Raw genomic sequence first — 67,869 nt, 5'->3', positions numbered from 1 at the left:
TGGTCATGAGTAACAGGAAAATTAGTGGCTGCAGCTGTGTTCTAATAAAACTTTGTTTTAAAAAAGCAGACAATTGTGATAGGTAGAGTTTGACTTTGTTATAATAGATGAATTGGAGAAGTTAAGACAAGCCAAAGTAGGATATTCCAGCAGGTAGGTTGCACAATGAACCACACAAAAAATGATGAGGCTGGAAGAAAGCCATTAGCAGAAGAGAGAGGACAAAGGAACTAGATTTTAAATACGCATAGGAGGCAGAAGATATAGGCTTGAAACAAAGAAATATTGGAAGAAGTGATAACGAAGTTCAAGGCTTGGATCTGACTTGGATGACACTGTGTGTGTGACTGTCCTCACGAAATGATGAGACACCTTGCAGGCACCATTGTATCACTAAAGAGAACACATTAATATATATGCATGATATACATATATGTCCAAAATGCACATGTCCCCATATATTATGTGTAATATTTACAATTGATATTGTATATTGCTTGGTATAGGTTTGCATAATAAAATGTATATTTATAAAGTATGCATATCCTATATGCTTTACATTTTATTGACTTCAAGTATATTTCTTTCATGCTCAGGTGTCAAGTAAAAATGAAAAAAAAAGAATATAATACATGGCTTTGCTCTCTGACCACAAATCACAGCCCTGACTGAAGTCTTCCAATCAACCCAGGGACAGCTACGTAGTTCCCAGGATCTACTGCAAAATGAACATACAGGATCCCTTGCTCAAAATTACTACGAATTTCAAGTCAATGGCGGCAGAGTATCAAACCAAGCACAGGGCATTTCCAAGTGTTGGGTGTTATGTGACTGCACAGGTCATGTGTCTGTGAATCTGCTCCTGACCTTGTCCCCAGAGTGTCTTGCAAGGATAGGTTAATTACTGTAATTCCAGAAGCATGCTACATCTGCAAAAGCTAACCTGTAGTCACATTTCTTTCAAATAGTGCATTTCAAGAACATTTTCACACACTTGCAAATTTCATTATGATTTTAACTAAGGAACTTTTTGGAGGGCTCAGGTTTTTTTTTTTTTTTTAAAGATTTATTTATTTATTTGAAAGGCAGAGTTACAAAGAGGCAGAGGCAGAGAGAGGTCCTCCGTCCGCTGGTCCACTCCCCAGATGCCTGCAACAAATAAGTAAACCTTTAAAAAAATTAAATAAAGTCTTTTGTACCACATACACTTACATTTGATCACATTTTATCAATGAAGCTAGAGTAACACTTTGGACCTCACTGTAGCCTTGACAGGGTTTACATACTATCCTAACATGCCTCCACAGCTCACTTCTATTAGTCTGCAAATCTGTCACATACACCATCAGCAGCTGCATGTCAGTGATGATTTCATTGGAAAGGAGTTTTTGGTTTCTCTTCCCCCAGTTCACATATACGATTATGGCAAGCACTGTCTGTGACTGGGAATGCCAGCTGAGAGTGGGCTTTTCTCTGTGCATCATTTACTAAGTGCCTTTGGGGAGCTTCTTTGAAAATGAATAAAGCTTCCAAGCTCTAGACAACAGGCTGTGTTCCAAAGCTTTTGTTTCCTTAGGGGCCTCTGGACATCCTGGAAGGATAATTTACCAGGATTCATGGGGAATATTCTGTAATCAGAGGAAGAGCTTCTCTGGCCAGAAGTGTGTAAGTATTTTGTACTCTTAATCAACTCACCTTGTATAGTACAATTTATTCATTGGTGGTGCATGAGGTCTGGATCTAAAATTCACTTTTCATTCTACCTTCTCTGGTATTACAAAAAGCTTCTGAGGATGCCTCCTGTTTGGACATTTGCTAATGTATACCTGTGACAAATAGCAAGTAGAGAGAAAAATGTTGGAGAGAGTGTTTAGTCTAGCAGGTAAGGCATGGGTTAGGATGTCCATCTGAATGGTGGCATTCAGGTTCAAATCCCAGCTCAGGTACTTGACTCTAGTTTCATGTTAATAAAGACCCTGGGAGGCAGCAGTGATGGCTCGAAGTATGTGAGTCCTTGGAACCTTGCATTGAATTCTAAGATTTCCTCTTTGGCCTGGCACAGCCTCAGCCATTGCAGGTACTTTGGGTTTGAACAAGAGGAAGAAAATTTGCTCTATCATCTAGCTAGCTAGCCAGCTATATCTGTCTTTCAAAAAATAAAGAAAAATTTTAAAATTAACTTTAAAAATATCAACTTAGTCAATTTCAGTATTCGCGTATACATACACTCCGCTTATAACCAATTACTTTCAAGGCAAGGCAAGTGCCTCATTTATCCCCATATGCCCAGTGCTTAGATCAGACCAACACAACAAAGAGAAAGAATATATAATAAGAGGAGGAAAAAATCAAAATGGAATATCAAATGAACACAAGTGTGGTTAAGAGGATTTGGATGTGTTGTGAGATTTTGCTAGAGTTCCAGGAAGAATACATATACATATTTCTCCTTTAATCCCCTAATAGGCAAGCCACAAAGTCAGCGTTGAGCCTTGTATGGAGTCAAAGCCCAAAAAACAGTCAGGTATTAGAACCAAACACAGTAGGTAGTATTGAAAGGTACTGAAAAGGTAGTACTAAGCCAAAGTTGGGTATATATAATTATTATTACAGAAATTATTGTATGTTATTATAATAAAACTATTGATCCAAGGATCCTAAGCAAAAAGTCAGCATCTAAGTCAAAAGCGAAGGAATGAAAATGAAGGAAACTGGATGAAAGAAAAAGAGAAGCAGAACCAAGAGCAATCGTTAAGGCAGAGAAGGTGGCTACTAGTTATGTGTGTGTCACCAATGACCTCAGCCTTCTACAGGGACCAAGAACCAGGTCCTGGAATAAGGCTGCTAATCCAAATATTGGTTCTATTGCTTATCAAATCCCTTAATTTTAGCTTGACATTCCTCACCTGTAAACCTACCTCACAGGGCTGTTGTGTGAGTTCAATAAAATGTGGCTAGAAAGCATTTAGCATAGTTTCTAACACACAGTCATGTTACTTATTGCTTCTAGGAGGTCCTCCATCAATCTGGACAAAAGAGGTAAGGTAAAAGGCTAAAAACAAAAATGGCTATCAGTAGGGTATCAGTATATATCAATTTTATTACAACAGTCTTGGTATATATAAGTGTATATATCTTGTCCTGGTATGTTATGTGGTTGGTACACTTATTCACTATCTAAAAACATTAAAAATACAATGTCTAAGAATATCTTTAACATGTCAAGAGAGGATTTAATTTTTCTAAACATAAAATAAATTATAAAGAAAAATGTTAAATTCAACTGTCAAAATTTTAAATTTTTGAACAAAATATTAACATCTGGAAGACAAAGAACTGCACCAGTAAACAAGAAAATGCAGATAAAAGTGCAATGATGATTCATTTTTATAGTTGTAGATAGGTCACTGCAGAACAAACCTCTCATAGGCACAAAGTAGAAAAACCTAGACAAACTGTAAAGGATTTAAGTTAGGCAGAGCATGTTATTTGATATGGTACAAATGCTAAATCAGTAAAAAAGAAAAACTAGCAAATACCTAAATGTTCATTTATTATACAATATATTTCTAAATAATCCATATCACAGTTGTGATAATGTCAATGGGAATTAAAAGATGGCTTTCAAAATATTGAAAAATAGGTAAAGCCAGGCTTAAAGGAAAATTTATAGCATTAATGAGTATATCAGAAATGTTGAAAAATTAACAAATAATTTTCATCAACAAATTATCCATTTTAAGACATTTGAAAAAGAAGAGCAAATTAAACCAAAGAAAAAAGAAGAAAGGAAACAATAAATGCAAAAGCAGAAAAAAAGTGAACAAAGAGAAGAAATTTACAAAATCAAATAATGATCTTTTAAAAAAATCTAAAAATGATAAATTCATGTTAACTCACAAATTTTAAAAGAAGTAAAAATAACTAATATCAGGAATCTAAAAAAAGGAAAAAGTCATCACTACAGACACTTTTCCAGAAGGGAATTTACACACAAAGACCTATCAAAGTACTTCATTCCACTGCCATAATAAGGGGAAAGGCTATGTGATCATTTCAAGAGATACAGAAAACACACTTGGTAAAATTTAACATCTATGCAGTATTAGTCTCACCAAAATGAACTAAAGGGAAATTTCATTCATCTGATTTTTTAAAAACTTACAACAAGCATTATGCCTTATGGTGAGATATTAAAAGCTTTCTTCCTTGGGTCCCCAATGAGTCAAGAACATTATATTACTTTTCCGAATCAGAGAAAAAATATCAGAATCACATTTAGGCTAAAAATGCATGTGGATCTTCTGCATCTGTATGTGGTTTCTCCTGGAAATGGAAGCAACAGAAAAAAAGAGAGAGAAAAGCAGAAGATAATTATACCTCTAGCAACCTTTTTTCTTTCTCCCTTTCCATTTGAAAGACAGAAAATTAGAAGTGGTAGCAGCGGCTGGTGTAAAACTATAGATGCTGCTAGTGTGAAAGAACGAACGAGAGCGTGGCAGAAAGCCAAGCTGCGGAAGGTGATTTAAAGAGGCGCAGGGCACAGGAAGAAAGGCAGACCGGAGCCTGGGAAATGAAACACTCGGTGACCGAGGGAGCAGGCTTTTGAATGTCCCTATGTTTTATGTCTTACTTATATTTCATTTTTTATTGTGATGTAATAAATGTTCCCAAATCCGGGTACACATCATCTGCGTACAGAGTCCTAGTTTTTCACTGACTCAAAAATAGCCATGATCTCTTTGGACTAGGATTAAAAAACTTAGCAAAAAAAAAAAGAAATGAAATGGCTTAAAAGAATCCAAATTTCCAAAACTGAATAGAAACTAGCCTCTTCCTTTTATTACCCTAATAGAGTCACATCTTCAATTTAATAGAAACATGTAAATGAAAACAATAATAAGTAAAAGCTGTAGAAAAAGCCTAGTATCCAATGGCAATTCATAAAATGATATTTTCTAAGATCACAACCCATATTAGATTAATCTATACTAAGACTACCTCTTCCAACTAAATTCAATACTTAGGTATTGTAAGATGCTACAAACTAACACAAGCAAGTTAATGTTTTCCCATGGAACTTGTACGAAAAGAATCACACAAGTACACTGTGCACCTGGAGGGTTTTTCTATGTTCACTTCCTAGTCACGTAAAATTGATAGGTTGGTTTTTAAAAATTAACAGACAAAAAAGCCAGTCATGTAACATTTTATCTGGACATGCTGATGTCTTATAAACATAGCCAGACATTCTCAGCCAAATCGAGCGCGCCTAGCTACACCAGGGGTCAGTAGTATCGACCATGAAATTCTGGATTCAATCACAAATGGGCTATTAAAAGCTGACTTTATAAAAAATAAATAAAACCACCAAAACTGTTGGCTGAGTTTTGCCAGTGCATGGAGAGCTGAATTTCAGCAGCCCACTATAATCAGGACTGTAAACTGCTTGTTATTAAATTGTTTTTCCTGTGGTAAGCAAACAAGGACACATTGAAGTCCGGTAGGTCACAATGTTAGCTCCTGATTCACTCTGCAGACTTTATGGAGCCAAATTGCCTGTTGCCAATCAATATGGAGCCACACAGTTGTTTTAATGTCTTGCCATAGGAATTGGCTTGCGGCCACCAAAGCAGGATAGCATAAGGAAGCTGATGTCGGGGAAGGGAGCAAATGTGTTTTCCTCTCTGGAATCTGTGCATTTTAATGTTTTGATGTATAATCAATCATCTAAAAGAAGGCTATCAGTTTAGGGCCACTGAGATCAGAACCCTTAGAGTACAGCTTATTCTAGATGACAATTCTGATAAGAAATATTTACTTAAAGTCTTGAATCTCCTTGTTGTGTGCATCGTTAAGTTTAAAGGAGAGAGAAGCTTGTGGTTTATTAGATTTTGAAAATTTCAATTACAGAATCAAATATTTGCTGTGTTCTACAATTTTGGAATTCTCTATACCTTGGTAACTTCACGGAGTGTGCAATATCTCCAGCTGACAGGGATCTGGCTTCGATTATATTTATTTATTTTTATTAGAGAGAGATACAGAAACAGAGGGGAGGTGGAGAGGGAAAAAGAGCATTCCTATCCACTGGTTCACCCCTCCCCCAAATGCCTGCAATGGCCCCTGGCTGGGGCCGGAGCTGGGAGCCAGGAATGCAATTCAGATCTCCCATGCGGTGCCAGGGATCCAATCACTTAAGCCACTGCTACTTGGTCTCAGGATGTGCATCGGCGGGAGGCTGGAGTCAGGAGTGGAGCCAGGTACTCTGCGATAGGATGCAGGCATCCCACTGGTGTTTTAACTGCTACGCCAAATGCGCATTCTGAGACCCAGATTTTAGATATCAAATACACGAAAACAAAAGATAATTAAAAAAGTGTCCTATTAAAAGAAATTTCTGAACTGTACTTTTAGAACTCATTTTTGGCCAACTATTTTTATTTTATGCCCTCACAAAAATACAGTGTTTTCCTATCTTACTATAATTTCTTTCAACAAATAAATACAAATAGGTAATTTAGATATTTTTAGTGATAGAAGAAAACATTTATCAAAAAGCCATTAGGAGTAACAATAGGAAATAGAGCATTTATGTATGATTATTGCATTTGGAGATAATTTGATAAAGCAGAAAGCCAGATTTTTGAGAATTCTGTTCACCATAAACAAGCTATCATAAATAATAAGAGATTTCCAGGCTCATTCTGCTATGTAAAATGGAAACCCCTCAGTAGTGCAATCAAGCTATGCATTGATATTTCTCATATTGCATTTTTTATCCTTTTATTATAACTCAGGTCTCTGCAAGCTTGAGCAGGTGTATTGAGGAGTCGCGTAACATGAAACTTGGACTTCTCTAGTTACGTTTTCCATTCTAGACTTATAAAGTATTTATTATTTATTTTCCTCTCTGGGGAACATTATATCTTACAATATTTGCAACAAAATTTCAGTCATCCACCAGAGGTCCATTAGTTGCTCAGATGAAAGGAGGATGGCATGCAGTTATATATCTCCAGGAATTGGAAAGATTTCCTTTCCATCTAAGTTGTAAAATGTCTCAGAAGCATGTGCAAATATGATACATTTCTGTTAACCCCTGGAGCTCAGCACATTTGCATTGGAACTAAATGTTGCTTCATTGAATTGGGATTTCTCATTTCACTCACTGATATGCAAATAGCAACACTATCAAGTCCTGCCTTGTATTCAGCATTGGGTGTCTCAGATTGGGTTATGCAGACCACTGGGGTCACTCACAGTCAATGAGAAGGTCTGGGCGGCTGTAGGGTGGACATGGGCACCTTCCAGAGTACCAGTTTCATTTGAGGGAAGGGGATAGTCAAGCAGTTTAAAGCACATTAACTGGAAAGTTTTATATATAATATATATATAAAGCTGATACTGCAATAAACATGTAGTGGAATAAAACACTTAATTTGTACTAATTCAAAGATAATGTAAAGATAAAATAATTTTGGATGCTTAATAGAAATGTCAAGCTTTGGGGCTGAGCCAGCACTGTGGTGTAGGAGGTAAAGCCGCTGCTTGTGACACCAGTATCCCATATGGGTGCCAGTGTGAGTCCTGGCTGCTTCACTTCTGATCCAGCTTCCTGCTAACATACCTGGGAAACAGCAGAAGATGGTCCAAGTGCTTGGGCCCCTGCACCCACATAGGGGACCCGAAAGAAACTCCTGGCTCCTGCATTCAGTCTGGCCCTAAGCCTGGCCATTGTGACCATTTAGGGAGTGAACCAGCAAAGGGAAGAAAAAAAAAGAAAAGAAATGTCAAGCTTCATCAGGATATATTCAACTGCCACTGCCACATCATTCAAGGTAGACAGTCTCTTCTGCTTTTCTGGCTACTTTGGTGGAGACGTGTGGTAGAGCAAAAGTAACAACAAGCTTTTGGCTTTCCTTGCTAGCAGTGTGAACATGCTCAATGCTGCTCAAAATCTCTAGATATCAAATGGCAAAAAAAAAAGTACACCCTGATTTTAAAAAATAATCAAACAAAAATGTAGCTTACATATTTATTTAGTTATTATTTTATTTAGTTGATATTTATTGAGCACTTACTATGTTGACAAGATTCCACCAGGTATGATTTTTTTTTTTTTTTTTGAGATGCAGACACACACACAGAGAGAGAGAGAAGTCCCATTCACTTGTTCACTTCCCAAATGCAGACAACAGCTGGGGCTAGGCCGGGGTCAAAGCTGGGAGCTGGTAACACAATGCAAGAATCTCAAGTGCGTGGCAGGAGCCCATTCACCTGAGCCGACCACGGTTTTCACTGGCAGGAAGCTGGCATTTGGAGCCGGGGTGAGTATTAAACCGAGTAGTCCCAGGTGGGATGCAGGCATCTCAACCAGCATTCTAACTGCTGGGCTCACCTCCTGTGATTCTTCTCTTCCAGGAGTCCGCAGGCTAAAAGAAACAGCAACGACTCAGTCAGTCCAAGGAGGCACACGGAGGCTGATGACAGATGATTGCAATGAGTTTAGTGATGAACTTGGAATAAAGAATAAGCTACAGAAAATGGCTCCAGAAAAAGATTTCTGGGATGAAGGAACACGAAGAGGTCCAGAGGTAGGGGCGCCCTTTTCTTTGTTAGGGGAATATCACGTGTGAGGAATTGCACTTTGAAGCGTTAGCACAGTGGTACGTTTTTCTCCATCAATGTTTAACATGGACTAGAAAGACAGTGAAATTCTGTGAGGGTAGAAGTTTGTCCTGGGTGACTGCAAACACGAATATGTATGTATAAGCAAAGAAGTAATTTTACAGAAGTATCACAGATTCTACAAAGAAGACTTGGGGAAGCCATTCAAAGGAAACACGTGAAAGCCGGCACAAGGGGGCCAGCATGAGGATCAAGAATTGCCCAAGTGGGACACGAAAGCATGAGTATCCCCTGAGAGTTTGGCACACACACAGCCGAGAAAGCAACGTACAGAGCAACATCTGAGTCTTGTAATACTAAGTATGTGGGAGGATATACAACGATACACCAATAGTGGTTACTGCAGGGTGACAGGAATTATGCACCAGTTTTACTTTCCCTGTCTTCTATTCCAAATTTTCTTCATTGAACATATATTGCTTTTGTAACTGGGAGAAAATTAAAAACAGATGTGGTAGTACAGAAACACAGGAGTAAAACCATTCAGGTGCTAAAGACAATCATTCCCAGACCTGAAGAAATGAAGAATGATGTTCTGACCATGGAAGCATCACACACTGAGTCCAAGGCAGATGGACTGGACACACTGGCTGTGCTTCCCTCTTGTGCTCAACCTCCTCCCATCCGCCTCTCCCTCATCCGGAAACACACATCGAAACTCACACAAACTGAAACTCACACACCAGCGCAGGCAACACACACACACATGCATGCACACACACACATACTCACCCACTCAGTTCTGTACTTCCTTTTTCTTAAGATGACAGGAAGCCCTAAATACCATTAACCTAGGTGACCACACCCAGCGCATCTCCAAGCATCTCTGCCTGGCTGTGGATAATTTTCACCGTGTCCTTTGTTGTCACATGGTACACTCTGGCACAGGTTCATGTATTGGGAAGGCCTACTTAAGCCAGGAAAATTCCCTGTTTAATAATTCTGGTTTCCTGCTCTTGCCTCCATGTTATACTCCCACCTTCATTTCCAATAAAAACACATTAATAGGGACAAGTTTATGACCAGTCCTAGAGATGTGGTTTGGCAGAAGGACAACAGATGGTCTCCCAAGCAAATTTCAGTAATATTTCTCTGAGTAATTTATTGACAGCCTTCCCTAGACAATTGGAGGTTTCTCTCCCAAAGACCATCCTCCTGAAACTCATAGCTGTTCCCTTTCTACTCCCCTACTCATTCTTGTTTTCTGTAGATCTAATGCCATGTGTACTATGGTATAGCCCATGAGCTTGACTGACATGAAAACATTTATTTTAAACTTAGTTCTAAGAAGTGGGAACAGGTACAATGTATGTAGGTCTTTTGATCCTTTTTTTTAATTTTATTTAATGAACATAAATTTCCAAAGTACAGCTTATGGATTACAATAGCTTCCCCCCCCCATAACTTCCCTCCCACCCACAACACTCCCTTCTCCCACTCCCTCTCCCCTGCCATTCACATCAAGATTAATTTTCAATTCTCTTTATATACAGAAGATAAATTTAGCATATATTAAGTAAAGATTTCAACAGTTTGCACCCACACAGAAACACAAAGTGTAAACTACTATTTGAGTACTAGTTATAGCGTTAATTAAACACCTAAGAGTAATTGTGTATTAATTACAGAGTTCAACCAATAGTTTTAAGTAGAACATAAAAAATACTAAAAGGGTAAAGTATTAAGTTCTTTTCTTTTCCTTTTTCTTTTTTTTTGTTTGTTATATAGTTATTTTTTATTTAATAAAAGTGAATTTACAAAGTGCAACTTGTGTATTCTTGTGGCTTCCCCCTCCAACCTCCCTCCCTCCCGTGGCCCTCCCCTCTCCCACTCCCTCTTCCATCCCACCCTTCATCAAGTTTCATTTTCAATTACCTTCATATACTGAAGATCAACTTAGTATATACTAAGCAAGGATTTCAACATATATTTTAAACTTAGTTCTAAGAAGTGGGAACAGGTACAATGTATGTAGGTCTTTTGATCCTTTTAATGAACTTGTTAACTTTTACTTCCTCCTCCACTCTTAGAACTTTGAGCTCTGCTCCTTTCTGGACGGCTTATTCTTCCTCATTCAAAGTCAGGTTTCTTTTTTAAGTCCAATGTTGGTCCTTGGAAAGGCAAAGTTGTTTTGTTTAAGTTACAGATCCTCAATATCAGTTTTAGCTTGTGAAGAGAGGTACATGACACTCAACTGGATGGGATCCTCGAGATTTGGTGCACCATGTTCTCTGACCCAACTTTGAACTTGTTTTCTTAAACTATTCAGCTTCAACTCTTTGGTTCCTTTCATCAGTCGAATCAGCAAATGCAGTCCACGTTAGTTAAGGTCTTAGGAAACGAAGACCCATAAGGAGTCCTGTGAGCTGTGGAAGTGGTGTGGCAAACAAAGGAATGTGCCTGACTCTGGGTCAGAGACCTGCAATCAAATTCCTCCAGGGCCATTTTTAAAAGGCTGAATAATCTGGCCCGCACCGTGACTCACTAGGCTAATCCTCCGCCTGCGGCGCCGGCACCCTGCGTTCTAGTCCCGGTTGGAGTGCTGGATTCTGTCCCGGTTGCCTCTCTTCCAGTCCAGCTCTCTGCTGTGGCCTGGGAGTGCAGTGGAGGATGGCCCAAGTGCTTGGGCCCTGCACCTGCGTGGGAGACCAGGAGGAGGCACCTGGCTCCTGGCTTCAGATCAGCGCACCTCAGGCTGTAGCGGTCATTTCGGGGGTGAACCAACTGAAGGAAGACCTTTCTCTCTGTCTCTCTCACTGTCTAACTCTGCCTGTCAAAAAAAAAAAAAAAAGGCTGAATGATCTTTAGAAAATCACCTTATTTGAATGCAAGTATTGTTAAATAAAGATGGAATTGCCATCACTTAACGAAGTTGTTTCGAAGGGCTAAGATGATAGGCACGTAGTTCCCAGGCAATGGTGCATGGATGCGCTTCCTTCTTTCTGTGACTCATGGTTGGGAATGACTATCATCTCATCTGTCAGATGTCGGTCAACATTAAGCACTTCTGCAACCTAAGTTCAAAGGAACCAACCCCAAACATTTTTGAGAGAGAAATGCCTTTTGTTCTGACAAAAAACTCAGGCAAGCATTGTCTAAAGTGGTTCAGCATTTCAGCCACACTTGAATTCCTGGGAATGATCCAAGACCAACAGGAAGGAAAATCCAAACACCCCCCTGATCCTATCACCAATGTGATTTTCTCAAAAAAGAAAGCACCTCTTCAGGTCTCATTTACTCCTGGTCTGGCCCAGAGTCCTAGGATCCCTCTCAGCCCAGACCTCAGAATAACGGAAAAACAGGACTAGTTGAATTCCCTGGAGATGGAAAAATCATTCTACTAATATTTACCACTGGCATCCTCTAGCCCTTCATTATACATCCAATGAAATCATTAACCCATAGACACAAATAGCTCCAACAAAATCATATTATTTCTACCATTTAATTTGACCTCAATAGTCCTTCCGAGTCACCAAAAATTAAAGTTTTCTAACTGGGTTAAAACATCAGAATCTGCTTTTTTATGTCATTTTTTTAATTATTTATTTATTTATTTATTTTTTGACAGGCAGAGTGGACAGTGAGAGAGAGAGACAGAGAGAAAGGTCTTCTTTTTGCCGTTGGTTCACCCTCCAATGGCCGCTGCGGCCAGCGCCCTGTGGCCGGCACACCGCACTGATCCGATGGCAGGAGCCAGGTGCTTCTCCTGGTCTCCCATGGGGTGCAGGGCCCAAGCACTTGGGCCATCCTCCACTGCACTCCCTGGCCACAGCAGAGAGCTGGCCTGGAAGAGGGGCAACCAGGACAGAATCCAGCGCCCCGACCGGGACTAGAACCCGGTGTGCCGGCGCCACAAGGCGGAGGATTAGCCTAGTGAGCCGCGGCACCGGCCCAGAATCTGCTTTTGATCATATTTTTAAAGTAACATCTCTCCTCTTTCTTTCTACAGCTCTTCTTTTATCCTAAATTAAGAAAGCAAAATCTCTGCTGTAAGAAAAAAACTTTCAGAAATAGCCTGCCAGATAGACTCCTATGAATAAGAAATCAAGGAAGGATATGAAAAGAAATAAAGAATATGATCACCCTGCCTTTGGGCCTGCTGCATTTTCTGACTTGCTAGTTTAAGAGGCCTCCTTGGTTTCTTTCCGTTTTTGAACTTGGGCATACTGAATTTCCCCAGCTGAGTGATAAGAGCATCATGTGCTTTAGTTCATGTTCTTGTCCCTGCTGGGATCACAGTGAAAACAGCTAAAAAGAAATTAAGTTCATTGTGGCAACAGGTTCAGAGAAAACAGCTAAAAAGAAATTAAAGTTCATTGGGGCAACAGATTCAGAATTGCAAAGGAACTAGGGTTGCGAAAGTGAAACCACAGATGTGTATACCACAGCTAAGTTGTCTATTTTCCTTTATTAAACATGTAGCTTCCCTTAATAAATCTGAATTCAAAAAAAATGGCAGATTGCAGAAATGGATAACTTAGACTTTTCAGATTTGCCTGCCGGATCTTATGCCAGGAATTTCAGTCAGAACATGGGGGAAGCTCTTTGGAGTCAGGTGGGCTTTCCAGCAGGGCAAGTTCAAGGCTGGAGGGAGTGACCTAAAGCATGGGCTCACATCCTGAAATCAGCCTTGAGATTACCCTGCTCTCACAAATCCTTCAGCTTGCCGATGCACTGGACAAAGCCACCCGTGTTCCCAACATGCTCTGTTAGACAGGTGTCTACCTGTCCACACCAGCCTCAGAAATGGCCTCCTGGTATTTGGGGGCGGAGCACCGTGGGCTGGTAGTTAGACCTGCAGACTTTCTATGTGGTGACAATAACTGTTCATTCTTAGCACTGAACAGAGCCTGTTGTCTTGTAACAAAGCCTTGTTGAATGAAGGACTGAATGTACTGTTACATTGTGATAGAAACTTAGCTAACTACTTTTTGTATGTTATATATAATTTAAATATATATTATTTATAATGGCCCTATAATTTAGGCATCACACTCCCTATTTTATAGGTGCAATGATGAGTCTTGTTGGGGAGGTATATCTGCCCAAGCAAGCAACAGAGCTGTCAAATTCCTGCAGCTGTGCCATCATCCCGTCTCATCCACAGTCAAGAAATCAAGGATTGTTAAGCAACTACTGGAGAATGGCCTAGACGCCAACAAAATTAAGCTATTTTTGTGTCTATTCATTCATTCAGGCACTAAATATTTATTAAGTGCCTCCCACAATGTGACAAGAACATTACTGGATTCTAGAATGATACAGGCACAAAAGACATGGGTTCCCTTCCTTAAAGAGCTGACAAGATCCTCAAATACATTGATTAGGATAACACAGAGGGCTGAGCGCCGTTCTAGAGAGACCTGGCAGGGGAGGAGATGTAGATTCCCCTCCTCCAAGAATGTCAAGATGAATGCTATGAATGAAGACAGCGCGGGGCTGTTCTCTGGTGGATTCCCAGGCAGAGACTCAACTGGGATAGCTCATGGAAATGTCTTTATTCATGTGCTATGCTCATTGCCCCAGTCTCATTTGTCATTTCTCATTTTGGTAAACTGTCACTCATCTGTTTTCCAGATACAAGACCCTGTTGTTTCGTTTCAGGTTTAAAAATTCTGTGTTAAAATCCCTTTTTCTCTAAAATGTCATTTTCCAATCTTTTGATCATTTTTGTTATTCTCTATATCCAGGCATCCACTTTAAAATGTGGAGACAAAAATTAAAACCAGTTCTCTAAAAATCACAGGGATAATGATACATGTCTCATAAATGAGAAACTCTTCTGTTCTCCCCCTGTGTATATCTCTCAGGGCTGTGTGGAAGGATTTCTATTTGTATAAGCAATTCTTGAATCACATGTAATATTCTTGATGTCCTAGAAAATCCCTTAAGTAATTCCAAGAGCAATTTAAAAATTTTCCTTTATCTTTCTAATCACAGTTCTCCAAATCCTCCACAGCTTTTGGATTATCCCGTCCTTTAGAAGTGTTCACATGTTATGGGTTTTAGGTTCACTTCCAAGAAAATTACAAGTAGTTTTGCACAAGAAATTAGCAAAAGCAGCCATATACAAATCAGCTGCAGATTCTAATTAAACAAATCTCTAATTCTGTTGTATTTTCTTTTTATTTACAGTACAGAGCTAACAACATGTGTCTGTCTGTACCAAAATACCTGCCCTACCTGGAGGATCCTGCATTGTGCTCTGCCTTCCATGGCCAGCATAAAATGAAGATGCTTTATGACAGCTCACATTTCTAAAAGATTATAAAACTATTGTGAAAAATAGTTGAAATTTTATTATTCCAAGTGTCAGGAAAATATTTCAGCAGCTTTCTGTAGGTGCGAGTGTTGGCTAACATACAGAAAGACTTCGCTAGGTCTCGTCTCTATAACTGTGAGTCATTGAAATGATTTTTAGGAAGGAAGGAAGGGAGAGAGGGAGGGAGGAAGGAAGGAGTAGTGTGGAAGGAGGGAGAAGGGAAGGGAAGAGAAGGGAGCAGAGGGAAGGGGAGGGGAGAAGAGGGGAAGAAAGAACCATCAAATTATCCTAAAAATTTTTTATATCATGTGTGACTGGCATTGTGGTGTAGCAGGTTAAGCCTCCGTTTGCAATGCCAGCATCATGTATGGGTTCCGATTTCAGTCCCAGCTGCTCCACTTCTGATCTAGCTCCCTGCTAATGCACCTGGGAAAACAGTGGAAGATGGGCTTCTGAACCCACAGTAGAGACCCAGAAGCTCCTTGCTCCTGGCTTTGGCTTGGCGCAGTGCCGGCCATGGCGGCCATTTGGGGAGTGAATCAGCAGATGGAAGCTCGCTCGTTCCCTCTTCCACTCTCTCTCTCTCTCTGTAACTCTGCTTTCAAATAAATAAAATAAATTTTTCAAAATATTTTGTAATAGTAAATGCTTTTGTGTGTCACTTTGGTTCTACCATAATGCACATATATTTGTTATAGCCATTAGATATAGATAGATAGATAATAGCTAAATTTACTATATCTCATATATCTTTCTAAATGCCTTTCATGTATCAAAACATTTCATCTTTGCAACTCAGTTAGATCCCAGTTGAGGAATTATGAAGAGAATATAGGTAACATGTCCAGGGATGCATAGCAAATAAGTGGGATAAAGCTCAAGAGTAGCACTGTCCAATAGAAATATAATATGAGCTAGGGCCGGCGCCGCGGCTCACTAGGCTAATCCTCCGCCTAGCGGCGCCGGCACACCGGGTTCTAGTCCCGGTCAGGGCGCCAGATTCTGTCCCGGTTTCCCCTCTTCCAGGCCAGCCCTCTGCTGTGGCCCGGGAGTGCAGTGGAGGATGGCCCAGGTGCTTGGGCCCTGCACCCCATGGGAGACCAGGAAAAGCACCTGGCTCCTGGCTCCTGCCATCGGATCGGTGCGGTGCGCCGGCCGCAGCGCGCCGGCCGCGGCGGCCATTGGAGGGTGAACCAACGGCAAAGGAAGACCTTTCTCTCTGTCTCTCTCTCTCACTGTCCACTCTGCCTGTCAAAAAAAAATATATATATATAATATGAGCTATACATGTGCATTAAATTTTCTAAGAGTCATATTTTAAAAAAATAAGAGAAAGGTTAAATTAATTCAAACTAACATAACCCAATATGTCCAAAATATTACCTCACCATTTCCAACATTATAACATAAATTATTACATAATTATATTAAATGATAAATCAGTTATAAATGATATCACTTACTATCTCACATAATACAAAGATAAGATATTTTACATTTTTTCATGCATTTTGCATTTCAAAAATGTCATGTACGCTTGTACTTACAAGACAATCTCATTTTCTTTTGGACAGGAGCATTTCAAGAAGTTGATATGCGAGGTGGCTAACAGGTACCATTTTGTAGGATGCAGATATAGAACCTGGGCACTGTTTTTTAATACCTGCCCTTGGTCAATCTTAGGCTTTATAATGCTGAACCTTGCTGATCAGGTTAGCAGACTTAGATCACATGACTGTCACCTTGCGAGTACTTTCCGTCTATTTTGGCTTCAGAAGGCGTGCTGCAGGTACAAGGTGAGAGCATGTCATCACCCTGATGAGCCCACCATGCCCTTCACTGGCTGCTCACCATAAGCACCAACAGGTCCCTTGGTCCTCAGCCCTCTACCCATTTCTGACAAGGTGTGCACCTGTCCCCACTGCACACTGCTTTCCCATTGGCCCTGCTTTCTTGTGTGAGCTCCTAGTGCAGATTCTATACCACCTCGGAATGAGTCCCTGCTGTGCTGTCTCCCATCCACTGGGCCATGGACTTTTTGCCCAAGGGGAGGTGACATCTGCTGCTCTAAACTCCCACAACAGGGAGTGGCCCACAACAGAGTGCAAGGACTTGTCACAGACAAAAGGCTGCACTAGGCAGTTGTTCCTCTAGGCCTGACTCTGCCCTTCCTTTTCGTACGCTATCTCCATTTTACTGAGGTTCCCCAAGCATTCTTCGGGGCTACCAGGTAGCTCCCCTGAGTGCTCCCTCTTTCTCTCTTCCATGTGCCCATAAAAGGGGAACTAGGTTAAAGGGAGATGTCCTAAAAGATAAGAGGGCTCCTAAAAGGGTAGTACAGTCGGGGGGCGGGTTGTGAAAGGAAAGAGGAACACCGCCCCCTCCTTGCCTCCCTGACTAGTTTCTAGCAGGGGGGTTCTGGGCAGATGGCATGTAAATCAGTCTCAGTTCTCTATACAGGCAAGCTGGGAAACACCCTCTCTTACCCAATCTTGTGATGTCCCAAGTCACCCAACAGCAGCTTTTACCCCAACTAAGAGCATGGTGCCCTCAGGGACCGTCTCATCCATGCTTCATTCCCCAGGGGTGGCAATCTTATTTTTACTTCAAGGAACCATCTCTGAGGCTGTGTAGGGCCTGATTCCGTATCAAGCTTACCTGATGCTTGCTTGACTCCGATGGAAGTCAAAAAAGGCAAGGAGAAAATCCAGGGGCTGATGAAAATGGAAGTCTACCAAAATGTCTGCACATCACTGCCCACCTCCAACTGCCCCTACCATATTTAGGACAAATCCACTGGAACTGAATAATATCAGTCTTTTCCATGCAAATCTATGAATGTGTTATTCCTAAACCACCTAAGCACACAGCAGCATAGCACAAAGAATAGAACCAGAGTAACTGTCAAATCCTGAGACTTGATCTGTTAATGGACAAACGGCTCTGGCAAATTACCTGGGTTTTCTGAGTTTCAGTTCCTTCATCTATAAAATGGGTGAAGTCATGGTCGTCCTGCATACCTCAGAGTATTTTGCGAGATTCAAATAAGATAATACATATGAAAGTGCTTTGCAAAATGACAATAATATAGCAATAGATTGTCATTGTGGTAAGCACTCTATTTGAGTAGTATTATTAACGTCACGTGAGTTTCTGCCATCCATTGCTACATTCATCATTGCAGTAGCCAGTAGCAATGTAAAACTTGTGAGTGTTCACTTCAGCTCCCTCGCATCATAAAAAGTACTATAGGGAATATATTATTAATATCCCAGAACCTATAACCTCTGGGCTGATCTAAAATATATTGAATATTTGCTTTTCTAAAATTTATTTGTCCCTGTTAATACAGAGTTACAACTAAAAGATTGAAAGAAAATTCTTGCTGCTAGCATTGCAGATTGGTGGGTTAAGCCGCATATGGAAGTGCTGGTTTGAGTTCCCACCACTCCACTTCCAATCCAGGTTCATACTAATATGCCTGGAAAGGAAGCAGAAGACAGCTCAAATACTTTGGCCCTTGCTACCCAGATGGGAGACTTGGATAGAGCTTATGACTCCTGGTTTCAGTCTGGCCCAGCCCTGTTGTGGCCATTTAGGGTACAAACAAGTGAATGGAAGATTCTCTCTGTCTCTCTCTCTCTCTCTCTCTCTCTTCCTCTCTCACTCTTTCCCTCCCTCCCTTTCTCTCTCCCAGTGTGTGTGTGTGTGTGTGTGTGTGTGTGTGACATTTTCAAATAAATAAGTAAATAAATCTTTTTTAGAAATGAAGCTTCAATATAATTCTCCATCACAGACATTAAAATCTATCTGTGGGTGAGTTACTAGTCCATTATCTTATTTAATGTTTCCACAACAATCAAATCTAATGATGAAAAGTTAAAGTTGACTTGTGAAACAGAATGAGGTAATCTTTCCAGGTCAGCTGCAGTATGTCCCAATTGTCCAACCCCTCCCCCCATCCTTGCCACACACACATCATTCACCACTAGACACTGACAGGTATCTAAAAACCAGAGAACCTGGAATATCCAGAATATTTTGCCTTTTGTTCTTTTCTTCAGTCTCTAGAAGCAGATCTCAGACTTTAGGATTCTCAGAATTACCATTTATAATTTTTGTAAACAAATCCAAGAAGATAAAACCTTGCAGGACTTCAAAAGATGTTTGTTCATATCTTGATCTAGGAATGCTATGGACTGCAGAACCGGCGATGCCTGTGGGTCATTCTCAGGACCAGCAGTAAGACTACTGATTGCTGCCATAACCACTGCCTTCACTCGTGCCACTCCACCTACTGGCACTACGAACTGCCCTTTATGGAGACCTTCCCTGTGTCTGTCACCACAGCAGGCATCTTTCATTCACTTGCTCTGATGCTTTCAAATTTGCAAAACATTGCGATGATGCGTGGGAGACTTGGAAGAAGCTCCTGGCTCCTGGCTTCGGATTGGCGCAGTTCTGGCCGTTTTGGCCAATTGGGGGGTGAACCAGAGGATGGAAGACCTCTCTCCCTCTCTCTGTGTAACTCTGACTTTCAAGTAAAATAAATAAATCTTTGAAAAAAAAAAAAAGATAAAGGAACAGGCAAGGGTGATGGCTCAAGTGATTAGGTTCCTGCCACCTTGATTGAGTTCTCAACCCCACCTTGGTTTGGTTGCAGTCCAGTCTCAGCCATTATGGGCGTTTGGAGAATGAACCAGAAAAAAAGTTGAGAGGTCTGTTTGTCTATTCTTGGCTGCCTGTTTCTTTATCTCTGTACCTCTGTGGCTTTCAGATACATTATTTAATTTTAAAAATTATTTGATGCTTGCTCTGAGCAAGGCACCATTCCAGAGACAAGCACACGTAAAGCATGATCTCAACCCTCAAAGAACTGACAGACTGTAAGTGAAAAAGTGCAAGTGAAGCTTGAAAAAGGCCCATTGACAAGCGTGGGTAAGGTGCTGTAAGAAGAAAAAGGAATTAAGGAGATTAGAGGGGCTGGCACAATGGCGTAGTGGGTAAAGCTGCCGCCTGCAATGCGGGCATTCCATATGGGCGCAAGTTCAAGTCTCAGCTGCTCCACTTCTGATCCAGCTCTCTGCTATGCCCTGGGAAAGCAGTAGGAGATGGCCCAAGTCCCTGGGCCCCTGCACCCATGTGGGAGACCTGGAAGAAGCTCCTGGCTCCTGGCTTTGGATTGGCGCAGCTCCAACTGTTTTGGCCATTTGGGAAGTAAACCAGCAGATGGAGCACTTCTCTGTCTCTGCCTCTGCCTCTCTATAGCTCTGCCTTCCAAATAATTAAGTCTTTAAAAAATTAAAAAAGAAGATTAGAGAGGACCTAGAAAGTTCTATGATTTAAAGTAGGCACTGGAAATGGACTCTGGATGATTTACTTTCTAGGCAAATAAGAGTCTGAAAGGTATTCTAAAGAGGAGGAAGATAGTGTGTGGATATAGAAGGAAATGTTTCTGGTGTTAAAAAGACAGTGAGTAGGATGGTGAATGAACTGGAGAGAGAGAAGGAAAAGAAAATCAGAGGACGAGAGACAGGAATAGGAGCATCACTTTTCTACCTAGTGACACAGATCAGAGAACAGAAATGATGACTGTGTAACTTTCCTGTGTGTTGTATACTGCTGTTCAGCTGTAGTGAACAAGCCAAGTGAAGAAGGATAAGTGTGCTACAGAATCACCCTGTCCAAGTCTTAGTGTTTTGCTGGAAATCTGAAGTTGCTCTTTTGAGATACCTAGAAGCTCCAAGCCTTCAAGGAATCAGGAATTAGTTGACTTTTCACTATTATTCAGATTGGAGGGTTAAACTAATGTGAACAAAAACAGGAAGGATCATATGGTGAGCTGAAACATATAGGAGTGATGGAATAGAAAATAAGAGGAAGTCTGAGTAGAAATGAAACTACAAAAAAAGAGAAACCCAAAAAATATATACTGATGCTTACTGAATTTATACTTACAGCTCTTCAAAACATCCAAAGTTAAGGATTAGGGAAAAATAAGAGGCATTTCACTGAAACTTGCAAAAGACCTAAATGGCTTTCAAGATTTCATCATTTCTAGTAACTTTTTTGAAATTTGCAATAATGAAATATGAAAGAATTTACAAAAAGAAATTAAATGACAAGGATCCTAAATATACATTACACTGTTTCTGAAACTTGCTTCTTGTTAGACTTTTTTTTTTTTTTTTGTTCATTTGAGAGGCAGAGTGACAGGGGAAAGTGGGTATGGAGATGGTCCATCTGCTTGTTTACTCCCCAGTGGCCACAATAGGCAGGGCTGGCCCAGGGCTAGGCCAGGATGAATGCCATGTGGGTTTCTCACACAGGTAGTAAGGTCCCAAGTACCCTGGGCCATCATCTGCTTCCTTCCTAGGATGGGGGATGGTTCAGAAATGGAGCAGCCAGGACTCAGACCAGCACTCTGATAAGGGATGTGGTGCCACAGTGGCTTTGCCTGCTGTGCCACAAGACTGGCCCCCTTAGACTTCCTTTTAACAAGGTTACTGTGACCAACACATCCATTTTTCTATCTCATTTGAAAAACAAATCCTTATACTTCATGAGATTTTTCTTTAAGATTTATTCATTTATTTATTTGAAAATCAGAATTACAGAGAGGAGAGACAGAGAGATAGTCCATCTGCTGGTTCACTCCTCAAATGGCCACAATGGCTGGGACTGGGTCAGGCTGAAGCTAGGAGTCAGGGGCTTCTTGCAAGTCTCGCATATGGGAGCAGGAGCCCAAGGATTTCGGCCATCTTGTGCTGCTTTCTCAGGCGCATTAGCAGGGAGCTGAATCAGAAGCAGAGCAGCCATGACTCAAACCAATGCCCACATGAGATGCTAGAACTGCAGACAGAGACTTAATCCACTATACCACAGTACCAGCCCTAAGTCTTTTTTTTAATATGTATGACTTAGATATTCAATTTATCATTGGAGATAATTATAAAATGCATCATATAATAAGCAGAATACATAACATCAATAAAATTATAAAAGATAATATCAATAAACTGTGTTTCTTTTATATTAGCACATAGAAATCAACATTAACAGTCAACATGAAAACCAAAATTACACACCTCAAATTAAAAAAATCTCTTATTCAGTTTGATTTCTAGATGTAACAAAAAACTGAAAGTTGGATAAAGAGTAAAGTCAAAACAAGTACTATAAAATAAATGATGTAGCAATAATTCAAGGTATTTAAAATAATAATTTTTGAGGGAAAATCTCCAATAACCAGGGAGATTAAGATTAAAAGCCAAAACTAATTTGTTTTAACAGTTTTATCCTGATTCAAGCATATAAAATTTTATTTACCCATATTTTTAATGGTTTATACACAGTAAAATGCCAATTGACCTTTTTTGATTTTCTTTTCATATTTTTCATCAGCAATAATGAAAAATGTAAGAAAATTGTTCCTAGGACAAAAGAGAGCATACAATAGTGGCAAGACCATTGGCTGTGAGGTCAGTGCAACTCCTATACTTGGGAGCCAATGGTCCTTCAGCTGTTTCTCAGATTTTCTGAGTCCTGGTGTTGCCTATTTCAGTGTTGTTACTGACAAATTTCATGTGATATGTAATCATTATGCTCAGGTCTAGAGCTACTGTGGGAATCAAATGTGTTAAAACATGGAAACATAAATGATTATAAAGGATAATACCATGTTTTTGGCACATAGTTGGTATTTTATCAGTGAACAGAAAAAGAAATGCTTACCATTGATGTCTCAGTGATACAAGATATATAATGAACAAGATAAAAATATAGGCTATAAGTAAACATTTTATAAAGCTATTATTATGCTCACAGTCTCTTGTTTTGTAAATGAAAAGTCACATCAATGCCTCAATAAGGAGGGGAACCAGTCAGTTATAGAATGAAAGCTATTGTTGTGAAAATAAGCTCATCTATTGCATAAATAGTGAGTTCACATTCCCCAGCCTGGCTTTTGCTTCTCTCTGCTACTGCACTGCTCACCTCTCCTCATTTATTTTCTCATCTGTCATGCAATTTATATAATGAGCTCATGTTCAGTGTGGTTCTTTTTATCTGTATAGAGACCCTGCTAGTATAATTTCAAATCCACAAAAGGGGAGGCCCGTGTTCGCTCTTGTTTTTCCATCCAGAGTCCAGATGAAGACGAGAAGCTCCTGTGCCATCTTTCTCTGCTCCTGTGTGGATTTTCTATCCTTCTTTCTCACTGAAAGAACAATCCTTTGAAGATTCAGAGGCTGAAACCCATCTGCCCAATGCTGCTTCCTCCATAATCACTTCTAGATAGTCCACCTTGCATTTTTTTGCCCAGAGATACGATGCAATGCACTGTTTAAACTTGTGTGTAGCCAGCGCCGCGGCTCACTAGGCTAATCCTCCGCCTTGCAGCGCCGGCACACGGAGTTCTAGTCCCGGTCGGGGCGCTGGATTCTGTCCCGGTCGGGGCGCTGGATTCTGTCCCGGTTGCTCCTCCTCCAGGCCAGCTCTCTGCTGTGGCCAGGGAGTGCAGTGGAAGATGGCCCAAGTGCTTGTGTCCTGCACCCCATTGGAGACCAGGAGAAGCACCTGACTCCCGTCTTCGGATCAGCGCGGTGCGCTGGCCGCAGCGCGCCAACCGCGGCGGCCATTGGAGGGTGAACCAACGGCAAAGGAAGACCTTTCTCTCTGTCTGTCTCTCTCACTGTCCACTATGCCTGTCAAAAAAAAAAACTTGTGTGTAGACAGAAAACTTGTGATTATATAATTAAAAATTATGTGTGTGAGACCTTAGGAGACATTATTAAAATTTTCTGCCATGGACATGGTTACTGCAAATCCTAGATATTTTTGGAAGAGCCTGAAACAATTACTTTTTAGTTAGCTAATAAAATGAGTAATTTTCTCTTTTTCAATCGAACATGTAAGGTCTTCAAAAGTGGCCATTCCTACCATCAGAGTTTAGGCACAGGAAATTTATACAAAGTTCAACAGCTTTGTCAAGCCCAGATTCAATTGGGGCATTGCTGAGTTCTCAGTGTTTGACACTGTTTTTGGCACAAGTGGTCCCAAAGCCAATCAGTGGTGCACATTTACATTATCTTTTGATGACATCAGGAAGTGGTGTCAAGCACTTCTTATTCACAGAATACATATTTTCCATTCTAAGTACATATCTGAAAGTATAAACCCCCTGAGAGGATTAAAAGATACACACATTTATATAATTTATAAAAATTGTCAGTGAATAAAATGAAGTCCACAGGGAAGCGTTAGGGTTGGGCCAATATTGCTGTGGACCTAGGAATCCTCTGCTGGCTGACAATTTAGGTAAATCATGGCACAATCATATCCACCTCCTTAAGCTTTAGGGACACATTGCATTTTCTACAGCAATAGAAAACTGATTCTTATGATGTCCTTTTCCCAAGCTCCATATGAACCATCCCTCATCTGTGATTCAACACTGGGTCTTATTCAAGGAGAATATATAATAACTACTGTTAGTATAAGACTAAAGTGAATTTTTTATAATGACCCCCAATTAACAAACCACAGAAATAAGTGATGGTCTCCACTCAGTTAGTAAAAGGGAGTCAGTCCCCAAGCCATGTTGAACTTGAGTTGAAATATCTGTTAACCAAGATCCATGTCTATTGATAAGTCTGTTATCCCAGTCGCACTAGCTGTTGTAATTATGCAATAAAAATGAAATGCTTCATAACATGATTGAATATGAGTGCAAAAAGACAAAAAAGTGATCTGGCATGAGAAGGGGAGTGTTTCATTTGCAACATTATGTGATGTACACATAATATAGAGATACATGTACAGATGATACAACTCCAATAAATTAGGAGAAAAATAGCAAACCCTTAATAGATTCAGCTCTAAGACTGCTTTACAATTGTCTTGAAGTCTATACACTTATTTAGAGAAACTGAACCCAGCATTTATAGATAAGGCAATACAGGTGCAGTTTATGAAAGCAGTAATACAACATCTCCTGTCTGCAGATCATTTCAGCAGGATAAAAGCTTTTCACTCCAATCAAAATATTAGTTTCTCATTCCAAGTAAAAATTGTATTTACATATAAACATTACTTTAGGATTCTTCACTGCGACCACTTTCAATTGGATAGAATCAAATCCAGTGTGATGGATTTTACTGTCCTCTCTTAGGACAATACCCAATACACACACTAGATAATATAAAAATCATGTTTAAATTATTTTAATTTAACCTCAAGAACCACAGTTGCAATTTCCTCTATTATCCATGTAGTCATCATAGTAAGATCCCTCTAGAAATTAAAAATTACTAGAGGAACAATGGCCAAAAGAAACCTTTTCATTCCTGTCACCTGAGGCCTAGGAAAAGCAAATAATAGAGCCCAGGTCCAACGTCTATGCAGAAAGCCAGTAAATCTCCTTCACAGCAAAAGGTTAATAAATTTGCCCCAAGCAGATCACTGAATCGCTGGAGACACAGAAAGAAAAAGACCTGAGACTAGTACTGCATGGACAGAGAACAAAGCCTGCAACTTGGATGAAAACTACAGTAAAAAAGTCAGGATTTCTTACAAGATGCAGGAAGCTGATATTCCCCAAAGCCATCTCACTTGCTTTTTATAATCAGACTCAATACCCTGTGAAATTCTCCTTATTTCAAGTAGAAACGCTGATGCTGGCAAAAATGGAAAGTTTGCAACTTCCTCACACTGACTTGACTGGTTTTTCTGGATTCCACCTTGGCTATCTGGTCAGATCAGGCCAGTTTGGAACTCACAGCTGTGCTTAGGACTCATTATTGACACAACAGTCTGAGCAGTGCGGTGATTCCTGACAGGATAAATGGGCCCACCACTTCCCAGACGTCACAGGAGCCACTTGTCTTCCTGCAGGCTGCCATGACCAGCCAGTCCCAGGGGATCCAGCAACTCCTGCAGGCAGAAAAAAGGGCCAAGGACAAGCTGGAAGAAGCCAAGAAGAGTAAGTCTCACCAGTGAGGGGCTTGTCACAAAGCGGATGGGGCGGTGGGATTCGAGGAACTGAGCAGGGCTTTCCTGGTCTGGAGGGCCTGAGGTCCAACTCTGATTCCACTGCACAGTCCCTGTGAGACCTTGGCCAGTTTGTTAAAACTGCCCAGCTCGTGTTCCGCATCACCGTAGTGGGGTTGAAACATCCTGATTCGATTCTTCTTGGGAGGCCATGTGCTAATGAGAAGGTTGCGGCCTTATTTAACATTGTGGGGACTTGAGCCTTGACTCAGAAATTCCCTTAGAGCTGCCATGTCTCAGGTTCCTCACTACTGTGCAGTGCTTCAGTCATGGACAACTCCAGAGTGAGTCTGCTTACCAGTGAGTCAACTTGAGCAAACCACCTCCCCTACCTCTCCTGCCTAAACATCAATTGCCAGGTCCCTGAAACTGGGAGAACCTTTTGCTGATGGCTTTTGAATTCTAATATTTTAATATTTCTATTTATTCTCATTTTCTGTCTTGCTACTTAGTCATTCAGCTCTTCATTGACATATTGAATGGCCTCAATAAATCTCCTTCCCATCCTCTTTGATATTCACTACAGCTACATCAACTCAGTATTAAAGTTATTTCTATTTATGCTTGCAGATAATCAAAGTTTGTGATTGCCCAAGGCTACATTTAAAAAATAGAAAATGTTGCGCCGGGCACTACGCTCAACGCTTATCCTAAAACAACCTTTATGGAAAAAGGGAGAGTGATACTTGGAGAAATTTTACAACTTGCCCAAGGTCACACAGAGGGCAAATGGTAGAGATAGGATTTGCATGAGGTCTGATTCCCTAGCCAAAATCTTAACCAATGCACTATACAAAACTCACACAATTTTTATAATGAAAAAAAAAAATGATGTTGCAGATCTACAACCTGAATCCAACTTCGGTCTTCCATTTTGTATCACCTCATTATTTAATTTTTAATAATTTGCTGTCATTCACCTTCCTCATGATTGTGTGTCCTGCCTTTGCAGTTAAATTCAAAGTCTGGTGAGACATGGTCCCTGTCTCACAAATGTTGCCTATGTAGCATTTTGGATGAATGTTGTGACAAGGTTAGAGTAGGTACAGACTAAAGCTTATTGGAATACACTGGGTAAAATGACAGACTGGCATATTACAGTGCAAGAGAGGAAGTCAGGCACACAGGCCACTGGAGTTTTCGACCATAGGTAAAATAACTTCCCTTTCTTAAGGTAACTTGATTTCTGGAACATCCAGCAGTGTGGACACCAAAAACAAAATGGAAAACAAGAAAGCCAGTGAGGACTAACTTGATCTATTGCTCACTGTTTTCTAAAACAAACCATGCAAATGATTGCAAGATGGTATGAAAGCCAAGAAATGGTAGAGCAAACAAAGCAGTCCAGGGCCTTCTGATTGAAACAGTACAGAAAACTCCCTTACTTGTTACTCAAATTTCTTTAACCACAGTTCAAACTTCTAGATCAAGGGACAAAACAATTTTAAGATGTGATAATTAAGTTGCCCTTGGTTCCTCTTTAAGGAAGAAACCAAATGACCATCTTGGCTGCATACATAATCAATAATATTGTATGATTCAAATGCCTTGTGTGAATCATTTCTCCTTTTTCAAAGTCATGAGGGAGGAAAAGGGTTGCTAATCATGCACGTTGTTTGCAAGCAGAGCCACTAAGGACACCAAGGCTTCACATTCCACAATCGAGATGAAAGCCAAGCTTCTTTCTCATTTCTCTTGTGAATATGAAGAATACATATTGCGCTATTTGTGTTTGAAATGTTCATTTTATTTGCAAATAATTTAAAGGAACTGTAGTTTGTCTGTCTTAGTCTACCATGTCCTTGCTCATGAGTATTCAAACAGAACAGTCAACTAGTAATAATAAATGCCCAGGCTCTAGAAACACTTTGGAAAATATTTTGACTTTCAACAGGCAACCCCCAGATTCAGTCTCAGAGAGAATGTCACACTTCTGCCCTCTTTGCTTTGGGCGTCCTGAGTGTGAGGAGAGTTTTTATCTGGGCAGAAACTACTTTTTTACATAACTGTCAGCATGTGGCACTACAGTTACAGCAGCACCCATCCTACTCACTTCTTAAGCACGCTATTGAAAAACAGAAATATGACCTTCTATGAGTACTTTTTAAAAGCTTAGGGAAAAACGAAAAGGTAAATTTATTTGGATCAAACATATTTTGAAATCCATACATCATTTTTTCATAAACTCCTTTTCCATGAACTTTGTGAAGACTCCTCCCATATTTGGCAGGTCTTAATTTCCCTCATGTTTCACTCAAGTTAATTTTACCCACTTATTTAGTTCAATAAATATTTTGGGTATTCCCAGATCCAAGCCATGTTGATGCATTCACTAATGCATTGACCTGAGCCCTTCCCTAAAGAACTCCCCAGTGACATAAAGACATAAATGACCATTAAAAAAAGAGAAAGGATTAATGACAAATGAGTTGTTGACAGTTGTCTGTTTACTAAACCCATATGTTCTCACTTTTTTCTATAAAACAAATCAGTTAAAGATCTGGCATAGTGAAGAAAAATGGATTCAAAATGAGGATAAGTCACACAAGTGAAAAAGGAGATTTATAATCACTTTCTCTTTCTTTACAAAGATTTTTAATGTGTTTATTTTGAGAGGCAGAAAGACACAGAGAGAGAGCTCCCATCTGCTGAGTCACTCCCCAAATACCTGCAACAGCTGAGAACGGCCAATCAGAAGCTGGGAGCCTAGAACCTCAATCTGGGACTCCCAAGTGGGTGGCAAGAATACAACTACTTGAATTATCACTACTGCCTGGCAAGGTTTTTACAGCAGGAAGCTGGAATCGGGAGCCCAAGCCAGGTACTCTAATGTAGGGCTTCCTAACCAGTAGCTTAACCACAAGGCCAAATGCCTGCCCCCCTTTCCTTCTCTTAAATTCACCTATGTGAAAGTCTCTAGATGGACTCCCAAGTGTGTATTTAAAAAGAAAAAGTAAAGGAAGGGAGAGGGGAAAAAAAAAAAAAGTAAGACAGTATTAACAGTAGCAATGAGGCAGGATTTATATATTATGTGCAAAAATATAAACATAGTCTATTACAGAGGATGTCTCAGATCCCAGTAAAGTCACTGCATAACAGAGTGCATGGTATAACCATTTTGCCTGAAGGGGTACATCTAGGGATTGTGGATGTAGTGTACCAGGAACTCTCCTCAAACTGAGGTGCGGAGAAATGGAATATCGAGGTCCCTTCCAGAGACACTGTTCCACAGGAGCCCGTGTAGGCCTGTGACAGCCTTGAAAGCCACGACATGAGGCAGCAGGGCAGAAAACGCATCAGCTTGAAGAGAAAGGTCTTCCAGCCCTGGCTCACTCCCCAAATGGCCGCAATGGCCAGAGCTGGGGTGATTCAAAGCCAGGAGCCAGAAGCTTCCTCCCGGCTGCACTTGGGCCATCTTTGACAGCTTTCCCAGGCTACAGAAGATAGCTTGATTGGAAGAGGTGCAGCCAGAACTTGAACTGGTGCCCCTATGAGATGATGGTGCCGCAGGCGGCAGCTTTACCTGCTATACCACAGCGCCGGCCCCGAGAACTTTACTTCCTTAATACAAGCTAGTGAGCATCTCTGAGCTTCAGTCTTGTTTACAAAAAAACAGAAGTTATTATATACCTCTATCTCTAATAACCAAAGTTGCTTCAAAGATCAGAAAAAAATATTAACTTAGTAGAGTAAAAATTAAACACTGCAGAGTTTTTATGTTTAATATGTATTTTATATATACATATTACTAAAAGTAATAACAATAGAATAAAACAAAATTGAATAGGATTCCATTAGGATAGAATGGAACCTAATGGAATAGAATCAAATAGAATAGAATAGAACAGGATAATCTAAATGTATTCTTTTTACCTCCACTGTAATTTCTGGACCTACCTGTCCTATCAAGAAAGACCTGGACTACTTCCAGTAAGATGACAAGAAAGGTTCAGATAGTTGTCTTAATTCATTCAGTAAAGAATAAATTATCTTTATTATTTAAAACTCTCACACAGCACACACATTTTATGTGCAAAACAGCCCTACTGAATTTAGATGGGTTCACAGTAAGTTTGTACTATTTTAAATTCCTCTACTTACCATTAACATTTTGTATCTAATAGGTTATTCATTAATCAAAACACAAAAGTAGGCATGGAACATCAGAGGCCAGCCCTGGAGTTCCAGATTTGGGGCACTGAACTGAACCTCCAATCAGAGTTAGTTTAGAACTTCAAGGTACCATCGGAGATTTAGGTTGAAATATGTGACACTTTTACTTGTAGTTGTAATTTTTTGTAATGATAATATTTATTTCATGTATACCCAAGCAAACTTGGAAAACCCTACAGCATTGCATTAACACCATTCTTCTGAAATTTTCAAATGCACGCCACTCAACATCACAGAGAGGGGCCAGCGCTGCGGCGCAGTGGATTAAAGCCCTGGCCTGAAGTGCCAGCACTGGTTCTAGTCCTGGTTGCTCCTCTTCCAGTCTAGCTCTCTGCTATGGTCTGGGATAGCAGTGGAAGATGGCCCAAGTCCTTAGGCCCCTGTACCCACGCGGAAGACCTGGAGGGGCTCCTGGCTTCGGATCAGCACAGCTCTGGCCATTGCGGCCATCTGGGGAGTGAACCAGCAGATGGAAGACCTCTCTCTCTGTCTCTATCTCTCTCTGAAACTCTGTCTTTCAAATAAATAAAATAAATCCTTAAAAAAAATCACATAGAAAACTCATGTTTCCAAGTCATTCCAAAACCATACACCAGCGCCTCTCCCACAGACACTGCAGAAAATAGCATTTGTGCCTAACTAAAAATTACAAACTGTATTACAAGACAAAGACCTAAAGACGTGGTAAATAAACATAAAACTTCAATGCTAGAGATGAGACAAACTGAACAGGTATATTAAAGATATTCTAGGGGACTGCATTGTGGGGCAGGCAGTTAAACTATCACTTGGGACACCTGCATCCTACACAGGTGTGCTGGAAATTGAATCCCACCTCGGCTCCACTTCTGATCCAGCTTCTGTCTAATGGGCCTGGGAGGCAGCAGATGACAGCTCAAGTCCTGAGTTCCTGCCACCCATTTGGGAGATCCAGATAGAGTTCATGTCTCCTGGCTTCAGCCTTGTCCAGCCTCAGCTGTTGCAGGTGTCTGGGGAGTGAACCGACAGGTGGAAGAGTCTCTCTGCCTCTCCGCCTTTCAAATAATAAATAAAAATGAATATTCTTTTAAAATATTCTGAAAGTTGTCATCATGAAAGTGAAGGACATGCCCTCTTTTTTTTTTTTTTTTTTCCCTAGAACTGTATGATCAGAGCTCCCTCCCTGGAAGGGCTCTACCCAGGTGTAAATCCAGTGTTTGCTTCTTCCTACCTGTGTGGCATTGGGCAGGGTACCTCTCAACCTCCCTGTGCCTGTTCCTTTCCATTTAAAATGGAGATATTAATAGCAACTACCTCATGGAGGTGTTGTCATGATGAACTCAGTTGACACTTATAGAAGATTTAAAGCACCACAGGTGGTCAACAAATGTTAGCTATTAATATTCTTCTGATACTTCATAAAAATAATTTTGTCAGAGCAAAATAGCAGTTTCTCAAATGATTTCTTAAGCATGTTCCACCACAAGGCTTTCCACTGAATTCTACTCTAGTACAAAATGAATACTGAAGAACATAATTCTACTTTCTACTTAGATTAATAACATTAACTATTATAGTAATATAAATTAGTTTTTGTGGGTCTAGAACATGCTCACCGTCAATAATTGTTTTCTTGAATCAACAAATGGTTTGTTTCCAAAAGTGCAGATATTCTGGGTTATTTAAATAGGCACCTTGGTTTAATAAATTTTTCACATTGCAAGTGGATGTTTTGGTTCATGAAAACATGACTTTTCATAAACTAGTAAAATAAAAGTTGTTATATTAGAGTTTCATGGCCCTGTCTAGTACGTTTTATAGCCTATAAATACTTTGTCTTTATAGTCCACAGACTACCAGGCTATTTGTAAATACACTGGCCTTTCTTTTCTTTGAGTTGGTAATACTAAAATAGCAACCACAAAATAATTTTCATCTGTTAATGGCATTTCCTTATATTCAATGCAGGATCCATACAAAAGTGTCTAGATTTTTTCATACGGAAAATATAAGCAAAGAAAAACAGGAAGGAAGTGGAGCTCTGAAAGGGAACAGAGGCAGAAGAGCAGTTCTGTAGCAATCCCTGTCATCCGAGGCGGGAATGCCTCCTTGTTTTCCTGGTGACTTACTTCTTTTCCCAACATTTGTAGTAGCCGATAAAAATAATAGGATTTCCTGAATCAGGTTGGTTTCCTCATGGCATCAGTAAGCAAGTGCGGTTGCTTTCTTTTCCTGAGTAATAGAATAGGAACAAAATGATTGATAGGAACAGAGAGAAATTTCCAAACAGTCCTAAAATATGCTTTGTTTTCCATAGCAAACCAAGGTGGCCTCTGTTCTGTCCTGGAGTACTTTTGTCACATGGCCAACTCATTCGGATGACAACTCTTTCCACCACACTAGGGCATCTGGTACTGACTCCAAAGCTCAAGTCCCTCACTGCCTCCAAGCTCCTCACCACCCCCTCTGCCTTCCCTAGGGTTGCTGTAGCAGTTTACTGGCCACAAACTGGGTTGCTTTAAACCATGGAAAGTTATTATCCCTCATTTCTAGGGGCCAGAAGCCCAAACACAGAGTGCCAGTTGGGCTGAGACCTTGGCTCTCCTTTTTCCTCATTCCATGCACTCGCCTTTGATTTCTGTCCAAATCCCATTGCTGTGACAAGCAATACCCCAAACCCAGATGACTGGCGTGCATCTCTGTCTGCATTCCGGACCTTTCTCCTAGATTCCAAACTTGCCTGTCCAGCTGCCCTCTTAGCAGCTGCCCTGGGAAGCCTCCAGGGTGATGGCCTGGGGACTTTCCCTCAAACTTATGCTTTACTCATCACTTTCCTCCTTAGCAAAAGTCCCAGGAATCAGGTCTGCTTTCCTAATAAAGACTAAAAATTATTCAACAACCACTCTTTGTCAAGCACTTCATATACTTTTTTTCCTAAGCCTTCCAATGACTCTTTGACGTAGATTTTTCACTGTGTTTTATACATGAGAAAATACAGGCTCAAAAATTCGAAGTGACTTGCTCAAAATTGCAGAGCTTCTAATATCTCATTGTAGAGATGCCCTGTGTATAATTCTCATTCCTTATATCAAGATAGAAATTCCATTTTCCCCATCAGAAAAAATATGTAGAAGAAATTTAGCAATTCAGGTAAGAGAATATGCTTTATAGTATCTGAAAAGCATTTTCGCAACTTGAGACATCAGTTCACTTGACCTGTCTTAGCCAGGAAGCCAGAAAAATCCTATCTTTTAAGTACTACTCTCTATCTACTCAAAATCAGATTTTTAATCCTGTCCCCAAATTTCTGTTTCAACTTCTTCCTCCTTCTCTTTTCCTGCCCACAAAATATCCTATTGAACATACTTCATATCTCAGTGACCTGTGGAATCTAGGACATTTCTGCAAAGTAAGTCACATATGTAAAAAATGAACAGGTTTTTTTTTTGTTTGTTTGTTTGTTTGTTTTTTAAAGATGAAACTGAACAGTCTTCAAAACTTACAAAGGATCTACTTCACAGCAGGCATTTACCAGTCAAGAATACGTCCACAATGGAGTACCTGGGTTGTATTCTAAGCTTGAGTTTCCTGCATGCAGACCTGGGAGTCAATGATGATAGCTCATTTGGGTCCCTGCCACCCATGTGGGAGACCTGAATTGCATTTCTGGCTCTCAGCTGTTGCGGGCATTTGGGGCATGTGTGCGTGAATCAATAAATGAGAGTGCTCTCTTGCTCTGTCTCTCTACCTCTCAAAGAGAGAGAGAGAGAGAGAGAGAGAGAGAGAAAGGGAGAGAGAGAGAGAGAAAGGGAGAGAAAGAGAGAGAGAGAAAGGGGAGGGAGGGAGGGAGGGAGGAAAGGAGGGAGGGGGAGAAAGAGAGAGAGAGAGAGAGAGAGAGAGAGAGAGAGAGAGAGAAAGGTAGATAAACATCTTCTTAAATTTTTCTAATCTCCCTAATGGCATGTGCATTTTCATTGCTGCCCTGGGTGAAAAATCTATTCAGCCAAGAAGTCTTTTCTGATTTCACCCAACAGCCCTGCTTTGAGTCCTCATGATACATGCCCAATTTATTGATGTTTTGGGCTTATTTTGTTAACATTTGACAGAACATATGTGCTGGATGAAGGAGAAGCACAGATTCTTTCAATTTCAGTAGTAGATGTCTCCATAAAGTTGTGATTTTTTACTGTCACAAAGCAAACAGAACTAAGATTTGGGTCTCATTATTTTCATGGTTGATTTTGTGTACTCCACAATTTTATATATTTCACAATTTTGATTTTGGAAACTGGGGCAGCATGTATACATCTCCATAATGCACTGAATTTATGCCAACTGTAGGCAAGGTCCATATCATATGTATTTCTCTATCCTGTTTGCACTATGCTTATATAGTAGATGTTTGATGAACATTGAAAGAATGTAAAAATATAGCAAAACCATCTTGACACCATTCTGGAAAATCTGCTTTAGCATTATTTAAAATTGTGATGTGTAGTATGTTAACCAAAAACCAGATTATTTGCCCTGATAAACTTGTGTGCACTTACAAGGATTTGGAAACCATGTGTTTGATTTTCATATCTAAAATCTGAACTGTCCCATATGCTCACTCCCCATGTTTGAGTGTGTATTAAAAATCAGAGCACGAACCTCTCTGGGTTCACAGAAACCATGTTTTCAATGCTTAAGAAGCCAAATACAAACTTTTAAATTTGGCCATCTTCCTACATACAGAGAATCAAGCTAGAGGTTAACACAAGTGGATATGATGCACACATTCTTCTTCACCCCTAACAGAACAGTAGGCTTGAGGCTCCAGTTTCTGCAACCAGATTAAATCAGGTGTAGCATGTGCAGGCTCTCACACAGCGGCAGCTGCTGAGTCTATCCAGAAAATCGCTGCGCCAGCAGCGATTTCCCCGTGGCTCTCCTGTTTAATTGAATGAGAACCAGCAGGTGACTGGTGCCATGACGGGGAATCACAGACGCACTCAGAGCCTGTCACTGTGTGACGGAGCTAATATGCAGCCTCTTGGTGGAGCGCTGGATTCTGCTTACAGAGCTTTTCCTATTTTTTTTATGTGCTAGAAAGCTGTGATTTTCAAACCAATATTTTTATATATTATGCAATGAAGGTGGACAGTAATGATGTTCCATGTGATTTATTTAATAAAATAATTATATGTCCTACCAAACATTATTATTAAGGAAATATTACTATATGGACATTTTATATTGTTCAGATGTTAATGACAAGCAGTCGACAAGAAAACAGGCTAGGGATCCAGGAATAGTTTTTCCCACCAACATTCCTAAATGTATTGGTTCTATTCACAAGGGCTCTCTGAATAGTGTGTGTTTGGTTGACACAAAATGGTTAGAACTAAAGAAATTCATATGTACAAAATGGTAAGAAGCATTCATTAAGCAGGGAAAAGGGAAGTGTATCATTTGTGTTCCACTAAGTCTAAAGGATCAGAAGAGCGTTACTCACCAGATCTTAGATTTTTTAAAGAAAGTGAAGGAGCAGAGCTGAATCTCTGTCCCACTCAAGAGTGAGTGGCACTGAGAGACACATGTCCATCAAAACGCAGTGAAACAAGCTTTGTTGCCAATACAGACACCAGCAAAGCAACTCAATCCTAGCAAGAAATTTAGAACCAATCAACAGTCCAGTGGTACAAAGGTATATAAACACATACATGGATTTCAGATAGACAGATTAAAGTTTATACTGAGAATTTCATGCTACTAGATAAGAGCACATTATTTAGTTCCCAGTCTATATACTATAACAATATAACAGTTTATGAAATTTATGGGAAAAAAAGTGAAGCATTAGTAAAGAGAAGAAACTACATTAAATAGGCAAAAGAATGAAGGCATTTTGACAAGCAGTGGATTTGGAGAAGAAAAGAATGCCGATACAGTTCAGTTTCTTTAAAGTTTTGAGGATCACAAAGTCTTAGTATCCCAGCTCTTGAAAGTGGTGCACAGTGGAGGCATAGCAGTGATTCTATAATCCAGTCTGCAGTCTAGAACCACCCAAATTTTTCGAAGTGTCAAAAAGCTCATGTGCTTAGCTAATGATCCTCACAGTGTTGCACTTGTCTAAAACTCTCACCTACATTGTCTCCTGGCTTAAGGCTTACCCCTGTGCTCTTCATAAAAGAAAAGGGGCTACTTAAGGAAGTCTTCCAACCATTAAAATCAATTGGTTTCACAGTCACTTTCAAGTCCGTCTCTGAGAAAGCCACTAGAAAAACACATCTACTTTGATGTGCTATGGGACTTACTCAGACATTCTAGAATCTACAAATGGCAAGAAAAAAAATCCCAATAAAATATTTAAAAGAAAAATCCTAAGTCAGTTTGATAGAGTATAGATTGCCTGTTTGCAGCGAAGTTGGAGATCTGCCAGTGCTAAATAGGATCCAGTTGGTGTGGACTGAGGGATTCCTGGCAGCAAATCACGACAGAAAATCTGACCAAATAATGTATTTTCAAGTAAGTGATAGCTAAAATCTGTTCTCTGGATGTTACTGCTGTGAGTAAATTGGCAGATATTTAAGCATGCAAGAGTAAGACAAAGTTGTCATTTCCATGTCTAACAAAAAAAAAGAAAAAATTTTAACATATATTTTTAATGAAGCTTGGCATTCTAGAAAAAAATTTTAAAATGGAGAAGTTATCTGTGTTTTTAAAAATTAAGTTTGAAATTCCATGTATATTAAAAAGAAATATTCCTTCTATTCTACTATTAATTTTCAGGAAAAGGCAAGCGATTGAAGCAAGCTAAGGAAGAAGCAATAGCAGAAATTGATCAGTACAAAATGCAAAGAGAAAAGGAGTTTCGACTGAAGCAATCTAAGGTAAGTCAGAAAGTCAGCACTAATTTTCATGCAGCATAGATTATAATATATTAATATTCATAAGGTGTAAGGTAGACCATCAGAGAGAAATACACAATTCAACAAATTAGTTCAACCAGCATAACGAAATTATTTATTTTATATTTTTACTTTCAAGTCATTTTTAATTTTTCATATAAAGGCTCAATCAATAGTTACTATCTAATGTATAGTATATGTGAAAATCATATTCCTAAATATACAACTTTCAGGGAGTGCTCAAAGTATAATTGACTGACAGATTTAAGAAAATAAACTTCAGAAAACATATTTTTGTCTGTTAATTTTTATCAATAGAATCAATAAAAAATGTTGCATGCTAAGATACAAAATGAATTTTTTAGACCAAGTTGCCTTTGATGGAGCCACAATTTCCAAGTGACCATAGTAAGTGTTGTTGCAAATTCCCAAAAAGCCTTCTGTCATTTCTTTATGATCTCTTTTCAACTGGCTGGCTTCATTCAGTCAGTCTTTTGTTTAACTATTAAGAGAGACTTTTTCTTGGGGACAACATTGTGGCATGGTGGGCTCAGCCACTGCTTGTGACGCCAGCATCCCAGTTGATAGCTCCAGTTCAAGTCCCATCTATCGCGCTTCTGATCTAGTTCCCTGCTAATTTGCCTGGGAAGGCAGTGGAAGACGGCTCACATACTTACGTGGCTCCTGCCACTCATGCGAGAGCCCAGATGGAGCCTGGCTCCTGGCTTCACCCTGGCCCAGACCTAGCTATTGGGGCCATTTTGGGGAGAGCACAGTAGATAGATGATGTCTCTCTCTCTCACTCTGCCTCTCAAATAAATAAATAAATATTTACAAAAAGGAAATACCTTTTTCCACAATGCCATTTTAAAAATATCTGCCATTTTCAGAAAAATAAGTGCATGATATTTTGATATTTCCAGAGCTTAAATCATACTTTCCTTGCTGTAATATGAACTAAAATACAGAAAGCATTATACTCTGTGTGTCATAAAGTTTATGATATTTAATTTCTTAAAGATTTATTTTATTTTTATTTGAAAGGCAGAGTTACAGAGAGGCAGAGGCAGAGAGAGAGAGATAGAGGTCTTCCATCTGCTGGTTCACTCCTCAGGTGGCCGCAATGCCGCAGCTGTGCCAATCCGAAGTCAGGAGCCAGGAGCTTCTTCCAGGTCTCCCTTGCAGGTGCAGGGGCCCAAGGACTTGGGCCATCTTCTACTGCTTTCCAAGGCCATCGCAGAGAGCTGGATTGGAAGTGGAGTAGACTGGACTAGAACCAGTGCATATATGGGATGCCAGCACTGCAGCCCATGGCTTTACCCACTACACCACAGCGCCAGCCCCTACATTTTATTTTTGATGAAAATATAAATAAAGCTCTGTTCAGAAGCTAACATTGCAAAATGAACTACACTGCTGTTGGCAGTGTCTCTATTCACAACTTTTATGTCCTGGTGACAGAAGAAGAGCTCGTATAGGAGCAGGTAATTTGGATCTCTTGATTGAAAAAAACTATTTCAGTGGGCTCTTCCCTCAAGTAAAAAGTTTCTCCTTAAATAAAATAAATCTTTAAAAAGGGGGGGGGGTGGTGGTGGTGGTGGTGGAAGCAACGCTGTGGTGCAGCAGGTTAAACTGCCGGCATCCCATATGGGCACCAGTTCGAGCCCCAGCGGCTCCACTTCCAATCTAGCTCTCTGCTATGGCCTAGGAAAGCAGAAGATGGCCCAAGCCCTTGGGCCCCTGTACCCACGTGGGAGATCCAGAAGAAGCTCCTGGCTCCTGGCTTCATTTAGGCCCAGTTCTGGTCATTGCAGCCATTTGGGGAGTAAACCAGCGGATGGAAGACCTCTCTCTCTGTCTCTACCTCTCTCTGTAACTCTTTCAAATAAATAACATAAATCTTTAAAAAAAAAAAAAAAGTTTCTCCTAGAATAAGGTTGCCTACTTGGTGAAAATAAATATTTCCTATTTGGAAAAAGAAATCCTAGAACCATAGCCCACACACATAATTGCCCTTTGTACCTCTGCAATCACATTTTCCACCGCCCTTGTCTCTGCTTGTTCTCTTCCATCCATTCTGCTCCCTATTTCTCAGACAGGCAGAATACACCACTGTCTTGTGGCCCATACAACAGACCATGCAACTCTCTCCATTTAGAAACAATTATCGTCTTGGTCTCCATTCAATGGTTAGCCCTTCTTCCTGATGATCTTATCTAAAATCGCGTCTCTTATAAACAAGACCCTATTATAGTCCATTCTTCTTCTTAGCGTTTATCATTATCTGCTGTATTGTATCTTCACATTTTTTGCTTACTTCCTATCTTTTTTTTCTGGATTGTAAGAACCAAAATAGCAAATTCTTTATTTGCCTTATTCTCTGTTGTTTTCCCAGATAATAAAATCTCATCTTGGGGAGCATGTTTGGCCTACTGGTTGGGATGTCCATGCCCTGTGTCGGAATGCTTGGGTGCTGGGTGGCCATTGTGGCAGAGCAGTTAAGCTGCTGCCTAGGAAGCTGGTGTTTGATATCAGAGTGCCAGTTGGGAGTCTCTGCTGCTCAGCTTTCCACCCAGCTCCCTGCTAACGCACCTGGGAAAGCAGCAGAAGATGGTCCACGTACTTGGATCCCTGCCTTCCATTCGGGAGGCCTGGGTGAAGTTCCTGGCTCCTGGCTTCAGCTTAGTCCAGCCCAGGCTATTGCAGCAATTGGGGGAATGAAACAGTGAACAGAAGATATATCACTCATTCTGTCTCTCTCTCTCTCTCTCTCCCCTCCCGCCCCACTGTCACTCTGCCTTTCAAATAAACAAAATAAATCTTAACACAAAAATAGAACGCATGGATTCAGTGCCCATGTCTACCTCTCACTATAATTTCCAGCTAGTGCAGAAGCATGAAGCATGCATGCTTCTCTCTCTCTTTCTCTGTATCTCTCCAGTTAAAAAAGAAAAAAGAACACAACATTGCCTGCCCATTGTAGTCATGCAGCAAATATTTGCTGGATGAGTAACTAAATATAACTTCTGTGCCTTTATCTTTCCTACTGAATCCTGTCATAATCATTGCATATTAGAACCTGATGATATAATAATCCTCAACACCAACCAGCTTCTTTTGTTTCAATTTTTATTTTTCTATTCAAGAGGTAGAGAAAAGAACCATCACTGCAATGTAGGTTAAGCCTTTGCCTGCTGCACTGGCATCCCATATGAGCACAGGTTCAAGTCCCAGCTGCTCCACTTACAATCCAACTCCCTGCTAATGGCCTGGGAAAGCAGCAAAAGATGGCCCAAGTGCTTGGGTTCCTGCAACCACATGGAAGACCTAGATGAAGCTCCCAGATCCTGGCTTCGGATTGGTCCAGCTCTGGCCATTAAGGCCATTTGGGGAGTGAACCTGCAAATCAAAGACCTCTCTCCCTGCATATTTCCCTCTGTCTGTAACTCTCTCAAATAAATAAATTAAAATATTTTTTAAAAAGAGGCAGAAAGACACGAGGAGAGGAGAGGGGAGAGGAGGGGACGGGAGAGGAGAGAGGAGACAGAGAGCACAAACCTCCTATCTATTAGTTCATTCCCCAAAGGCCTACAATAGCCAAGGGTTGGTGACAGTGAATCCAGGAGCTTGGGATTCAATCCAGTTCTCCCACATGAGTAGCAGGTGCCCAACTGCTGGAGCCATTACCACTAGTGTCTGCACCAGCAGGAAGCTGGAGTCGGGAGCAGAGCCAGGCATTAAACCCAGGGTTCAATACAGGACGTGGATGTCTTAACCAGCACCTCAGTCAACAGACTGAACGCCTGCCCCACTCCTCCAACCAGCTTTGATTATATTATGGAGAACATTTCTGAGATGGTAGCTATTTTTATTTTTTAAGGAATAACAAAACTTACCACAATTTCAGAAAATGGTTGAGTTCAGTCTTTTGAAATACTGTTTCTCCAGCCAGCACCACGGCTCAACAGGCTAATCCTCTGCCTTGCAGCGCCGGCACACCGGGTTCTAGTCCCAGTCGGGGCACCGGATTCTGTCCCGGTTGCCCCTCTTCCAGTCCAGCTCTCTGCTGTGGCCAGGGAGTGCAGTGGAGGATGGCCCAAGTGCTTGGGCTCTGCACCCGCATGGGAGACCAGGAGAAGCACCTGGCTCCTGCCATCGGATCAGCGCGGTGCGCCGGCTGCAGCGGCGGCCATTGGAGGGTGAACCAACGGCAAAGGAAGACCTTTCTCTCTGTCTCTCTCTCTCGCTGTCCACTCTGTCTGTCAAAAAATAATAATAATAATAATAATAATACTGTTTCTCCAGAAGAATTCTGGCAAGAATAAATCGGGTTCAGGATTTGTCCTCTGCTGAGATCAGTAATGGAAACTCCTCGTTGTTCTCGTGATTAAGAGCATCCAGCCAGTTTTTACTGCTAGTTGATCAAAAGCTTACCCAAGAAAGTCAACATGATTAAGTCTCCGCTATTCAAGCAGGTTGTCAAACCGTTAGCACAGATCTTCCCTTGGCCCGGCCTCCATGTGTGGGTGTGCTGCTGTTCCACTTAGGTCTCACCAGCACTCACCCAGGGAAGTTAGGTCAGGGAAGAGACCCAGGACACCAGTTTTCTCCTGCTGTGAATTGTGTACCTTGAAATTTCCTTTTTCTGGCTTCTCGGCTCCTGTCAATACTTGCCTCTTTTCAACTCCCCTGACATCAACAGAAACAGGTATCTCCATCTGGGTAATACACCAACCAATATTATTTGATCACAGATTTATTTATCTTTTGCTTATCATTGCTGACCAATATAAAATCTTCTACTGAAGAAGATATTACATTGCTGAAAGGAAATCTGTATTACACTGGGAAAATTAAATATATTGTTATAAAAGTGAGATGGACTATGCACCTAAACAAAAGTCCTGAAAAGGTTGCCCTTGGCAGTGGAAGATCTTTACTTCTTTAACCCTGTTCCTTAATTTCTATCTTGAGAACATTTTACTTCCTGAAGCAATCACAAATTGAGAATGTAAAGCTTGTTTGCTTATGGCAGCAGGACCTGAAGCTCTGCTTCACCTTAAACTGGAACATTTAAACAGCAGGTAAGGAAACTTACAGAATATTGCAAGATTTCACCAGCATCTTTAGCCAGTATGCTGCGAGGCTAGAAACATTTATGCGGACAATCAAGTTTTGAAAAGGAACATGGAGAGATCTCTAAATGGCACTCTTCGACCAAATGTATTATTACATGTCACAAAACTATCATCTCTGATTTATACAGTGTCCCAAACTTTCAGGGAACAGGCTTCTGACAAGATGAGCAACAGAATACAGGTAATGGGATCGCTGTACCACCTGGAAATGTAATGATTCTGCTTCTGCCCAGTTCAATAGACATGTAGTGAACATCTACCACCCATGAAGCAGTGTTCAAGGCATTTACAATACAATGGAGAACAAGGATGATGCTTGTTTTGCTTTTGTGGAGTTCATATGGACTCATTTATATGCCTGTGTGGGTTATATTAGCATTATACCTGCAGACAGGAAGTACAGAAATCTTCCCTGGGAAGGCCTTTTAGAATTGTAGATAGCCAGTCACTCTTTCAGCACTATCCATGAAATATTATAGAAACCCAAATTACTGGCTATCAGATAAGCGCAGAAATATATTTAATGGTTCAGGATGACACATACCATTATGGGAGTATTTACAAGAGTATCACAGAATTTATGAAAGTGCAGATAGATTAGAGAAATGACAAAAGTGTAAGCAGGGCAATCAATGAAAAATCTCAATAATAATGTCTGATATTTACTCATTGCTTATTCAATGCTGTGATTCTATACTAAGTGTCATCCTAATGATAATTCTATTCAAAAAATTATCATATTGTCTTTGTGAAGCACACTAAGGGTATAGCTGATACTAAGAGATGGCATTTATTGCATTAGACCTACACTATTCAGTATGGATATCACTCACCTGGGCTACTGAGCACTTGACATTTAGCTAGTACAAATCAAGTGAGCAATAAGTGTAAAATATACACTAGATTCAAAAGAATTAGAATGAAAACGAGAATGAAATTTTTATATTGACTGTACATTAAAATAATACAATTTTGGATATATTAGATTAAATATGTAAAAATTAATAACATTTATTTTGCCTTTTGAACATGTCTTCTAGAAAACTTAAAATTCCATATATGTCTCACTTTGTGGCTCATATTACATTTCTTCTTTAAAAAAAAAAAACAGATTTATTTTCTTATTATTTGAAAAGCAGAGTTACAGAGAGGCAGAGGCAGAGAGAGGATTCCTATCCATTGGTTCACTCCCCAGATGGCTGCAATGTCAGGAGCTGCACTGATCTGAAGCCAGGAACCAGGAACTACCTCCAGGTCTCCCACAGGGTTCAGGGGCCCAAGCACTTGGCCATCTTCCACTGCTTTCCCAGGCCATAGCAGAGAGCTGGATGGGAAGTAAAGCAGCCAGGACTTGGACCGGCACATATGTGGGATGCTGGCACTGCAGGCAGTGGCTTCAACCGCTATGCCACAGTGCAGGCCCCTCATACTACATATCTACAGCTGTGCACACTTAGCTCTCAAGAATCTACTTTATATTTCACAATCGTTAACAAATGGATGATGTCATCTCCATTTCTAAAATGAAGAACTAGGGTTGACATTAATTCTCCCAAAGTTAAATAAAATAGTTGCACTAAACTAAACTAATGATAACTATTATTAATGCTGATTCAATGAAAAAATAGGTAACAGTTTCACAACAGTTTATATTATTTTTTCATCACAAAATACATTGATTTAGGGAGAAAAAAGTGGGGTGTTTTGGGTTTGAGTTTTTTTTTTTTTTTTTTTGGCAGTGTGGTAGAAACCCACTTAAGACATATAATTCAGTGGAAAAAAATTAAATTTAGTGGAATTATTTTAAGTAATTCGTTTCTATATTTAAAAGTTCTTCTCTGCAAAGCAAACTTTTCCCTTGTGATTCTGTTTCTTGTATACTCACTTCTCTAAATGTTATTTTGTGTTAAGTTATCTGGGTGTCTTAGAAACTGTGTCTTTCAAAATGATTTTCTTTGAACTGGGAAGACCCTGTGGCCTGGTCTATAACGCAGGAAAGAACTTGAACTAAATAACCTCAGTCTCATTTGACTTCAAGGTTAGGACTCAGAAAGATCAGGCAGGTTCTATAATTTAGAACTTCTTAACGCTGATGTCAAAGTTAATCATTAGGTGGGTTTCTTGCACTGAATTAAACATGTACCTTCCCTAAACACTCACAGAAGAGAAAAGCAAACTGCTTCGTGCCTTCGCAGGCCCAGTTTACAAAGGAGGTAAATCAGAGTTGACCGCTTTAGCAAAGGAGAACATTCGAAGTGTTTCACCACAGATTTCCTCTAAATTATTAACTTTCCTGATGAAATTATATTTTGGTCAAGCCATTACTTGACAGAGAAGCTAAGAGGATAGAGAAGTGAGTGTTAAACACTGAGAGTCACAAAGAGCAATCAGAAAGATATATTAAATTGTGTCAAAAATCATAACATGGTAAAATGAATATATCTCTATTTGAAACAAATTCAACCCACACTAAAATTCCCGAAGTATTAAGGTACTCAAAATTCTATCTGCATGTAAACGTGTCCTAGTGCATACGTCATGTCTGGGTCTTCCTCTAAAACAACACTAAATTCATTCAGATCACATTTTTAAATACAGAAAAATCAGTTATTCTTGCTTTACTAAAGAGGAAAGGTGGTTTTAATGGTGTCTTTCAACTTTATTTTCTAGACTTGTAATTCAGAATGTAAGCTATAGGAAAGATATGGAAGGTGGGTGGAAATTTCTATAAATATGTTAAAAGTGTGAGAAACGAACCTATGAGTATGATCTAAGTATTGTGCACCTGAATCCAATTTGTACTATGGAGAGGTCAGCTACAAGTGGAAGTAACCTGCTATGGCCAGTTGCTGGTTTTCTGGAAAGCTTATCCCTCCCGTTCATGATATTGATGAACTTGCTGGTTCTCTAACCATTCTGGAAAAAGCAATACATAATGTGCATACCACAGAACAATCATCAATAATAGGCTAAGACAAACTTAGTTAATAAAGCAAATTGAATGCACTCTATAGTATAGTGAATTCTGTTTTGTTTTGGTAGGTAATGGGTTCTCAGGGTAATCTGTCAGATGAAATAGAAGAACAAACACAAGAGAAGATACAAGAATTGAATGCAAGCTACAGAAAGCACATGGAAAGTGTGATGGAGCAGCTTTTGAACATGGTCTGCGACATGAAACCAGAAATCCATGTGAACTACAGAACCCCCAACTAAATGTACATCCTATCGTCCAATAAATGGTATGGGTGCCTCCTGGTTGATTCTCATCATGTTCATGTTCAGGAATTTGAAATGTTAATCTTAAATTTACTGGACACTTACCAATCTCAATGTGGCATAATCATACATAGGCACTGAATTTAAAATCAAATAAAAGTGCTGTTCTACTGTCCTGGCAATAGTTATGACCTTGCCATTTCATTTGGAGTAAGTCAGGAATGCAGAATAACATTATTTTTGATACTTTCCTCTCCATATTGAAAGGAAAATATGGTCATGACAGCTTTTCCGTGTATTTGATTTTTGCTTGCTATTTCTCATTTTTATCAGTTTAGAAAAGTTGCTTCTAGTTGTGGTGCTAAAGGATAATTTTAAATGGAGGATATAATATGCTTGTTTTAGATCTGTATGAGTCATATCATCAAGAATTCTATTCAATTCATTAATCAGTGAGAAAAATGGTAAGATGTCAGCACCAGTTCCAAGAACATTTCTAAGAACTGAATGTATATATAAATATATACATGCAGAGAGAGACAGGCAGAGAAAGATGGATTTCATAACCACTCTATTTATTTAACCTCATCTAACTAGATATTACTCTCTTTCAACTATATTTCTTAAAAGAAAACAATAATAAGCTGATGGCATAGAAGTTTGGGTATGTTTGCTTGAATGCTTTTTAATTCTCAGGAGAAAAACTAGGTTAGATTGCCATTAGCACTATCTCCTAGCAATAACTAAGCAAAATTCTTGTTAAGTACCAAATACTTCGTAAATTCCACGTACAGGGGCCAGTGCTGCGGCATAGCAGGCAAAGCTGGTGCCTACAAAGCTGGCACCCCATGTGGGCGCCAGTCCTGGCTGTTCCATCTCTGATCTAGTTCCCTATTACTATCCTGGAAAAAGCAACAGAAGATGACCCAAGTGCTTGGACCCTGACACCCAGATGAAGTTCTTGGCTTCTGGCTTCCATAGCCATCTGGGGAGTGAACCAGCAGATGTAAGATCTCTTCTGTCATCTCCCCATCTCTCCTTCTCTGTCTCTTTGTCTTTCTGTCTCTCTGTTTCTCTCTCTCTCTCTAACTCCGACTTTCAAATAAATAAATCTTTTAAAAAATTTTAATTCCATGTCTATATTATTTCAGTCTCATTGTGGAGGCAGTGTTAGTGCCTCCACTTACAAAATGGGAAACAGAGACTAGAGAGCTTTGCAGGAGATGCTGAGGGAACAGAGGCAGCATTGATCCTGCAGGACTCCAGTGCCCACCTCATCGCTTCCCACCAAATGGTCTCCCAGAGTTTCTATATTCGTATCATTAAGAATCATGTATACCTTAAAGTCTTTGATTTCAAATAATATATGCAGAAAGATTGTGATTCCAGTCCAAAAATTTAATTAGTAAATTTAGTTGTTACAAAACTGTACAATTAATTCAAAATATAAACTGAAGTTATTTAATTGTTTTGATTGAATATTTGTTCCCCTGAAACCAAGAGTTTAATTTCCAAAATTTTATGTTAATGGCACTAAGAAGACGGAAACATAACCCACCTCTAATAGTGTTTGGAGGTGTGGTCTGGGAAAGTGATTGGGTTAGTTAGACACTTAGAGGGGTACCCCATCAGAGAATCTTGATGGACACATAGATAGACACATACACACTCCCTGTCTCTTGCCATGTGATTCCCTGTGCCAACAAGAACACCATCAGCAGAGCCAACCCAATGGGACTACCCAAACTTGGATCTGAATCTTCAAAACTGTGAGCTAAATAAACCTGTATTCTCTTTAGAAGTTAATTGCTTCAGGTCATAGCAATCAAAGTTGACTGATTAAACTGTTGTTTTTAGAAGGTTAGCATCATGGATTCCCTTTAGTAAACAAAACCTTAACACGTATTTTAATATTTCAGAAACCATCAATTTTACATTTACACTAGGAAAAAATGGGAAGGGGCTAGTGCTGTGGCATAGCAGGTAAAGCTGCCACCTATACAGTACCAGCATCCCATAGGGGTGCTGGTTCAAGACCAGGCTGCTCCACTTACAATCCAGCTCTTGGCTAATGGCCTGGGAAAGCAGTAGAAGATGGCACAAGTGCTTGGACCCCTGCACCTACATAGGAGACCAGGAAGAAGCTCCTGGCTCCTAACTTTGGATCGGCCCAGCTCTGGCCACTGTAGTCATTTGGGGAGTGACCCAGAGGATGAAGATCTCTCTCTCTCTCTCTCTCTCTCTCTCTCTCTGCCTTTCTGTAACTCTGCCTCTCAAATAAATAAATAAATCTTAAATAAATAAGAAAAATTAAATTCCATTTGTTTCTCTGTTTTCCCAATTTTTGAAGACAGGAAAACCAAACAAGTTAGTTTATCAATTTTATCTGGCAGAGATTTCTCCATTTACAAAAAACACAATGGATTCCTCAGTTAAAGAACAGGAAGGGATCGTATTTCCTGGGAATCCTTCCCCTATTTTTTGGGGGGTGAGGAGGTATCAAATAGCTTTGTCTCCCAAAAATGAGGACAGCCATGGAGAAGTTCCACTTCAACACGTTTGAAGAATTGGAGGAGGTGTTCAAAAAATTCATGGAAATGCTTATTATGACAAGAAAATCTGCAAGGATTTTTTTTTTTTTTGACAGGCAGAGTGGACAGTGAGAGAAAGAGAGACAGAGAGAAAGGTCTTCCTTTTCCATTGGTTCACCCCTCAGTGGCCGCTGGGGCCGACACAGCGCGCTAATCCGAAGCCAGGAGCCAGATGCTTCCTCCTGGTCTCCCATGCGGGTGCAGAGCCCAGGCACTTGGGCCATCCTCCACTGCACTCCCTGGCCACAGCAGAGAGCTGGACTGGAAGAGGAGCAACCCGGACAGAATCCAGTGCCCCAACCGGGACTAGAACCCGGTGTGTCGGCTCCACAGGCGGAGGATTAGCCTATTGAGCCCCAGCACCAGCCAATCTGCAAGGATTTCAACCATTTTTGCATCAAAATAAACTGTAACTTCAGTTTCCATGAATGTTTTGGAGTTCCCTCACAATAAAACAATAAGTAAAATTACATATTGGAACAGTTACGCAGGAAGATAATTCTAAAAAGCACAGCCTTGTGTTTTGCCTTACATCATAAGATTTGATCATCTTATGGAAACAAGATATCAATTTTCTGGATGTGAAAGTTTGAATGTTTTATCTGGAACACCAAGTTAGTCAATCTCAGCCTCAACAGGAAATAGAATAATGTTTAGAAGCACATTAAATGAGTACCATACTTCTCTCAGATTTGAGGTGATGCCACGCCCTTAGGAAAGAGATGAGAACTGGCTATCACCAGACTGTGCATCTTGCCCAACCTGTGCCCTGAGTTCTCTATGCCCCATTGGCTATCATCCTGCCTTCCAGAGTCGCAGATTCTCTATTAGTGTTTTAATGTAAAAATGGTGTTAAGTCAAAGAATCTCTAAAAGCACTCTAGCATTTTCTTTAGAGACTATATTAGACCCATTTCAAAGAACAATATTCACCACTTCCAGCTTTTTTCACTCACTATAGTATAATTTTTGTTAATTTCTCAATGACCTGACATCTATCCTAAATACTATGTAGTCAGTACAAACCATCCTCAGCATCTTAGAGACTACACAGTTCACATGGTTTTAAATTCAAATGCAGTTTCACATCTTTGACTAACTGAATGAATCATCTTCCAAGAACTCTCACATTCTCATAGATGGCAGAGCTTCCCAGTTTCACTTTATTTACATACATATGAAAAGGTTTTATATTTCGGACAGAACGCACTTATCTATGAGAGCTTTCTCAGCCACACCAAAAAGTTGGCCTTTTTTGTGCATGTACCTATACTAAGTAGCTTTTTATATTCATAAGATCATCACTCAGAAATGAAATAAACCTAAACATGTTTTCAACTCTCTACCCTTATTTTGATCCTTTGCACAATCACAAAGTACAAAATGAAATATGACTCCATTAAGGTTTTACTCATTTCCATCACACTTGAAAACAAACTACGGAGTTTACAGAATTGTAGAGGAATTATAGATTTCAAATATTTCTGTATCTTAGCTCACAAACATAAAGTCAAGTCAAGAGCTGCCATCAATACTTCATCACTATTACTTTCTGGATGGACAGAGTGAAGAACAGAGATGGCCAACATACGCAAAGTTGATGGTTTTGAAATATTCCTCTGAGACCATCCTAGAGCTAGCCAACCCCACAACCAGAAAGAAGCTAGCTTAAATCAGCAAAACCACATTACCTGCTGGTGACCATAAAAACATGCTTGAGCAAAGAAGAGATCATATAAACCACACAGGAGATCCTCAGATAGGCTCATAAGCAATAATGGATAGTATTTTCAGCCACTGGGTTTTCAGGTGATGTATTATGAACCAATAGATAATGCCTAATAGATGTTGAATGGAAAAAGAGAGGTGTTCAACTCTCTTGAAATCTAAGCATTCAAGTAAACTAGGACAAAGATGTGACCATTAGATTCACACTTGTGGAGGAGAAGTTGGAGTAGAGAATGTTTAATGAGAAAGTGAGAAATAGCAATTACAAATGATCAGGGAAGTCATGCTGCAGCTTGAGGGATGTGTGTCTTTTGTTTGGGATAGGAAATGGTAGAGTATATTAGTATTCACTAAAATTCATTATAAGAGAAAAAATTGTTTTGAAGAGCAGAGAGGGAACTGATGGTAGAAGCAAAGTCCTTGAGAAGGCAAGAAACTTTTGGGGCTGGTGCTGTGGTATAGCAGGTAAAGCCACCGCCTGAAGTGCCGACATCTCATACGGGTTCAAGTCCCGGCTGCTCCTCTTCTGATTTAGCTCTCTGCCATGGCCTGGGAAAGCAGTAGAGCATGGTCCAAGTGTTTGGGTCCCTGCACCCGCATTGGAGACTTGGAAGAAGCTCATGGCTCCTTCGGATCAGCCCAGCTCTGGCCATTGCAGCCATCTGGAGAGATCTCTCCCTCTCCCTCTCCCCTCCCCTACTTCCCCCTCCTCCTCCTCTCTCTCCCTCTCCTCCCTCTCCTTCTCCTCCTCCTACTTCTCCCCCTCCCCCTCCCACTCTGTAACTCTGACTTTCAAATAAACAAATAAATCTTTAAAAGAAAGAAAGAAATGAAACAAAATAAAACTTGGGACTCTGATCACCGAGAGAGGAATTAGCTTTAGATACAAGCAAGGACACATATTAAGAAGGTGGCAGGGGCTACGGGTTGACTTACAAATGGTAGGTATGCAATGACAGAATGATGAGAAAATCCCTGTCTGATTAGTGCTGTTTTCAATTTAATTATGATGGACAGGATCTACTGAGAATGAATAGAAGTTTTAGGAGACTTATCAAGACAAGAAGAAAAGGGGTAAAATGTTCATTTTAGCAAATAATAAGATTACTATGCTAGAGAAGTGTAATATGATGGTCAATCAGTGTTGAGTGTCTGAGAGCCACTATCACCCTCTCAAAATGAGACTGTGTCAGTTGTGTTTTACTCTGGTGATGGTGAGCTACTCAGGCGCAGACAGGGAGTAGGTAGACAGCCAGCTTCCACCTCCAGACTCATCAACAAAGACTTCACATCAGCTCTCTTGTCATGCATCCTTCAGCCCTAAAACTGAACTGGAATAATTCTCCTCAAGGGGGCTACAAATTTATACCCCTAACTTTACAGACAATAAGATTATTGAATATAAAGAATTAAAGAGAAAGGTATAAAAATAAACACAGATATTATTTTAAAATTTCATAATCCTTTTTTTATCAACCTGAATAAATGTAACTGCTGCTAATTCTACATGGCTATCTTACTTCTTATTCTCCTGTCTCTACTCTCAAAGGAATGTCTGTTAGCCTTGCAAGGAGTTACTGGTGTAGTGATTTTCCTAACTTCAGAGGAGCCTGAAGAATTTACTTACACATTATATACATAACTTGAAGATCTTGTCACTTGTGCAATAGCAACCATTCATTCATTCAGTCACCCAAGAATGTTGAATTTTGTTATATTACACATTTGGGATTGATACTGGAAATACAGCCATGAGTATTATAAAGATCAACAAGTCCTGTATACCTGCTCTTATCACTTCCAGTGATCTGTCGCCAGTGCTAATGTAAGTGCATCCTCAAATTGATTAAACCTGGCTATTGGTACTAAGACAGAAAAAATATTTGCTATGGACATAATCTTAAAAGTAGTTGTAACCCAGTAGTAAATGCCATCAATCCTGGGCCTAGACTGTTTGAGTTCATATATAAGTAGATGTATAAATGCTTATAATAATAATGATAGTTACTATTGTAGCTTAAAAAGGACTAAGATGAATAAATTGTTACAGATAGTATGAGTATGGAAGGGGTTATAAGATGAGGAATGGCGAAAAATCACTGTAATTTACTTTTGCACCCAGTTTAAATAGACCATTATGAAATCTTCTTAGTAACTTTAAACAGTTTTTGTCTTCAGTGCAGTAGAACTAATAGAGAAGTTTAACCAAGCCTGTCATGTTTATTAATGTGTAATCAATTCATGAGAACATATGTGTTCTACGAACTCTAAAGATATTTAAAGAGATTACAGTGAACATGAGAACTTTGCCAATATTCTGAAGATCTATTTCCTAGTGGAATTTACAGTTTGTAGTCACAGTTCAGAAGGATGCTTTCCTAAGCAAAAACATAAATATGTCCAAACACCCCAAAATAAAACCCACAGCTTTGAATGTTATATACTGTTATATCTACACAAGAAAAAAAATGATTCACAGGGTGATAATGCAGGAATCAGCAATTTAACCCATGCTAACCATGAAATGAATAAATGTGCCTACTGAAAATTTAGCAACACCATTCTCATTAAATCAGATTAAATCTTTGCCAATGGTGAGTAAGTCAAACCGTCAATGTTAGTAGTAGCATTAACAAATGAAAATACTATTGAGGTCAGTTATGATCACAGGCTAATTCTCTTTGTCTAAAGTTTCTCTTTTTTCCTTTTCTTCCTGACATATACTACCAGTCATTCAATGCAGGATTAATGTGCTGTCTAGCTCGTGAAGACTTGCCCAACTCCTGGGGGAAGGGTATTACTTTCTGGGTAATTTGAAAGCTCCATCATGCACTTACTGTGTTGTACAGGAATTTAGTTGTGTTGTTCACAGATATCCCCACCTCTGACTATGATTTCTAAAAGGAGAAAAAGCTGTCTTCTGCTCATCTTTTTCTCCTACGGCTTAACTGAATGCTCAGAAAATTATGTTTCTTTTAAAATTTTCATTTATTAATTTTTATTTATTTGAAAGGCAGAGAGAGACAGAAAAAGCATGTGCTTCTAACACTGGGTTTGCCTACAAATGTGCACAACAGCTAGGGATGGGCCAAGCCAAAGCCAGGACCTGGGGACTCAATTCATATGGGAGGAAGAGACCCAAGTGTTTGTACTATCATCTGCAACCTCCCAGAGTACCCATTGGCAGGAAGTCGGAATCAGAAACAGAAGCCAGACTCTGCTCCCAGGCACTCTGATATTGGGATGCCAGCCTGCCAGCCCACTGTATTGGCTAGTGATTACTTAACAAATGTAATGTCAATAGTAATCAATAGTTATTGTTGTGATATGAGAATAGTTCATCATGAATATACCAATAGGAACATCACAGAGTTAAAACTTTAAACAATTCTTAAAATCTGCTACTGGGACTTATATTTGACCAAGGATCTAAAACCAATTCCTGGAGCAAGGACAGTCTATTCAATAAATGGTGCTGGGAAAACTGGATTTCCACGTGCAGAAGCATGAAGCAAGACCCCTACCTTACACCTTACACAAAAATCCACTCAACGTGGATTAAAGACCTAAATCTACATCCTGACACCATCAAGTTATTAGAGAACATTGGAGAAACCCTTCAAGATATTGGCACAGGCAAAGAATTTCTGGAAAAGACCTGGGAGGCACAGGCAGTCAAAGCCAAAATCAACTATTGGGATTGCATCAAATTGAGAAGTTTCTGTACTGCAAAAGAAACAGTCAGGAGAGTGAAGAGACAACCGACAAAATGGGAAAAAATATTTGCAAACTATGCAACAGATAAAGGGTTAATAACCAGAATCTACAAAGAGATCAAGAAACTCCACAAAAACAAAACCAACAACCCACTTAAGAGATGGGCCAAGGACCTCAATAGACATTTTTCAAAAGAGGAAATCCAAATGGCCAACAGGCACATGAAAAAATGTTCAAGGTCACTAGCAATCAGGGAAATGCAAATCAAAGCCACAATGAGGTTTCACCTCACCCCGGTTAAAATGGCTCACATGCAAAAATCTACCAACAACAGATGCTGGCGAGGATGTGGGGAAAAAGGGACACTAACCCACTGTTGGTGGGAATGCAAACTGGTCAAGCCACTATGGAAGTCAGTCTGCAGATTCCTCAGAAACCTGAATATAACCCTACTGTTCGACCCAGCCATCCCACTCCTTGGAATTTACCCAAAGGAAATTAAATTGGCAAACAAAAAAGCGGTCTGCACCCTAATGTTTATCGCAGCACAATTCACAATAGCCAAGACCTGGAACCAACCTAAATGCCCATCAACGGTAGACTGGATAAAGAAATTATGGGATATGTATTCTTTGAATACTATACCGCAGTAAGAAACAACGAAATCCAGCCATTTGCAACAAAATGGAGGAATCTGGAACACATCATGCTGAGTGAAGTAAGCCAGTCCCAAAGGGACAAATACCATATGTTCTCCCTGATCGGTGACAACTGACTGAACACCAAAAAGGAAACCTCCTGAAGTGAAATGGACACTATGGGAAATGGTGACTTGATCAGCATAGCCCTGACTGTTAATGAACAACTTAATACATTATCCCTCTTAGTAGTTTTTTTTGTCTGTTCTACTTAATATGACTGGTTTAATTCTGTAATTATCACACAGTTATTCTTAAGTGTTGAAAATTAACTGAAATGTGATCCCTGTTAAACATAAGAGTGGGAATAAGAGAGGGAAGAGATGTATAATTTGGGACATGCTCAAGCTGACTTGTCCCAAATGGTAGAGTTAGAAACATACCAGGGGATTCCAATTCAATCCCATCAAGGTGGCATGTACCAATGCCATCTCACTATTCCAAGTGATCAATTTCAGTTCACAATTGATCATAATGAAAGGACTAAGAGTCAAAGGGAGCACATAAACAAGTCTAGTATCTGCTAACACTAACCGATAGAATAAATAAAGGGGAGAGTGATCCAACATGGGAAGTGAGATACTCAGCAGACTCATAGAATGGCAGATGTCCTAAATAGCACTCTGGCCTCAGAATCAGCCCTCAAGGCATTCGGATCTGGCTGAAAAGCCCATGAGAGTATTTCAGGCATGGAAAGCCAAGACACTCTGGCAAAAAGATCTCTGTGAGTGAGATCCCAGTGGAAAGGACAGGTCTTCAAAGAAGGAGGTACCTTTCTCTGAAGGGAGGAGAGAACCTCCACTTTGACTATGACCTTGTCTAAACAAGATAAGAGTCGGAGAACTCAAGGGGCTTCCATAGCCTTGGAAACTCATGACTGGAGCATAGGGAGATTACTGATGCCATAGACAGGAGTGTCAATTTGTAAAGTCAACAACAGGAGTCACTGTGCACTTACTCCTCATGTAGGATCTCTGTCCTTAATTTGCTGTACATTGAGATTTAATGCTATAACGAGTACTCAAACAATATATTTCACTTTGTGTTTCTATGGGGGTGCAAACTGTTGAAATCTTTACTTAATGCATACTAAACTGATCTTCTGTAAAAAAAAAAAAAAAAAGAAAGAAAAGAAATTATCAATTCCCAACTTGACTCTCACTGGGATTAAACATGACAATAGGTTTGATCTGATTTCATCATCATTTAAAAAAATCATCTATTATTTTTCACTTCATGTTTCTGTGTGGGAGCAAACTGTTGAAATCCTTACTTAATGTATACTAAGCTGATCTTCTGTATATTAAGATAATTGAAAATGAATCTTGATGTGAATGGAAGGGGAGAGGGAGTGGGAAAGGGGAGGGTTGTGGGTGGGAGGGATGGTATGGGGGGGAAGCCATTGTAATCCATAAGTCGTACTTTGGAAATTTATATTCATTAAATAAAAGTTAAAAAAAATCTGCTACTGGGGGCCAGCATTGTGGCACAGCGGGTTAAGTCACCACTTACCACAAGCGTATCCCATATTGAATGCCAGCTGAACCACTTCTGATCCAGCTCCCTGCCAATGCACCTGGGAAATCAGCAGAAGTTGGCCCAAATACTTTAATCCCTGCTACTCCATGTGGGAGACTAGGATGGAGTTCTAGGCTCCTGGGGTCAGCCTGGCCCAGCCCTGGTCACTACAGCCAATTGGGGTGTGAACTAGCAGATGGAGGACCTCCCTATCTTTCCTTCTCTCTGTGTCACTCTGCCTTTCAAATAAATAAATAAACCTTTAAAAAGAAGCATCTCCCAATGTTCTTCTAGAAAGGCAAGTGAATCCCCCCAAATCTGAGACTGAGGAATTAGCCTGGTGAATGGGAGAGGGGGTGGGGTTAGAGCCAGAGAGGAGAAAGTACACAAAGGCTCAGAGGGGAACAGGACACAACACAGGTGTAGAAAGCTAGAGGGTCGCATTTTGGAAAAAAGCTCAGATTGGTGCTAGGGAGGTCAGAAGTGTGGCCTGTGAAAAAGGTTTTATGCCATGCTAAGAAGTTTGTTCATTTCCTGAAATATATGGGAAGGCCATTGAGTTACATAACGATTATTGCATATGCTGTGATCAGACAGCATCCCAGCATCCAGGAGTTAGCAAAGGGGACAAGACTGGAGACAAGGGCCTCTTCTGGGAGGCTATTGTGGTAATCCAAGTGGGTGATAAGCAGGTACTTAGCTACTGCAGGACTGCAGATAAGAGGAAGGTAGCAAGAGAATAAAGAGGTAGAACTGATCTGATTGAGAACTGGCTAGATGTGAAAGGGAGAATGCTCAAGAACATTACATTTTCAGGGTAATTTGAAAAGAGAAAAAGACAGTAGACACTGAGCAGAAACAGTCCTGAGGACAAAGGGGAGAACCAGAAGAAGCTTATACCCATTTCTAAATGGAACAATGTACTATTGGTTCCCTTTTTCACGCCCACACTCGTCACCCTATACAGAAACCAAGGCTAAATTGAGATGCCTCTAATTTCATCTATATGAAACTCTAAGACATCGTGGGTGTGCTTCTATCACATACAATGAACACTCCCTCTTCCTGCAAGAATCTTGACCACAGATCCCAGTTTCTCTATGCAGATCTCTCCATCTCAATCCTCTTAAACCTTCTACTCCAGGCCACTACTTCCTTCTCTCCACCCCTGCAACCCCAAACCATGAAAAAGAATACACAGAGCATGGAGATCTGGGAGGGTTAGCAGGTAGAAGACGTCATAATGCCTTTACACTCATCATCCCACAAGACGGGCAGCAGCTGTCTCCACACAGGCAGGTGGTCGGTATTCTTATCGCTGACAACTTGGAGGCAAACCATATGACATCTTCAACTTGCTTGAGAGAGATTATATCTCCAAACATTGGCGACTTCACACTTTTCATGAATATCAATGGGGCCAAAAGGATTATTAACAGCAAAGCAGGTAGCATGTCTCTTGAAAAATCCTTTGATCTGTCTTCTCAGTGTCTCCAGCAGCTTCATGCTTTGCTACTTCAAATAGCACAGCGACCCCCTTACCCAGTCTCTTTGCTCCTGGAGATAGCTTTCTGAAATGGTCTTTGCCTCCCTCCCTGCACCCATATCTCCTACATAAAAAGGATAAACAGGAGTACAGCACCAGCTTTATTTTCAAAACTATTATTTGCACCTGCATCACTTTGCTCGGGAAAGCTACTGGGACTCAACCTCTGTTAAGGCAGAGAGGGATTTTAAATAACAAGACCCCAATCTTAAGTTACTTTCATCACATAAATTCTCTGGATAATACACAAAACTCTGCTTCTAGAAGGATTCAGCTCATCTTACATCCCCAATGGGAATGGGAACACTGGATTTCAAATTTAGCTTCTTAAAAATATGGATCTGGTGATGTCACCCAAAGAGATTTCAATTCAGTAGGCCTATGAATTACTTGTTTAACAAGCACCCCTGGGGATCATGCTGCAGGAGCCCAGACTTAAAGAAAATGTGAGATTCCATGATATAATCACCATTTAAGTGGAATTTCTAAGTTCCAACACCAGATGCCAAGAATAGTCTCAATAAATGCCGTACCACAGGTGTGGCAGTGAGTGCTTCCCTTTTCCTATGTCAGAGAGGCCAGAGCAGTGGCAGCAGAATTTCTACACAACAGAGGTAGGAGATAGAGAAATGAAAAGATAGGAGGTAGAGGACTGAAAGACTTTACATTTTTAATGTCAGAGGATAGGGTTCATGGTTCAAAACATGGAACAGTAGAACACGCTAATAAGGGGAGCAGCGCTGTGGCGCAGTAGGCTAATCCTCTGCTTGCGGCACTGGCATCCCATATGGGTGCCAGTTCAAGTCCCAACTGCTCCTTTTCTGATCCAGCTCTCTGCTATGGCCTTGGAAAGCAGTAGAAGATGGCCCAAGTGCTTGGGTGACTGTACCCACATTGGAGACCCGGAAGAAGCTCCTCGCTCCTGGCTTCAGATCGGCGCAGCTCTGGCTGTTGCGGCCATTTGGGGAGTGAACCAGTGGATGGAAGACCTGTATCTCTGTCTCACCCTCTCACTGTCTGTAACTCTACCTCTCAAATAAATAAATAAAATCTTAAAAAAAAATGCCAATAGGAAGGGAATGAACACCTCTACTCCAAAGAACACTGCTCTCGTATGTAGGATTTCCAGGAACTGAACATTCATAGACTATGGTTACTAGGATTAACTTTTTACTTTGTGGCACCAGCAGCTGTCATTTTAAAAATATGAATGGAATTAAAGGAAAAATAAGTGGTACATGATATCAGAGTATCATACTAAAAGAGCACCACAAGCTGATGCAAATTCTTGTGAACATGGACTGAAAACAAAGACATCAAGTTTGCTGACTTGTTTAAAGTAGAAAAGAACAATTCAAAGCTAGGTACAGGGCATCTGCACAAAGGCACAAGGATTTTGTCAGGGAAGCAAACTCTGGAGCTAGTTTCTGAGTTCAACGCCTGGACCCCACAACTGCAAAGCAGGAGGATGTAATGCTTTACATTTTTATTTATAATGTGAGGCTAATGGTAATGAACCATGTAGATTAGTATGAATTAATACATTAATAGTGCTTAGATAGAGACTGGAGGACAAAACGCTTCAATATAGTAAGTGATTGAGGTTACTTTAAAAGATGGGCAAGTTTAGGGGTCTTGATTTCCTGTGTTTACCTCTTATAACGGAAAAGAATGTAGAAGGAAGGTTAAAAGAGTAAAAATTATGGAATTAATTGGAAAAAAACATGAATAACCTGAGCACCTCCAGAATGTGGTGTTAGCTGTGGTGAAAGCTACTGGATATTTTTACTGTCTCCTTACACATCATAAAGGCTTCACTTCCCAGGAGCTTCCAAAATGAGAAGTCCCCCAGTTTATCTCTTAGCAAAACTAAAGTTCTGTGTGTGTTTATTATTTTAAATGCATTGCATGTGGTAGTTGAGTAAAGGGCTCCTTCCACGGGGATGGAACAAGAAAGCTTTAAACCCTGGAAGACTAGGAAAGTTTGACTCCTAGAAACTTTTACTCAAATTAAATGTCACACTTTGAAACTTTCAATAAAAATGACAAGAGAACGAAACAAAGAAATAGATGATGACAAAAACTGGAGGTGTGCAAAACCTGTGGTTTGCTATTCTTGTCACCTCCTTGTGGCTACCTCATTCCATCCCCACGTGGAGACCCATGTATTTGTGCTGCTCTATTTATTATCTTGCCCTTGCCTAATCCCAGTATTTTTTTTTCTTCTTTGTTAAGTTTTCCTTCAAGGAACTATCAGCTCTATGAGAAATGAACCATTCAGGCTGGTTAAGGTTGAGGCAATATAATATGCAAGGGCCTACTTATAACTAAGGCAGGATAACATAGAGTTTGAAGATAATCAATTATAATGCCTTTGCTTTCAGTAGCATTAGACCTCATTAAAATTGGCTAACACAATAAAGTGGACTTCAGGTCATAACTAAAACTTCCAGCAATGAAGCTTAATTCAGATGAGGACTGAACCTATGACAACATCATGAACTAGTTTCCAGTCATGTCACCAACATCTAGTTTATTTTTGCTCTGCTCTATCCAAGAGCAAGGGTTTTATCCTTGGCTATCGACTGTCATGGTTCATGCTCAGAATGAAAGAATCATTTGCCCAATATTTCAGGAATTTCTAGAGCCACTCTGAACTGACTTGGGTTATGTGCTTGGAAACTGGTCAAAGAAAGAGAATACATTAATCTTCACAGCTAGATTGTGTGATTGCCCTAACCACACGGATATCTGGAGATGCTGGCTAATGCGAGGAAGGGGTAGACGCTGGGAAAGCAACCAAGAATTGTCCATTATGAAGATCAGAAGCTTAAAGGCAGAGATAATTGGATATAACATTTCCTATTTCGACACAACCTCTAACTCTCCCTATGCTGACAAAAAATATAGAAAATAGTACCTACCTCATAGATTTATTTTGAAGGATAAATAACTAAAGTGACACATTCAGCCAGGTATCTCACATATAGTATGCATGCAATGAAAGTTATCCCTCATCACTAAGCCCCTCCACGCCTCAGAACAACGTCCAGCACACGGGAGGCATTCAGTACGTATTTGTTGAATGGACAAACGACTAAATGAATGAACAAATGCTCATGCATCCATATAAGTTGATTTGCTTGACCAAATAGGAGAGACAAAAGTCAAAAAGCATTGACGTTAATAAAATATTCAGATGAACTGGTTTTTATATACCTAGCCAATGCACTTCATAAACGTAGTTTATAAAATTTTTCAGGTCACTGATTTCCCAAAAGCACTTGGGAAGGCCAAAATTAAGCTTATTAAGTTATATAATATACCACTGAGGTATTTTAGTGTAAAAAATAGAAAAATTAACTTCAAATAAACTATAAAGCAGTCATAAGTTTAACTTATATAGCAGGAAAAGTAAATGTTGGCCCTTAGTCAATCAGTATGTGACATGGAGGAGGTCTTTGCTGTCTGAGCTTTAGTTTCTCAGTTTTAACTCTAATTTGGAGTACGGAATGTGACATTTCAAGGACTTCTGGCAGTCACACATCTAGTTCCTGCTTTAACCAGTCAGGGTGACACCCTAGTGCCCAAACACCAGCTTGGAGCCATTTGCAGCATCTTAAAAGGTAAATACAAGAACTCCTGCTAAAAGATTTGAGCTTCTGAAGAAACGGTACTATAATCAAACCATTATTATAATATTCTGTGGGCCATCATACCTTATAGATATTGGATATTATAAAAAAAAAAACTTAAAAATTGTAGACCCACACTGAGGTGCCCAGAGCTACCACCAGGGGATCAAGGCCAAGGGCACTAGGGGGGAGCTGTTTCCCGGGGCCACCCGCCCTCCGTACAGGCCCTGGGGAAGAAACAGAGCAGGGGTCACAGTGTCAGGAGCCCCCCGCCCACATCCCTAGCCAAGCCCGCGCGCCCGCCGGTCCTCCCACCTAGCCAGCCCAGGGTCCGTGGGATTCTTAGATGGAACACGGCTCCATCATCACCCAGGATATCACCCAGGACGACGCCCCAGAGCTCACCAAGCAAAGTGCGGTCTCCAAGTCGTCTCCTAAGAGGCCTCGTGGACGTAACATCTTCAAGGCGCCCAGCATGCTGGCCAGTGCAGCCCCTCCACTGAGCCCACCGCCTACAAGCAGGAAGCCAACCCCATTGCTGAGTCGGCTTTTCTCCATACCAGTTTACCAGATCCCAGGGATCTGCCTGGCCCTGGAAGCGACCGAAGACCAAGGCAGGAAATGTGTGGTCACTGACCTAGAGGAAACCCTTGCGCATAGCTCCTTTAAGCCCACCACCAACGCCTGCAGGGATGGAGGCGCCGGCTCACCAGGTGCACGTGATCCATGGCCTTCCTGGATGAGCTCCCGAGACGACTGGGGGCGCCCTTGGGATGTGTTCTCTTCCGGCCAAGCTGGCCAAGGACGCCGACGCTGTGACCGGCGGGCCTGCGGGACCGCGGTGGGGTGTTCCGGGCGCCAGTCCTACACCTTCCACCCGGAGAACGCGGTGCCCGGGCCGCCCTGGTTTGACAGCATGACCGGCACGGAGTTGCTGACCCTGACCCGCATCTGCGAGGGGCTGCGGGGCGCGGACGACGACTACACCCGCCTCGGGCAGCCGCAGGGGCCCTGTAGCTTCCCGGCCAAGGCCAGCCCAGCAGGTGCCTCGGCCACAGCAGCCTGACAGACGGAGCCGAAACTGGAGCTCCTCGCCCTGGAAATAACGGAAAGATCAAGACTCTGACCTAGCTGGTCTCCTTGGCGTCACCTCAGGAGCCGCCGGGCTCCACAGGCTGAAGCCCTGCAGGCTCCGTTGCCGCCTAATGACGGCTGCCCCTCAGCGCCAAGAAGGGACGGACGGAGGGAGGGCAGAGGCCGCCTCGGGCGCACACCTCCCGGACGCCAGCTGCTGCACACAACAAGATGACCCCGAATCCAGAACCCTGCCGCCCTCAGGTGTCGTGGCTGCAGCCGAGGGCCTGGCGCGAGCCCTCTCTGCACCGCCCATCTTCCTCACACCTCGCCGGGTCTCGACCTTGCAGGGGATGGTGATCCTCTGCCCACCCCAGAAGAGGACGCAGAGCGATCTCCGTTCTCTTGACCCTTATTTTTTAGGTTTCTTTCTTCTTTCTTTCTCTTTCTTTCTTTCTTTCTCTCGTTCTCTCTCTCTCTTTCTCTCTCTTTCTCTCTCTCTCTCTTTTTCTCTCTCTTTCTCTCTCTCTTTCTTTTTTTTTTTTTTTTACCGGCAGTTAGAGAGAGACAGAGAGAAAGGTCTTCCTTCTGTTGGTTCACCCCCCAAATGGCCGCTGCGCCAATCCGAAGCCAGGAGCCAGGTGCTTCTCCCATGGGGTGCAGGGCCCTAGCACTTGGGCCATCCTCCACTGCACTCCCAGGCCACAGCAGAGAGCTGGCCTGGAAGGGGGCAACTGGGACAGAATCCGGCACCCCGACCGGGACTAGACCGGGACTAGCTCTGTGGGGGCTGGCACAGAGGCCGGGCAGAGCCACACACACATCCCCGCCCTCGTGTTTCTTTGGCGGGGGTCCTTCCCCGGGCCTGTCCCCAGCCTAGCTCTCTCTGTTCCCTCCTGGCTGCCCATTTGCAGTGGTGCCAGCTCCCCTCCCCACCCCCGGGTTGTAAGGCCTTGTCTTGCTCTCTGGTATCCCAGAAGTGGGCAGGTGCCATTCAGCCCCGCATTTCCTGAAGGGCAGTGCAGCTCGGGCTCTGCGGCCCCTCGTGCTTCCGATCCGGGCCCCGGACCGAGGTCGCATTCCTGTAGCTGCAATGGGGGTCTCTCGCCCAGCCCTGACCATGAGGGTTAGCTCTTGGCCTAACTTTCAACCATGCGAGCCCAGCCCTTTCTGCCTCCTCTGGATCTCCGTGTTCTGGGTGGAGGAGGAGGCCTTCTTTCCTGTCCAGGTCGGTCAAGCTCTTGGTGTGGGACCCGTGCCCAAAGTCCAGGACCACTCAGTAGGCATGTCCCACCACTTGTGTCAGAACCCTGCCGGCCACCTGCAGCTCTTCCACAGCCGTGCCATCATTCCCTCACCCATCCCTTCCCCCAGGAGCAGCTCAACCAAATCTAAACAGAGCCCGCCCGCCCATGCACAGCACTGGCCCCACAGTTGGGTTTAATCCATTTGGTTACATTCAGTTGGAGAATTTAGAAAATTTACATTAAGGTCATGATTAATAGGAAAGGTCTAACTACTACTGTTTGACACTTGTTTTGTGTTTTCATTTAGTTACTTTCTTCTTTCTCTCTTACAATCTTAATTTGTGGTTAGGTGATTTTCTCTAGTAATCTACTTTGATTCATTGCTCATTATTTTTGGTAACACACTGTAGAATTTTGCTTTGTGGTTACCCTATGGCTTACCAAAATTTTTTTCGATTGTAACAAGCTATTGGAAATTATTAACAATATAACATGGACTATCATAGAGATAGGTAAAGAGACAAACAAAAATCAAGGAGATAAGAAAAAATGCTAAAGGCCTCTACACTTGGGCTCCATTCCACCCCACATAATGAATTTTTGATGTCACATTTTACCTCTCTCCATATTCCTGTGTTGACATTTTAATGTCGAAATTATGATTTGTTTAGTCTTTGTACTAAATATGTGAGTGGTTAATGTACTATGTTTATAATATAAGAGCATTCTTAATTTGGATAGTTACTATAGTTACTCTTTTTTTAAAATTTAATTTATTTGAAAGACAGAGTTACAGAGAGAAGACTCAAACAGAAATCTTCCACAGCTTGTTCACTCTCTAAATGGTTGCAATGGCTGAAGCCAGAAGCCAGGATTTTTTTTTTTTTTTTTTTTTTTGACAGGCAGAGTGGACAGTGAGAGAGAGAGAGAGAGAAAGGTCTTCCTTTGCCGTTGGTTCACCCTCCAATGGCCGCCGTGGCCGGCGCGCTGCAGCCGGCGCACCGCACTGATCCGAAGGCAGGAACCAGGTACTTCTCCTGGTCTCCCATGGGGTGCAGGGCCCAAGCACTTGGGCCATCCTCCACTGCCCTCCCTGGCCACAGCAGAGAGCTGGCCTGGAAGAGGGGCAACCGGGACAGAATCCGGCGCCCCGACCGGGACTAGAACCCGGTGTGCCGGTGCCACAAGGCAGAGGATTAGCCTAGTGAGCCGCGGCGCCGGCTCACATATTGAATTTTTGATGTCACATTTTACCTCTTTCCATATTCCTGTGTTGACATTTTAATGTAGAAATTATGATTTGTTTAGTCTTTGTACTAAATATGTGAGTGGTTAATGTACTATGTTTATAATATAAGAGCATTCCTAATTTGTATAGTTACTATAGTTATCCTTTTTTTAAGATTTAATTTATTTGAAAGAGTTACAGAGAGAAGACAAACAGAAATCTTCCACAGCTTGTTCACTCTCCAAATGGTTGCAACGGCTGAAACCAGAAGCCAGGAATTTCATTTGAGTTTTCCATGTGAGTGGCAGGGGCCCAAGCACTTGGGCCACCTTCTGCTGCTTTCCCAGGCCATTAGCAGGGAGTTGAATCAGAAGTGAAGCAGCTGGGACTCAAACCAGCACCCACATGGGATGTCAGCGTCATAGGCAGCAGCTTTACCAGTACACCCTACACCAGCTCTCTTGCCAGTGAGATTTCTATCTAATATTTTATTTTTACTCATTAGCCTCCATTTCAGTTTGAGAAAATCCCTTCAGCATGTCTTGTAATACAGGTCTGGTGGTAATAAATATTCTCAGCTTTTGTTTGTCTGGAAATGCCATATCTCTGCCTCATATCTGAAGGATAGCTTTACTGGATATAGTATTCCTATTTGGAAATTTTTTTCCCTCCTTATTATAAAAGTCTCACCCCACTCCCTCCTGTCCTGTAAGATTTCTGCTGAGAACTCTGCAGTCAGATGAAATGACAGCTCTTTACGTGTTTTTTCTTCCTTTCTCTTGCAGCTTTGAAAATCTCTAACTTTGAAGAGCTTAATTATACTATTTCTTGCAGTTAATTTTGTAAGTTGAATCTGACTGGTGACCTTTAGCTTTTATGTACCAGGATAGCTGTATCTCTTTCTGGGTTTGGGGAGTTCTCTGTTATCTCTTAGTTTTGGGGAGATGAAGTTGGGAAGATGATGTTTACCAAGTTCCCACACCTTTTGCACATGCCCCCCTATCTCTGCGCTCCCATATCTCTGTCTGTGGTAACAGGTGTCATGGTAACCAACACGTCCTCCTGCTTGTCTAGCTGCCCATAAGCCTGTTAGGTAATGGCTTGGCTCTGGACCACTTGTGTCTGTAAACCCATATAAGCAACTGGAGGCACGGCTGGGCATGGTTGCCTGTAGATGGATGTGGCCATGAATGTGGTTGCCTAGGTACGGATGTGTGGTTGTATCCAGCTATCTGTGGATGTGTGTGGATGTCTGTATGTCTGTCTGTCTGCTGCCATCGGCACATGTTGTCTCAAAGTTTCTGTAATCTTTCTTCATGCTTCTTGATTCTTTTTCTTTCTTCTCCTTCCAATTGTGTTCTTCCAAATAGCCTGTCTTCAAGCTTATGGATTCTTCCATTTCACCTATTCTGCTGTTGATACTTCTAATACAGTTTACATTTTGCTTTGTGTACCTTTCAGTTGAAATTGTTTGATTTTAATTACTTTTCCCTATCCATTCTCTCTATAAGAATATTAAACATCATTTTCTCAGTGTTCTCCTGAAGTCCACTGGATTTCCTTCAAATATCTATTTTGAAAGCTCATCTAAGAATTTGAAATTTTCACTTCCTACATGTTTGGTTTCTGCTTTTTATTTTGCTGTTTAGGCGAGGTCATGATTCCCTGGAAGTTCTTGATCCTTGTATGTGATGCCATCTCTGTGTGAAGTGTTCGTTCTAGTGATCTGGCTTCATTTGTGGTTGTCCTTCTACAAATTCTAGGCAGCTGTTTCTTTTCTCTGAGCCTATGGATGCTTCTGCTAGTTCAATGCTAGATAACATCCTAAATCATGGTTTGTCCCAGGTCTGCTGTTCATTTTTTTTTTTTTTTACTGATTCAGTTCTATAATACTGTCAAGTTCAAATTTGTCCCAAATCTGCAGTTTATGTGTTGTTCAGAATGAACTGAGGAAGTGCCTAAAAAAGGGTTAGTCCATCTGTACAAGAGTCCTCCTGGGCCTGTGGCAGGCTCAGAATCCTTGCCCTGTGTCCATCACCCCTGGATCCCACCGCTCATTTTTATCACCATAGCTTGAGTCACCAGAGCTTGGTCTATCTGTTGCTAAGTTAGGCTCAATGCCTGATGCTTCTCTTCCCAGCCACTGGCAGTGTGGACTGGGGCATGAGACTTGATCACGTGGGACCATGGATCACCACTTGGTACTGAAGCAGGTCCAGAGACTGGGAACAGAGTCCAGTAGAGTCTTCTCAATGTTGAGCCTGGCGCTGAGTCCCAGAAACAGCCCTCTCTTTCCTTGTCAGCTGCCCACGGTTGTAGGAGAGTGACAGAGGCAGCTCTTCGTCCACACAAGCAGGTACTATGTAGTTTGTACCTGGGCCCCACAGCCCTTAGGCCTTGTGAAATCTTGAGGGTACACACTACTGCCTGAGGTCAGCAGTGACATGTGTTGAAGTGGGTCGATGCCACAGAGCCCTGGTCTCTGCCTGATGCCAGGCAAGTCTCTGAGCTCGATCTGTGAGCACAGACGGGGGACAGAGTCTGACCAGTGCTAGGTTTCAGGAGGTGGGCTGTCCTCTGCACACCACGGTGTGGTCCTGAGCTCTCTCTGCTGCTCTCTCTGAAGCAGCTGAAATCTGCTCCATCTACTGAGGGGTTGGGATAAGAGTGTCTAAGGCAGGCTAGCTGGGAGGCTCCCAACTCTCAATCTGCAGGTAGGGGCCTGATGCAGAGGCCAAGGGGCTCAGTCTGACTCTGAATTTATTGAAGTGGGACTGGCACTGGGATTCAGATCCCTCTCCCTTCCCCAAACAGGAGTCTTCTATCTCCATATCACAATCCTTGGAGCTGAGAGACGGGTGACATGGGCAACTCTTTCCTTCTTGCTTTCTTCAATGCAACTTTTCTTATTCTACTGAAAAAGTCAGTGTGATTCCTCAACTGGCTTCCAGAGCTCTTGTAAATGGGGCTTGATGCAAGATTCACCCACATAGGAGACCTGGAGAAGGCTCTGGCTCTTCGCTTCAAATTGGCCCAGCTCTGGCTGTTGCAGCCGTCAGGGGGAATGAGCCAGCCAATAGAAGACCTCTCGCTGTGTCTCCCCTGTCTTTCTGTCTGTAACTCTGCCTCTCAAATAAATAAATAAATTCTTTAAAAAAAAGTAACTCTTCAAAGTAGTTATCTCTTACTTGAAAACTACAGGGAGCCTTAACCTAGCTGGTAAGATGATGATTAAGACACTATGTACCCCACCAACTCCTGGTTCCAGCTCCCCACCAACTAAGACCATGGGAAGCCATACATGATGGCTTAAGTAGCTGGGTTCCTGCTACCCACATGTGAGACCATCACTGTGCCCCCCAGCCCCAGCCATTACAGGCATTTAGGGAGTGGACCAGGGTTGGGAGCTCTATTTATCTGCCTTTCAAACAATTTTTTAAAAAATCCCAACTTCATCACACCTCATAGACCTTGGCAAGTT

The 67,869-nt window shown here is 41.1% G+C and overlaps 2 protein-coding genes across 2 annotated transcripts; both read left to right on the top strand.

Annotated features, from left to right (window-relative positions):
* The first annotated feature begins 25,728 nt into the window (after nt 1-25,728).
* ATP6V1G3 (ATPase H+ transporting V1 subunit G3) lies at nt 25,729-45,446 on the top strand. The gene is made up of 3 exons (XM_002717663.6): nt 25,729-25,937; nt 36,932-37,032; nt 45,231-45,446. The coding sequence occupies exons 1-3, from the start codon at nt 25,856-25,858 to the stop codon at nt 45,402-45,404; spliced, it is 357 nt and encodes a 118-aa protein (XP_002717709.1). The 5' UTR covers nt 25,729-25,855; the 3' UTR covers nt 45,405-45,446.
* A 15,739-nt stretch (nt 45,447-61,185) lies between these two features.
* LOC149122485 (carboxy-terminal domain RNA polymerase II polypeptide A small phosphatase 2-like) lies at nt 61,186-61,905 on the top strand. Its single transcript, XM_089311986.1, has one exon. It carries the CDS (start codon nt 61,186-61,188, stop codon nt 61,903-61,905), a length of 720 nt encoding a protein of 239 aa, XP_089168112.1.
* Nucleotides 61,906-67,869: the final 5,964 nt, after the last annotated feature.

The sequence above is a fragment of the Oryctolagus cuniculus genome, chromosome 13, assembly GCF_051225735.1.
Source record: "Oryctolagus cuniculus isolate XC-2025 breed Fujian yellow rabbit chromosome 13, ASM5122573v1, whole genome shotgun sequence".
Lineage (NCBI taxonomy): Eukaryota > Metazoa > Chordata > Mammalia > Lagomorpha > Leporidae > Oryctolagus > Oryctolagus cuniculus.
This window is presented reverse-complemented; position numbering and strand designations above follow the sequence as displayed.

What these genes read in the sequence shown, in the direction of transcription:
- LOC149122485 (XM_089311986.1), top strand. Translation starts at nt 61,186, where the DNA reads ATGGAACACGGCTCCATCATCACCCAGGATATCACCCAGGACGACGCC.
- ATP6V1G3 (XM_002717663.6), top strand. Translation starts at nt 25,856, where the DNA reads ATGACCAGCCAGTCCCAGGGGATCCAGCAACTCCTGCAGGCAGAAAAA. An exon ending in GCTGGAAGAAGCCAAGAAGA is followed by an intron (nt 25,938 to 36,931) that starts GTAAGTCTCACC and finishes ATTAATTTTCAG; the next exon opens with GAAAAGGCAAGCGATTGAAG. An exon ending in TTCGACTGAAGCAATCTAAG is followed by an intron (nt 37,033 to 45,230) that starts GTAAGTCAGAAA and finishes TTGTTTTGGTAG; the next exon opens with GTAATGGGTTCTCAGGGTAA.